At 39.5% G+C, this 71,113-nt stretch overlaps 2 protein-coding genes across 2 annotated transcripts; one reads left to right on the top strand and one right to left on the bottom strand.

Moving 5' to 3' along the window:
- Nucleotides 1-19,384: 19,384 nt before the first annotated feature.
- On the bottom strand, nucleotides 19,385-31,138 carry LOC127636281 (mitochondrial outer membrane protein SLC25A46-like). Its single transcript, XM_052116732.1, has 8 exons — nucleotides 30,685-31,138; nucleotides 28,968-29,010; nucleotides 28,781-28,838; nucleotides 27,800-27,877; nucleotides 26,209-26,309; nucleotides 25,835-25,891; nucleotides 25,456-25,513; nucleotides 19,385-21,755 (listed from the first exon to the last, which is right to left on the bottom strand). The coding sequence occupies exons 1-8, from the start codon at nucleotides 30,935-30,937 to the stop codon at nucleotides 21,168-21,170; spliced, it is 1,236 nt and encodes a 411-aa protein (XP_051972692.1). The 5' UTR covers nucleotides 30,938-31,138; the 3' UTR covers nucleotides 19,385-21,167.
- A 1,246-nt stretch (nucleotides 31,139-32,384) lies between these two features.
- Nucleotides 32,385-49,459, top strand: tmem150ab (transmembrane protein 150Ab). The gene is made up of 8 exons (XM_052116767.1): nucleotides 32,385-32,434; nucleotides 34,958-35,188; nucleotides 38,233-38,280; nucleotides 39,682-39,768; nucleotides 39,898-39,965; nucleotides 40,361-40,488; nucleotides 40,604-40,781; nucleotides 43,582-49,459. Exons 2-8 carry the CDS (start codon nucleotides 35,124-35,126, stop codon nucleotides 43,890-43,892), a joined length of 885 nt encoding a protein of 294 aa, XP_051972727.1. The 5' UTR covers nucleotides 32,385-32,434; nucleotides 34,958-35,123; the 3' UTR covers nucleotides 43,893-49,459.
- Nucleotides 49,460-71,113: the final 21,654 nt, after the last annotated feature.

Raw genomic sequence — 71,113 nt, 5'->3', positions numbered from 1 at the left:
GTCAGCAGAGAAGGCTTTACTGGCCCTGGGAAATTGCCACTGTTGAAGACCTACGGTCAAGAGCTTAAGATATTCATCTGTCCACAGTTAGACAAAATGTTTATAAAAGGAGACAATTTAGTAATGTGGCAACTCTCCCTAGAAGTGGCCATACAGCCAAGATGACACAAACAGCACACCGCAGAATACTCAATAAGGTGAAAAAGAACACTAGTGACAGCTAAAGATTTAAAGGAATCATTGGAACTGGTTAACATCTCTGTTCATGAGTCTACTATACGGAAAACATTAAACAGGCATGGTGTTCATTGCAGGAGACCACCAAGGAAGCCGCTGCTTTCCAACAAAAACATTGCTGCATGCCTGAAGTTGACAAAAGGCCACCTTGACACTCAACAACACTACTGGGAACATGTTTTGTGGACAGATGAAACCAAGATTGAATTGCTTGGGAAGAACACGCAGCACTACATATGGTGGGGAAAAGGACACTATATAACAACAGGAAAACATCATCCCAAAGATGAAATAACGTGGAGGGAGCTTCATGATTTGGGGCTGCTTTTCTGCTTTGCGGCCTGGACCGCTCGCCATCATCAAGGTAAAAATGAAGTTTATCAAGATGTCCTACGGGATAATGTCAGGGTGGCTGTGCGCCAGCTGAAGATAAGTAGAAGGTGAGTGATGCAGCAGGACAATAAAACTCTACAGAATGGCTTCCAAAAATGAAAATCCACCTTTTGGAGTGGTCCAGTCAGAGCTCAAACCTTAACCCAATAGAGATGCTGTGGAATGACCTCAAGAGAGCCGTTCAAACCAGACATCCCAAGAATATAGCTGACCTAAGCAGTTCTGTAAGAAAGAATTGTCCAAAATTCCTTCAGAACGTTGTGCAGGTCTAATCCACAGCTACCGGAAACAGTTGGCCGAGGTTATTACTGCCAAAGGAGGATCAACCAGTTATTAAATCCAAGGGTTCACTGACATTTTCCACAACACTATGAATGTTTAATAGGATGTGTTCAATAAAGACATGAAAGATTATGATTGTTTGTGTTGTTAGCTTAAACACATTAATGTTGGTTCTCTTACGAGAGGTTCTCTCGTATTGCGTAAGCTAGCTTACGCTACGGGAAAGATTCATCTTTTCTGAGATATTGAAGCCAAAAAATTATCCTTAATTTTTGTATCCATTGTCAACGCAGTGCGGCAGCTGCAGACCTTGAGCGGGCTAGCTAGCGAGCTCATAGGTTGCTCTGCGGCAACTGATGCAGCCTATAGACGAGCTTGGGCGAACTCGCATCCAATGAGAGGCGTCCGCGCGCTCACTGCATCAAAGCCCGCCAAAATGGGCGTGACTAGAGTGCATATAAGCGTAGTTCGTAGGCTGGAACCCTGATTTTCATCTCTTCAGCGAAGCTCTTCGCATCACTGACCTGGAAGCCGCGTCGCCGTTCGAGGGGCATCAAGCAAGCGTGGACAGCGCTAGAAGAAGCCGGCCGTCTCAGCCACCTTCAGCCATCCTGCGAGCTACGCCATCCGACGACGTATCCTTTTAAAGCAAGCTAGTTCTCACGAACTATTCACAAAAGAGTACGAGCGTCTTTTTCAAGATGCCTCGCTCCACTTGCGCCTCATGTCGCGCCCTTCTCAGCACAGGAGACCGCCACATCATCTGCGCTCTCTGCCTGGGACTGGGGCACGCAGAGCTCGCCCTCGCTGAGGGCGGATGCGATTTCTGCGAGGAGCTACCGATGTCGACCCTGCGGGCTCGACTCGAAGCGCTCAAAGCAGAAACCGCCGCGCCGCCTTACCTTCAGCCGCGCAGGAAGAAGCGCCGCTCACAAAGGCTGCCGGAAACTGTGGTTGAAGCGACTGCCTCGCCGGAGCCTCTCCCTCGAGCATCGCTTTCACCCTTCCCGCCCCCCCGGGACGCGCAGTTGCCGCCGAGCGGCCGCACTGCTGCCATCTCGGATGACGAGGCGGAGGATAAAAGCCATGATGAAGCCATCATGGCTTCGGACAGCGAGGAGTGGTCAGGCTCCCAAGCCTCCTCCTCGGCCCAGGAATCCAGCAGGACCCGCGCCGGAGTCGAAGGGGAGTTAACACGCCTCCTCACACAGGCCGTCGACCGCCTCGGGCTCGAGTGGTCACCGCCCCCTGAGCAGGCACCCAACAGACTCGACGGCTGCTTTCTTCAAAGCCATCGCCGCTCTACACCCGCGGCCCGGGCCGCTCCCTTCCTGCCGGAATTACATACAGAGCTTGCAAAGTCGTGGAACGCTCCTTTTTCAGCCAGGACCCGTTCCCACGTCTCCACCTCTCTCGCATCGGTGGACGGCGCCACTGAGAGAGGCTACTCATCCATCCCCCCGGTCGAGGACTCGGTAGCAGCACACCTTTGTCCGCCCTCCGCGAGATGGCGTTCCAAGCCTGTGCTCCCGTCTAAGGCCTGCAGAGCAACTTCCGCCTATGTTGGCCGCGCCTATTCCGCCGCCGGCCAAGCCGCATCTGCTCTGCACTCAATGGCCGTTTTACAGATCCTACAAGCAGACCTTCTTCGGGAGTGGGATGAGAAAGGCAGGCACCCAGAGGCTGTTACTGATCTACTGGCGCGACAGACCTCGCCCTTCGCGCTACCAAAGCTGCAGCCCAAGCTCTAGGGAAGTGCATGGCATCGCTGACTGTGACCGAGAGACACTTATGGCTAACACTAGCCGACATGAGAGAAGCAGAGCGCTCCACGTTCCTCAACGCACCGCTCTCTCCGACCGGTCTCTTCGGCTCCGCGGTGAGTGGCATTGTTGACCGCTTCTCAGAAGTCCAGAAAGCCACCCAAGCCATGAACCTCTTCCTGCCGCGTCGCGCTAGCTCCTCTGCAGGCCGCTCACGTGATCAGCCTCCTGCACGAGCCTCTTCACAGCGCCCAGTTCAACAAACTCAGACTTCTCAGCGTCAACAGGGCGGCCGCCCTCGATCGCGTTCAGACAGCCGCCGCAGACCGCCGCCCCGCGGGCCTCGATTTAAGGTAACGCTGAAACCAGAGCAACCGAAGTCTTCCTAACTTTGTTGAACAAGCGACGGCTCAGTCCCGCCGCGGCGGACCACCGTCAAAGCTTTGCCCCCTGTCAGTCCCCTTCTCTTAGGCTACTACAGTGGTGAATTTAGCAGCCAACAAGCCGGTGACACTGCCCGCTTGCCTGCACTCAAACGCCGTTTTCACGGCGACCCAAATAAATCTTGTAAAGAGCAAACATGTCTTATGTGTAGAAAAAGTGCCCACAACCCAGTGTTCGCCCCTACACACAAGCATAACACATCCCATGCCCCTATCAGAGCACGCTCTCATAAAGCGGTTACGAACCGCTCGAGCGTCAGAGTCAATGAAGGTGCCCACAAATGCGTGCGCGCGCCCATTCTCTGCCCGCTCTGTCACACGACCAGCCCTATGTGTAGAAAATGTGCCCACAATCCAGTGTTCACTTCTGCACACAAGCACTGCATGTCTCGTGTCCCCACCAGAGCACGCTCACATAAAGCGGTTACGAACCGCTCGAGCGTCAGAGTCAATGAAGGCGCCCACAAATGCGTGCGCACGCCCATTCTCTGCCCGTTCTGTTACAAGGCCAGCAACCATTCCTCTGTGTGTAAGTCCCGTGCCCATGACTATGCTTGCGCATCACGTAACAGATGTGACTCTTTCCCCATTCATTCCAATCGGGAAGTCACTCACAAAACAGCCTGTTCATGCTGTCTGCAAGCAATCATGCATGAACACACTAAACGCGCTCACACATTTTGTTCAGCGCTCTGTGTGCGGCAATCAGAACGAATTGGCCATTCACCCTCTAGCGTTACGCTTCAAAGCGTGGGAAGCTATTCCAGGGATATCCAAGTGGGTGTTAAGCACAATGCAACAGGGCTATTTGCTACAGTTCGATCGCCGCCCTCCTTGCTTCAGAGCGCGGCTCGAAACCACTGTGAACACGGAAGCAGCGTGCATGCTTCGTTCAGAAATAGCAAGCCTTCTGTGCAAAAGGGCCATAGAAAAAGTGCCACCCTCTCTGAGCGAGTCGGGGCTTTACAGCCGTTATTTTCTTGTTCCCAAGAAAGACGGCGGCCTCAGACCCATATTAGATCTCAGGGTTTTGAACAAGGTGCTTGCAAAAAGACCGTTCAAAATGCTTACAATCAGGAAACTCCTCGCGCATGTGCGCCAGGGGACTGGTTTATTTCTCTCGATCTGAAAGATGCATACTTTCAGATTCAGATAAATCCCGTCACAGGCCATTCTTGAGATTCGCCTCGACGGCCAGGTTTATCAATACACCGTCCTTCCATTCGGCCTGTCCTTAGCACCCCGTACTTTCACGAAGTGCATGGATGCGGCGCTCGCACCCCTGCGGAGTCAGGGTTTGCGAATTCTGAACTATTTGGACGACTGGCTGATTATGGCTCAGTCACATATGGAGCTTCTGTCTCACAGAGCAGTTCTCCTCAGCCATCTGAACAGTTTGGGTCTTGCAGTCAATTGGACCAAGAGCTCACTACAGCCCAGTCAGACCATTTCCTTCCTTGGGAATAGAACTAGACTCCGTGGCAATGACGGCTCTCTTATCTACACAGCGCGCACGCCGTGTTCAGCGACTAGCCGCATCTTTTCAGATGAACAGCCTCACGCCTCTGAAGAAATTCCAGAGAGTGCTAGGTTACATGGCCTCAGCCGCAGCAGTACTTCAGCTGGGTTTACTGCACATGCGCCCGCTTCAGCATTGGCTAAACACCCGCACGTCTCGCCAGGCTTGGGCCACAGGCCGCCAGCCCATCAAGGTGACTCAGACCTGTATATCAGCTCTGCAGCCCTGGACAGTGGCCGAATGGTATCAGCGGGGAGTGACAATGGGAGCTGTATTTCGCTGAAAAGCCATCTCGACAGACGCGTCCAACACGGGTTGGGGCGCGGTCTGCGAGGGCTCTCCGGTTTTCGGCCTATGGTCAGTTCAGGAAAAGCTCCTTCACATAAATTGTCTGGAAATGATAGCGGTCGAGTACGCGCTCGTGCGCTTTCTCCCGGTCATTCAGGGTCACCACGTCCTGGTCCGTTCGGACAACAGATCTGTGGTATCCTACCTAAACCGTCAGGGCGGTGTCAGATCCAGGAACCTCTTCCATCTGACGAAACGCATACTGAGTTGGTCCCAGTGCCACCTGCGCTCGCTGAGGGCGACGCACGTGCCAGGCCACCTGAACGACGGCCCGGACAGACTGTCCAGAGACAATATTCCCCCAAGGGAATGGTCCCTGCACGCTCAAACAGTCCAGACGTTATGGCACCTATTCGGCAGAGCAGAGATAGACCTCTTTGCGTCCAAAGAGAACTCTCACTGCCCTATATTTTTCTCAAAAGGCGAGGACGCGCTGGCCCAGGACTGGCCCAGACGCCCGCTTTACGCCTTCCCTCCCGTCTCACTATTGCCACAGGTAATGCAGAGGATCAGGGAAACGCGTCACTCGGTGCTCCTCATAGCCCCGCGTTGGGAGAATCAGACATGGTTCCCGGAGCTTACGCAGCTGTCACTGACAGCGGCGTGGCCCATCCCAGTGAGAGCAGATCTCCTCTCTCAAGCTCGCGGCACAATCTGGCATCCCCACCCAGAGCGCTGGGCGCTGCATGCATGGGTGATCAACGACTACCCGTCGCTCTGCCAGAAGGAGTAATAAACACCATCATACATGCTAGAGCCCCTTCCACGAGAAGACTCTATGCGTCAAAATGGTCTGTGTTCTCAAAATGGTGCACCGACAGAGACCTGGACCCGCGGACATGTGGGGTGTCGTCGCTGCTCGTATTTCTACAAGAGCTGCTGGATAAGGGCAGATCCCCATCCACGCTCAAAGTGTATGTGGCGGCCGTTGCGGCGTTCGCTGAACCCCTGCATGGCCAGTCATGGGGTAAAAACGAGCTGGTCATCCGCTTCCTCAGGGGAGCTAGAAGGATGAACCCCCGCGCCCCCATCGGTTCCTATCTGGGATCTTTCTATAGTTCTCGAAACTATGAAAGCCCCCCTTTCGAACCACTTCAATCCGTGGATTTGAAATACCTTTCACTCAAAACCGCTTTTCTGACTGCCCTGTCATCAGTCAAACGTGTGGGAGACCTTCACGCGCTGTCTGTCAGCACTGCGTGTCTTGAGTTTGGACCAAGTGACTCCAAGGTCATTTTAAAGCCTAGACACGGCTATGTTCCCAAGGTGATCGGTACTCCTTTCAGAGCACAGGTCATTTCCCTATCGGCGCTGCCAGCACCGATAGCGAACGCGACGCCAATCTCCTTTGCCCGGTCAGAGCACTGAGATTGTATACTGCGCGCTCCGCTGCTTTCAGACGCTCTGAGCAGCTTTTCGTTTCGTTCGGAGGGCGCACCAAAGGTCTCGCCGCCTCGAAACAGACACTATCTAGATGGATAGTGGACGCTATTGCTGCTGCATACGCGTCAAAAGACCTGCCATGCCCGTTGGGCATTAGGGCTCACTCCACTAAAGGCATGGCATCCTCGTGGGCATGGTCCAGCGGGATTTCCATTCACGACATATGTGTGGCAGCGGGATGGACTTCCCCCTCCACCTTTGTCAGATTTTACAATATGGAAGTACCCGCTCTGCAGGCAAAACTACTAGCGGTTTAATACGCTACAGCTCCCCTGGTGAGCTGCACTGATGGGACACATTCCACACAGACCGGCACCGCTGCTCTGTCGTTCCCTTCCCACTATGTGCTTATGTATTACACAATCAATGACCCGCATTCTTGCCGGCCAAATATTATTTCCCCACTCATAAGGGCTCCCCGGGTCCCCCCTTAATTCCCTGGGGCTCATACAGTGGATGCTTGGCGCGCACGGCGTTGACAATGGGTTCCCGTAGCGTAAGCTAGCTTACGCAATACGAGAGAACCTCTCGTAAGAGAACGTATCGGTTACCTAACGTAACCTCGGTTCTCTCTAGATGAGGGAACGAGTATTGCGTAGCCGGCCGTGCTTCGCGCCACGGCGACTTTTCGCTTCAGTCAATGAAAACCAGGGTTCCAGCCTCACGAACTACGCTTATATGCACTCTAGTCACGCCCATTTTGGCGGGCTTTGATGCAGTGAGCGCGCGGACGCCTCTCATTGGATGCGAGTTCGCCCAAGCTCGTCTATAGGCTGCAGCAGTTGCCGCAGAGCAACCTATGAGCTCGCTAGCTAGCCCGCTCAAGGTCTGCAGCTGCCGCACTGCGTTGACAATGGATACAAAAATTAAGGATAATTTTTTGGCTTCAATATCTCAGAAAAGACGAATCTTTCCCGTAGCGTAAGCTAGCTTACGCAATACTCGTTCCCTCATCTAGAGAGAACCGAGGTTACGTTAGGTAACCGATACGTTTTGGTTTAAGATGAGATCATATATTATGACCAATTAATGCAGAAAACCAGCTAATTCCAAAGGGTTCACATACATTTTCTTGCCACTGTATATAGTTGGGCTTGTGGATATCTAGTTTTACTGCCTCAGAGAGTATCTTTTAAAGATTTAATGTCACTAACCTGGTAAATATTGGGAAATATAGTTATTAGGTCTTCCTCAAAAGTGCTTGTTTTATCAACTCAGTACCTAGTAAATATTCCTTTGTTACAGTTGTATTGATAAACAAACTTATGTGCCCTTACTCTTAGAAGTAGAGCAAAGCCAGCCAATCAGAATAGAGCTTACCAATTTGAGAAAGCACTTTCCTGTTTCATGTGAAATCTGCATCAGATGGTTAGATAACAACAGACTGTGGTCAATCTGTGGGCTTCCCATCTGAGGCTAATACTAGGTGTTCTAAGAGCATGGAAACCTTAAATAGAAAAATACCAATACACACATCTAGAAACTTACGGTTGCTTGGATGATGAGGGAGCGGTTCCTGTTGAAGCGTTCTGGCTCAAGTTTGTGAGCACCAATCGAACCTTTCTGGTAGTTCCATGATGTAGCCAAAAGAAAACCACGGTGGCATGCAATAATTCCATCCCAGTCACTCTGACGAGAAGATTCTATATGTGATAAAACAAGGCTTAAATGCTTAGCAGCAGCATTACTTACAGTTATGGCTTTCAGCATGCAGTTCTTTTATTTAGTCATTTAGGGAGTAATTCGAACATTGTCCTGGATATAGAAAGAGTTATTCACTCAAAGTTGCATACCTAAGTGCGTAAAAAAGCTTATGAGCAAAATGTAAGCTGGAAAAAATAGTTTTTTTTACACTTGATCTGCCCAAATGAGCTCAATATAAGGCTTTCTGCACAACCTCTGCTGTGCAGCACTTCGACAATTTCTCAAGAAGCTCGTAAACCCAAGTGTGCCATTCTTAAAACCAGTTAAATCTCAGCTGCCTTTTTATGCAGAACATATCCCAGACTGAGGTTTAACATACATAATTTTTGTTGTATTGAAATACGAATTATTAAATTCCTTATAATAAGATACATATATTAATATACAGTTGAAGTCAAAGTTGTAGTCATTAAAACTCATTTTTTAACCACTCCACAGATATAATATTTGCAAACTTTTATATCTCAGCAGCACTATATCCACAGATATAATATTTGCAAACTATAGTTTGGGCAAGTAATTTAGGACATCTACTTTGTGCATGATATAATATTTGCAAACTATAGTTTGGGCAAGTAATTTAGGACATCTACTTTGTGCATGACATGAGTCATTTTTCCAAAAATTGTTTAATGACAGATTCTTTCACTTTTAATTAGAGCCCGACTGATATTGGATTTTTGAGACCGATACGATTCCGATTTTAGTGGGAAAAATTCACAGATTACCGATATGTTGGCCGATATAGTTCATTTTATACTGGAATGAAAATAGACCTTTTCTATGTGGATTGTGTACCGATTTTGCACTGATATGACTATGTAAAGGTACTCATTAGACTGCTTTCTTAAACAAATATTTTTAGCAAAGAATATTTGACATTACTATTATACATTTTCAACCAATTCTAGAAATGAACCTTGAGAAAATAAAGAATAAATAAAAATACAATAAATAGCAAAATAAACATCAGTACTGTTTAGTACCAGTCAACTGCTGACCATTTAAATAAATACATAAAAAAATATTGACGATTACTGACGATATTCGATATATCTTGATATTTATGTATTTGCTCTAAAATGGCTCAATTTTTTGTTTAATCAGAGGAACCATCATTTCATCCAAACAACCACAGCAGCCAAGTAGATTCAATATTTTAAAGACATTAAATAAAAATTGAATAATTCGTTTTTCATTAAATAAACACAAGGGAGAATGAAATTCAATCATTTTCATTGATATGCACTTTATATTTATATTCAAACACAATGATACATAGCAGCTTTATAAAAATCATTATATACCTTCAAATGTTTTACTGTGCAAAGCCACTTCACTGGACATGTCATTATTCTGATGATTAGATTTGCATTTTACAAAAGTAATATATTTCTGCAATGTATGCTTCATCTTAACCCGGGGGCTTTTATTTTGACACAGAAAAGGCAACATGTATTTGTCAGTTTCCAATGTTCTGCATTTCCTGAAACACTATAATCTCCTCCTTTTCTGTTATTCTGTGCCGTATTTGTAGATTTGTATAAAATCCTGTTGCAGTTACTAATGTTTGGAATTGTGCGAATGCTTGAACCTGCATTACTTTGATTTCACAATGCACGTGAACTGATCTGTGAGCACCGCCATGTGCGCGCACACAGATCAGCGCGTCACTGGTTTGTTCTGAATCACATACAGACCATGTTTATCTGTCTTCAAATCACAGCCTTTTGTGGAATAATAATCACATATGACCAACTTACCCTTTTTATGTTATTTTGATTAATTGCGCAGACCTGAAGGATCGTGAAATTAGTTTACTGAGGCACTCTTTATGAAACATAATGCGCAAATTATAGCACATTCAAATCATCGTGATATTCACTATATTGGTAAATTTTACATCGTCAGCAAGATTGTCTCAATTATATTGTTAATATTCGATATATCACCCATCCTTAATTGTTTATAGACCTTAGTCACACTAGTGCCATATTTGATTTTCAATGGGAATTGCAACGATGCTGTGAGGGATAGACTTTCAGTCTCTTCAATGGCACAAGTTACGGTATAAAGATGTAAAAGGCTCCTGGATCACATCTGATTTTCCGCAACTGGAGTTGTTTGTATACTGAATGCTCTTGGACAGATATTTTATCAATGTTTTGGCGCAAAACACTTTAAACTGCAGTACAGCCCATTGAAGAGACCAAGTCTATCCCTCACAGCCTCATTGTTATTCCAATTAAAAATCAAAGATGGCGCAAGCGTGAATAAGGTCTATACCATCAGAGCAATTCGAGTTTGAAGTACCACCTGTTTTCAACAGGGGGCACTAAGCAAACCTCCAGCTGTTTAGGCAACGCACAGCTGTACACTGAAAACACTTCACTGTACTAGACACTTGCGACAGCACAAGATGAGAACGCGTTCTTGCTTTCAAACACAGCTTAACAGAACACAATTCTGAATGAAGGGTCTCGAGATGTGTTTTTTTTTTTCAGTTTCAAACTACATTTAATTTGTTCACACAGGGACCTAAAAACATGGTGTTTATGATGTGACGCAACCAAAGTTATATGCTCCAAAAGCATCCATCTGGTGCATGTGTACATTGATGTGGCCTTAGAAAAGCTTTACTCGACTGCCACTATAATGAATGCAGTTTCATAGATTTGGGGATTTAGTAACTAAGGGGGTAAATACATTTCCACACAGGCCCAGTTGATATTGGATAACGTTTTCTTCAATTAATAACATTATAATTTAAAACTGTATTTTGTGTTTACTTAGATTGCCTTTGTTTTATGTTAGATTTTGTTTGATTTTTGTTTAGTATGAAATATACACAAAAAAACAGAAGAAATCAGGATGGGGCAAATACTTTCCACAGCACTGTATGTAATTATGTGAGATTTTTTGCACTGCAATGCTGCCACACGATTGGCTGATTAGATAATCCCATGGATGACTGTTGGTGTCAGATGAGCTGGTTTGAATATTTCTGTAACTGCTGATCTTCTGGGATTTTCACACACAACAGTCTCTAGAATTTACTCAGAATGGTGCCAAAAACAAAAAATATCCAGTGAGGGGCAGTTCTACGGACCGAAATAATTTGTTGATGAGAGAAAGTTCGAACTGACAAAGTCAACAGTAACTCCGATAACCACTCTGAACAATTGTGGTGAGAAGTAAAGCATCTCAGAATGCTATTGGAACAGATTTTTGGCGGCACGAGGGGAACCTACACAATATTAGGCAGGTGGTTTTAATGGTGTGACTGATCGTATGATGATGTATGTTAAGGCAAAGGAAAACCACACAACATGATTTTTACGATTTTAGAAATTACCATTACTTTTCCAAGACTCATGGAAATAAATTTTTTTAAATTCCCTGATATTTTCAGGTGTTAATGGCAGTGAAAACCCTGTCATTAATGTCAAAACTACTACAGCTGCATGAAAAACAAGACAACTAACAAAATTACCAATTACTAAAAAGTACTATGCTACCACCATGTTTTTTAAACATGGTCGTATTATTTGAAGTAGCTTTCTTTCACGTTCTTTCTTTCTTTCTTTCTTTCTTTCTTTCTAATTATCAAGTACCCTGGTGACACCATCACCATATCATGCAATTACCACAGACATTTTTTTGTGATGGTGCATCTTCCCAAATATCCAAAAAAAATAATTTAGTTGGTGGTTTGCAAAAAATAACAGTAAGCATGCCATTTGAAATAATCATGATAAAACATTATGCACAAAATGATTAGTTGTCTAGTCAATGACAACCCTTAAAAAACAATACTGTGTAACATAGTACATTGATGGATGGGCACATTTATGTACCACATAATTTACATACTCCAAGACACAGTCTGAACATGGAACATGTCAAAATATCATGGCATTACCATGGTATTTGTCCAAAAAAAAGTGGCATTACCATAGTACATGTGCCAAAAAATGGTCTTAATATGGTACATCTGCACATCATCGTGCCATGGATATGGAGCTCTCCAGTTCTTTTGTTGTTTTTGTTTGTTTGTCTGTTGTTGTTGTCATTTATTTCAGATCAGTTTAACCAGAGACGAGCTGCTGAATATTTGGCAGCACACGCCAGACAATCTTTTACTGGTTTTTGATTATTCAGAGGAGTAGCGGTGCTGTACAAGCACGTTAAAAGACGCAAAAGAGGGAAGGGAGCCGGCATGCTGGTCAAGCTCCGACAGCGTGGCTTTCGAACTGCGCTGCCTACCATCCGTCTAGCGAATTTCCACTCTCTTCCTAACAAAACTGATGAATAACTTCTCACCTACAGAAATAAGGACTTTGCAAATTCTGCTGTATTGTGCTTCACGGAAACCTGGCTGAGTGAAACCATTGCGGACAGCGCATTACATCTACCACGCTTCCAGATGTTTAGAGCGGATTACACTTCAGTGTTAATGGGGAAAACGAAAGGCGGTGGAATGTGTTTTTACATCAATGAGTGTTGGTGTACAGATGTAACAACGCTGAAGACGATGTGCTGTCTTAAACTGTAAGCCTTTCTACTCAACGTGGGAATTTTCCTCAAGTATTCTTGTTTGTGTTTATATTCCTCCACAAGAGTGTGAGAGTGCAGCGCTGCAACAGCTGTATGATCACAGACATGGAATAACGATACCCGGACTCTTGGGGATTTTAACAAGGTAAATCTCACACGTGAACTGCCCAAATACAGACAGCACATTACAAGCCCCACCAGAGACAGAAATACACTGGATAATTTCTACACAACATTAAAGGATGCATATTGCTCTGTCCCTCGAGCAGCTTCAGGACTCTCTGATCAATGTCTGGTTCATCTTCTTCCTATCTACAGGCAGAATCTAAAATCAGTTAAACCTGTAGTAAGGACTGTTTTTGAGGCTGAAGCCACAGACCTGGACAAGCTGATAGAGACTGTGACATCATATATGAATTTCTGTGAGGATATGTGCATTCCTACTAGGTCAGAGTGGCTAAAAGAAGCTAATGACCCTGCATCAGAGTGGAGAGGCCTGAAATGCTTTACCAACTACAAGACACCATCCCACAACACTGTAGGGAATCAACAATTGGCTGACAACCTAAATGTGTTTTACTGTAGATTTGAAAAGCCCAGTCTCACACTCCATGCCAGCTCTGATATATTTATACTTCAGGCAAACCCACCCTCCCCCCACTCTCCCTGCACTTAAGATCTATGAAGAGGATTTGCGCCGGGTCTTCTGGAAACAGAAGACCAGATAAGCACTTGGCCCAGACGGTGTTTCACCCATTTGTCTAAAATCAGCTGGCCCCCATCTTCACACAGATCTTTAATAATCACTGGAACAGTGTGAAGTTCCCTGCTGCTTCAAACTTGCCACAATCATCAGACTGGTGTTGGTCCACCTGAAGGACATCACTGAAGCCTATCTGGATCCTCAACAGTTTGTCTACAAAGCAAACAGGTCTGTGGATGATGCAGTCAATATGGGAATGCATTACATATTTCAACATCTAGACAGACCAGGGACTTATGGCAAGAATAGTATTTGTTGACATCAATTTGGCATTTAACACCATCAACCCTGCTCTCCTATGGACTAAATTAATCCAGCACTCTGTTCCTGCCTCTATCTATCAATGGATCACTAGCTCTCTGACAGACAGACAGGCAGCAGCAAGTGAGAATGGGGAAATTCACCTCCAGAACATGTGCAAAAGTTTGGCACTGGTGCCCCCCAGGGATGTGTACTATCCCCACTACTCTTCTCCCTGTACACACATGACTGCACCACCAAGGACCCCTCTGCTAAGCTCCTGAAGTATGCAGACAACACTACAGTCATCTGCCTCATTCAAGATGACGATGAGTCTGCATACAGGAGGGAAGTTGAACAGTTGGCTGTCTGGTGCAGTCAAAACAACCTAGAGCTGAGCAATCTAAAAACAGTGGAAAAGACAGTGGACTTTATGTGGAACACCACAACATTACCCCTGCTCACCATTTTGAACAGCACTGTGGCAGCAGTGAAGTCATTCAGGTTACTGAGCACTACCATCTCACAGGACCTGAAGTGGGACACCCTAAACTTTGAGCAGCAGAGGTTTGTATTTCCTTCACCATCTGAGGAAGTTCAATCTGCCACAGGCACTGCTGATAACAGTTCTACTCAGCAGTCATTGAGTCTGTCCTCTGCACTTCAGTAACTGGTATGGTTCAGCTACCAAGTCAGATATCAGAAGACTTCAAAGGATAATTTGGACTGCTGAGAGGATTATTGGCACTCCCCTACCTACCTTGCTAGAACTGTATAGATCCAGAGTGAAGAAAAGGGCTGGTAAAATCACTCTTGACCATTCATGCAGCATACTTCCTTGCTAGAACTGTAGCCCTCTGGCCGGCGCTACAGAGCAATGAGCACCAGGACAGCCAGAAACAGGAACAGCTTTTTTCCTCAGGCCATCCACCTCATGAACAGCCCCAAATACTTTCCTTTTGTCAATACAATCATGTGCAATATTCAATCTATCCATTCCTACCTACATCCATATTTAATTAATATTCTTTAACACATTACATCACCTGCTCATAACTGTATATAAAATATTCTAACAAAATTAATGCAATATTGTATATTTATCTTTTTTCATCTGTTATATCTTTTTTATGACACTATATGTATGCATGTTTATATGGTTGCATTTGAACTGGAAGCTCCTGCAATCATGACAAATTCCTTGTGTGTGTAAGCATACTTGGCAATAAAGCTCATTCTGAAATGTAAAAAAAAAAAAACACTACCAAGGTAGTCTATGTAAATTATATATAGAAGTGTGGTATTTACCTTAGAAATATGGTATTAATGGTATAATATGGTATTACCATAGTACATATCTATAAATAATAATAAGAAGAATAAAAATAATAATATATAAAGTGGTATTACCATGGTACATGGTGTATATATAAACAAACATCTTGTACCATAAAATAACACGTGAGATGTTTAAAAGAAACTGAGATGGTTGTCGTTGACCGCACTTACATTATAAGTGTGGAAACACTGTCCCACTGCAGTGATCACATAGAACTCTCGGTGTTTCTTATGGAAGCGAAGCGCGTGCGCCAGATGATTGGAATACAGTCCCAGCGCTCTGAATACAGAGAAGTTCGGGCTACCTTTCTTTCCTGCAGACATCTCCGCAATGTATTTTCACCCGAAGAGTCTTAAACCCACTGACTATATAGCGACATTTGATTAATATTTAAATGCGTTTCCCACACATTTCTGAACAAGCAGCCGCAGTTGTCAAACGGTGTTACGCTAAACGGGATCCGTCTGGAAACTATCTACAATCGTTCCTGCTCACCCAGACCACAGACATCATGTCAGAAATAAATTTCAACCATACTAATATAATTTCCTTTATTACAAAAGTACAAATTACTTTACAAGCATAAATAAATATTAAAGGCGTGCTTCTTTACTGTGTCAGTACTAGGATGTGATTTTTGTATTGAATTTTTTCAGTCCCCTTAAAGATAAAATTACTAATATATAAAACCATTTTAAATACTTCAAAATTACATTCAAAACACATTCGTTTTTGTACACATTGTGCAGAGCAAATACAATCAGCCTAGACTAAGGTCTGGTTAGAGTGTAACTTTGCAGATCAAACTTGTGAGTAGCTTTCATTTAAGTTCTTTAGCATAAAAAGACACCAGCATCGTAGGAAGTTTGTAGTCGAGCAGTTCTTCGGTGGATATAGAACTGGTCTACTGATACACTTCATCTAATGATTAGACAAAAGAAAGACATTTAAATTCCTCTTCATTTTTTAAATGAAAGCAGTAGCAAAACATTAGTAATAGTAGTAATGTATTAATAACAGCAGAAATAACAGCAAGTGTTCATATTAGTAATAATATTATTAAAAAATGTATCCTTACACTGCTGTCTTGTATGGGTTTTAGATTAATTTTCATCTGAGATGTACAAGATTCCTCAGCTGAAGTCCAGTTGAAGATGCACATAGGGTCTTTTTCAAATGAGTGCCGCTGGAAAATAATATGACAAGAAATCTTCAGTACACATAGATGCACATATGTCTATTTAACAGACCCGTTCTGTTTGAAACGTGTGCACTGACCGTATAGATGGTCAAACATGACAGCCCTAATTTCTTGGACTCCATCTATTTGAGCAAAAAATAAAAAATAAACAAACAAACAAACAAACAAAAAAGACAGTTGAACACATGCTTTAGGGCAAGTTAGGATTTGTACAAGGATTGTTCACACAACAATGAAACTTCAGTTGGCATTTGGCTTTCTTCTGTGGAACACAAGTGGAGATGTAACATTAGAGAGAATGTTAGTGATGGACAGCTTCAGACACAATTAAATTACATTGCATCTATTGTTCTTCCAGGAAATGAAAGATAATGGTGACATAGGCTTTCAGTCTCTAACATCTCCTATTGTGTTCCACAGAATTTAGTAAGAGCATCTTACAGGTTTGAAACAACATGAGGATGAGTAAACAACAACATAATTTTCATTTTGGGGTGAACTATACAAACATAAAAATGACAAACATAAAGACTTACTTTGACATATTGTTTTATAATATTACGGGAATCTTCTTTTACAGCCTTAAGACATTTGTAGTGCGATTCTTGATTCGACCTGACGAAGTGTAATATGAGAACTATAAACATCATCTCTGAAAAATAAATGTTGCAAGATATTAAGAGTAAAAAACAAAACAAAAATGCACACATTCAACTAATGCAAATGAAATGGCTCTTACCACAAAGCTTTCTATTCACCATCTTAGACCACTTTTGAAAATCACAAAAGATGCCTCTTTTATGCCAAACTGAGTACACAAAACTTTTTGACTCGAGCCTTACTTTGGTGCTCTGACAAAGATAAATGCTTACACGTACAAAGAGTTAATATATATATATATATATATATATATATATATGATGACTCAAATCTCTTCTCCCACACATTTTCAAAAGAATTCCACAGTATGATGTAACCTAACTACCTAGAAACTCTAATCAGGGGCAGGTGTATATGGATAATCTCCAATACAATTTATTAACAAATAAGCAATTACCACAGAATGTGATTTCATCACAAATATTTAATATTTGCAGAATGGAATGGAAATGGTGTTTAAAATTAGGTTTGATAAAGATCACCACAGCTTCTCCACAAAATGAGATTAGATACAATCTCTCAAACATTTAAAAAAAAAAAAAAAAAAAAAAAGGGTTCTTGCAATCCTTCGCAATAGCAGGCTGAGCTGTATTACACAAATGTGTTTTCTCTAGTTTAGTTTCAGCGAATGTTAGATTAAAACGCCTTGTTTCTAATTGCCTTCATTTTGAATGTTTTGTGAATTCTGTTCAACCCCCCTAACTTCAACCCTAATTCTTAACTCTAAACTCCAGTATCATCTTATTTTTGTAAAAGCTCTTTTGCAACAAGTGACCACAATAAAACCACACTGGGTTACATTAAGGATGATGCCAACTCTTTAATGAAGAGTTGATATTAACTGAAAAGTTGATCTTTTTTCTCTCAGGACAAGGGTCATTAATGTTGGGCCAAATTGTCATAACTGACACAAAACAATGTGTCTAGTTCCACATGCTACCTTTTAGATTTTTGCTTCTGATATTGTCACAAAAGGCCAAACACATGTTATCCCTTTCATGCATACCTCAGGTGACCCAGGACCCTCAGGTGATTCCACCCCCTTCACCCCATCTATTTTGTGGAGTCATGACATCACATTTTTTGTCTTCCTCAACCTTTCTCCTATGAATGTGTTTTTTTTTTTTGTCACAGATACTACAAAATGTGAATTACTTTGCATCTGCATAAAAACAAGATTCCAACAATATTCCCCCAAATTTTGCCCAACTAGCCTTAAAGAGTTGTCTGAACAAACAATTTCATATTGAACAATGTTGCTGATTTGTGCATTCCCAGCATGCATTACAACATGGATAAATTACGCTGTTAGTGTTATAGGTAATTTTTTTATTATTTCAATATGTTACTTAAGGCTCACTTATTATATTAGTAAAGTTTTTGTGCACAAATAACAGTCATATGTGAGTAAAACATGATTATTTTCCATCCTCATTCTGATCCTCTGTCAGAAACATTTGGTTTTGGTGCTGCTTTTTCTTTCATATTTGACAGTAAACATTCACTGTTATGCTTAGCTCGCTGCACTTAACTGAACTGGGCTGCATTTCCCGAAAGCATCGCAAGCTTAAGTTGATCATAGAGACCATTGTTGCCAATGGTTTCTACAATCTACTTAGGCTTACGATGCTTTTGGGGAACGCAACCCTGCACTCTCCTTGCCATCTCACTGCTCACCACTTCTGGGCTAGGCTACGGAAGTGGCAAGGTCAAGTAGGCATTGACGTGTTGTTGTGGAGGTATTCAGAATGATGCAAATGTCTACCACAGTGTGACATCACAATGTGTCATTTTGGCAGCTTGGTATCAACACAATCTTTTTGCAGTGAGGAAGTTTTAAGTTCTGAATGTTTTTATCATATAATGACCTTTTATAAGTCAAAAGATCAAGGCAGATTTGATTCCTTATGTCAATGTCAAAATAAAAGTTCTTATATTGAAAATAGATAGTTGGCGAAACATTTTTCTTTTTGCGTTTAGTGAACAAACAAAATCACATCGACTAAACATAGCAATGTTACCAAGGAGGGTTATTAAGACTTACTGCATCATGTTGCCTTGATTTTTTTAATTTTGCTTAATTCTATTTTTACAGTGAATTAAAAAATACAAAAATCACAGAATCGCTGAATTATCACTGACTATTTGAGTGAGATTTTCCATAAATGTTTTGTGCTTCCATATTCCTAAATTATATAAGATTATTTCATATCTAAATAAATGTTCCACAACAAGATATCCATTTCTTTGTTCATTACAAAACAAATGACTACAATATCATGTGTTGTGGCAAAAAACGATTAACCAACCAATTATCATTGCGTAAGAGACACTCTGACTCATAAGTCTTTTAAAATAATTTATTTTTGCAAGGACTCAGTCATTGCACAGGAATCAATCTGTGTCATGAGTGTGTGCGTCGTTATCAGGCAGGGCTGCCTTCTCTTATACATCCCCCCAAAGGTCTCTAACAGAAGCAGATCTTCCTCCCCCTTCACATTCCTTGGATACAGGGACTAGGCTACTAGGCCTGATTTACTAATAACCAGCCCAAACGTACCCCCCTGTACTAAATGGGCAGAGGTCCCCACTCAGCCTGGACTGAGGTATCTCGGTTCTCCTTTTCAGTCGTAAATACGGTCCCTTGTTCAAACATAAATTATCCAATGTCCTCTCCCTCTCCAGATCAGAAGACCAGGTGACATTCCTTTGCAATGAATGAGTCCTGAACAATGAGTATCAAAATTTCTACAACACATGCCAATAGTGAATTGTCAGTATCCCATATTCATGTACACAAACATATTATACATGCTATTTCTTACTCATGTTGGTTTCATTGATTGACTTGATTTACATTTGCCATTGCTGTTTGATGAAGAAGCAACTTGGAAGTAAACTATAGCAAGTGTAACAGATGAACATTATATGGCTATTGCCATTTGGATGGACTACTGAAAAAGTTCTAATTGCTTGAGAAAATACATTTGTGTATCTTTTGTGCAGCTCAATATGTGTGACACGAAGTTGCCTCTCAAAAAACTTCAGCCTGGACAAAATGAATCCCGTTCTATTGTTACTTGCATCATCTCTTTAATACATAAAAAATAAAACACAAAAATGCAGATCTATGTAGAAATGTAGAATTTTGTAGATCCATTTTTGATAGATATACGTGCCGGTCACTAAACATCTTAGGTATGTAATACTGTAGACAGAAACACCAATGCATTTAAAGATTAAACAAATGTAATGTCACTTTTTTACTTGGCCAGTGCTGCTAAAATGTTGATAGACTTTTACAGTATAAGCAAGACTTTAAGGAATGTGCCTATAGATATTGACTTTTTTTAACAACATACCATGAGAAATATTCACTGGAGTAGTTTAAAGAATGTGACACCCAGCCCCGGTCTCCCCTAAACCCTTTATACCTTTTCACAATGATGCCAGGCAAATAATAATAAGGTGTGTCTGCTTTACAGACAGACCAGTATTTTCATTGCCTTATTTTTTTTATTTTTTTTTAAACATACATCACTTACAAAGGAAATTCATGGAAAAAATAAAAACAGTTTTAGGACAAAAGCGATTTTAGACATTTATTTTAAAGCATGATGCCCAATAATTTATAACTTGATTTACTCACAAAATATCAGATGTTGATTCGTTTTACACATGCTTGTTTTGGTATATAATGGCTACCAATTCAAGGAACTGAATTTAAAATCTTTCATATAAAGTTAAATCTGGCAGGAAAAGACATTTTCACTGTTAAGACACACTGGCACTAAAGTGCAAATAATAATTTAATAACAAAATACAATTTCTACACATGTTGTAAGACTTGGCACAGGCCTTCAGCCAATGCTCCCCAAAGAACCACATTCACACACCACATTATGAGACAGTGTCCAGTGGCATGACTGAAACAGGGAGAGAACAGTATGGAAATAAAATTACAACGGTTGATGCTTCAGAAATATACCTGTTTTGCCGCTGGTGGTGGGGAAGTGAGGTGGGTTTGGGGCTCAATATATGAACAAATGTACTGTGTGAATATGGGAGCATAATGACTATTTTGCATGTGCATTTTGATAAAATAAGTCATGCAATTAAATAGACAACCAGTGCTTTATGAAACCCTCACATATCTGCAATTAGCAATTTGTATTAGGACACACTTTTTTGGAATGTCCAATTCAACCAAAAAAGGACCTTTGAATGAATTAGGAAGGAATCACTTCATCAGCAAAGCTTTCCGAATCTTTCCACTCAAGCATTCCGCAACAGTGTTGAATAGATCACCTTGGTGATCTGCAGCACTGTGGCATGCAGCGAATACTGCACGACGATGGAGCCGAAGCCCTTGTAGAAGCCCATGGTACCTTCTTCACGCCGAATGGCATTGATACAGTCCCTCATTCCTTCATATTGTGTGTTTATGGGCAACACCTCAAAACCCAGGTCAGTGTTGTCTATGATAGTGCGTGTCCCTTGAATATGCAGCCTGTGCAGCACTGTTTCCATAGGAAACAGCAGCACGTCTGCACACAGGCTGGCCGCAAAGCTGGCCATGAGCTCAGGGAAGTAGGCATCCAACATAGACTGGACTGTGTCCGTTACAGAGTTGGGGGACGAGTGCTTTGGGGAGCCGTTATTATGACGACGCAACAGGTAAAGCACCAACCTCTGCACGCTGGAACTGATGAGATAATGTAAGATTCCGTGGAGCACTGTAGGGAACACCAGGTTCCACAGGGGGAGGAGGCGCTTGCTGTGGGGCACACCCATGCCTATCACACGCCCAAGACCCTCTTTGACACAGTCTAGGATGCCAGGATTATCTCTGATTATTTCACTCTGGTGAGGGAACATCAAGAGGAATCACTAAATCATGTTTGGCTGAATCTCACAAAAACATGTCCAGGGCATATTTTTGGACAAGAAATATGCCCTGAAATAGAACATATATCTAAATATACTGTATATTTCATAATAAAAATGAAGCCTATTTTAGGACTGAGATTTGTTGCATTGCAATATTCTTTTCATGACAATTAAGCACACTTCACCCCAAAAGTCTCATTTCCATAACACATCCATGTGTTTCACATACAAAAGGTCTGTACCCCAGACCTTTTTACCTTCTATGGGTGACTGGATTTTTTCTTCTTATGCTCCAAAATTGTGGAACTCACTTTCAGCTGATATTAGAGAAGCACAGACTTTAGGTATATTTAAACCTGATGTTATAACACATTTTTTCAGGGCAGATTTTACTTATTTTTTTTCCTGATTTATTATGAACTGTTTTGATATTAATGTTTATATATACAGTATATAAGTATACAGTATAGGAATAAAATAGCATTCTGAGATGATATTCTTCTCACCACAGTTGTACAGAGTGGTTATCTAAGTTACTGTAGCGGCAGTTCTGCAGATGGAAACACCTTGTTGATGAGAGAGGTCAACAGAGAATGGCCAGAATGGTTCCAACTGACAAAGCCTACAGTAACTGAGATAACCACTCTGTACAATTATAGTGAGAAGAATAGTATCACAGAATCCTGTTCGGAGATGCGGGTTGGTGCTGTTTTGTCGGCACGAGGGGTCCCTGCACAATATTAGGCAGGTGATTTTAATGTTGTGGCTGATCGGTGTACATACACATACATACATACATACATACACACACACACACTACCAATCAAAGGTTTAGGGGCACTTACTCATTCTTATTTTTTTATTCACATTTTAGAATAATAGTAAAGTCATCACAACAATGGAATAAAAGATAGATGGAAATATGGTAATTATGTTGACAAATAAACAAAACAAACAAAAATAAAATTAATCAAAACTATGTTATATTTCAGGATCTTCAGAGTCCCTTTGCCTAGATTTTGCAGACATGTACTCAACATATTCTCAACCAACTTCTTGAGGTATCACCCTGGGATGCTTAAGGCATGCATTCAACTCCCCTCCCAAGCATGTTCTTGACATGCTTCATAAGATTCACCCAACAGGCTGAAAACAATATGCATTTGACTGATAAGGAGACAAAATCCTATGTGATTTCTCGGCCCTTGTAGCAATGCTGAGAATTCAACATACGAATTTGTGTTCTGACACATTTTAGAATGGAAATTGCACATATGCTTAATTTTACCAAAATTTGCAGATCTCTCTATGGTAAAGGATACTGTCAAATTAACACAACTAGCCTGAATTCATATAGCAGTCCAGGAAAATATATAGTTGTTATGGCAAACTTTCAGAGATAAAATTGCAATGGAAACTGACGCACTGGAGAGTTACCCAAAACCAGTTTACCACAAGATCAAATCAATATGTTTCCTGAGACACCAAATCAAAAGTGTCTTGTTGAGATGTGTTAGCACTCATTTAAACTATTATTAAAAGTGCACACAGAAATATATTCCTCATTGAATGATGCTGCATCATCACTGCCTCAAGGTGTCAGTTTAAGTCGCATAAAAATAATACCGAGTGCACCTTTAATACTTCATTATTACACAACAAATATGCAAGACTGCATTTTGTAATGTACATATATATTAGGGATGTCGATCAATTAACTTATCAACTTAATTTCATGTGCCGATTAATTATTGAAATTAATCTCACAACAATAATTATTTCGAAAGGCCCCAAATAAAGAATTTTGATTATAATAATTATAAATGTAACATAGAATATTTATTGAAATTCAGACAATTCAAATACATTACGTCATAAACATATTTTATGGAAACGGCCAACATACAAAAAGTATCTTTAAAAGTGAAAATATTGTCTGCTTTATTTCCATATCAATGAACATTAACCCTATTATTGGCCTAAATTCCATATTGGCTTTTGGAGGGTCTAACTAGTTTTCAGCTCCTCTAGTCACAAGCGCTGCGTTTTTTAGGACTATATGCCAAGCTAATTGTCGTTTAAAACTTTGAAAAACACGTCTCGAGATTCCAGGTTGGTCCAGATGTCTTTCAGCACAAAAGTGCATCAGTGGAAGGCTGTATGCTGCCTGCTCGTTGGTTTGGCGAGCCGTGTTGCACTGACTGCCCCCTACTGCATCTATGTGGTACATCAATCTTGATTAATTGTGTTAAATTAACAACGTTTAAATCAACAGCCCTAATAATACGTACTTTAAAGTCTTATTTTCCAATATATCTAAACATCCTTAATTTGTTTTTAATTTTACAAGCAAAACTGCATGATATATTAAGACTTGTTTCCAGAGATTATAGGTGTTTCTTGTCTTGTTACTAGTTTAACTGTTAGAGCATGGCAATTGCAATGCCAGGTTCATGGGTTCCTTTCCCAAGAAACACACAAACTGATAAAAAGAAAAGAGAAAACCTCATACCTCGCTTTGGATAAAAGCATCTGCCAAATGTGTAAATGTTAGGGATGTCACCCAGGGATATTTCGAAATTTGCAACATTGTTTTGGGTCCATATGATCATAAATGAAATGACCCGTCAAACATCATAATCTCTCCATCACTTGATTTTACCACCACAGCGCTTTTTTCTACACCGTTTATAGAGTTCACACAAGGCCTCTGAAGTGCTTAACGTGCTTGAATATAGCTTTTAGAAATGTAAGTACTTTAATACTTCAAGATAAAAAAAAAAAACAGGCTTGTTTTGATGAAGTGCTTGAGAATAAAATGGATTGTTGTCCATTGAAGACGAGGCGACTCCGCTTTTGACTAATGATATAATTTAATAATATCATCCTTTCTGTTCTTTACAGTCAGATGGTAAAAGGTAAAATAAATATTAATTTTAATCCCACACAGCATAGAACCACTAAAGAAACCTCTCGTTGATGATCCCTGAATCGGAACACAGTGAAATGCACGTTGAACCTCTTAGCGACGGTACCTTTTTAGTGTTTCTTATACAAATGAATACAAACTCAAGTGTTTTTACTTGTAAATCGTACACATTTTTATTTCAAACAGTGATAGCTCATACCATTATTATATATACCAATTCATGATATAATATTAATTAATATTATGTCGAATTTTAATAAGTTAAAATGTGATTACCATAATAATGACTAACAAATGATTAAAAAAATGAAATATTCACTTTCACACACTCTTTTCATGACAGGTTGTGTTCAGTTCTATTGCTTGTTCTGCACCTGATAAGCCTGAATGTATTTTTGAAAGCTTATTTGTTTGTGATCTTTTCTTATAGAGAAATGTATATGAGCAATTCTTATTATTTAATGTCTGAGCATTTATATTGTGTATTAAAGAAATTGATTATGAGAAATTATCATATGTATTCTGCACTTTTTTTTTTCTTCAGAAAATACAAACAGTTCTGTAATTCTTTGTAATTTAAGTGTTATTATAAAGAATTGAGATTACATCGATAACAAGGGATCGTCCCATCCCTTGTAAATGTAGATTTCCTTACTCGTTAAGCATAAACCGCTCTAAATGTATCATTTTTTTCCATATATTCAAACCAGTGTTCATTTAGTGTATGGGAATTTGTTCACTTACCTGTACAGTCTCTATGAGACTGGCTGAGTAAAACGGCATTGCAACCACATATGTCAAACTGGAAAAAGACATGATTTGAAAAGATGAAAGGACTGAATAAGAGATAAGGAGGAGACAGATAATTTAAATGTCAACCATATGGAATTCACTTTCCACATTCTTTGCGAGAGTTTATTTTTTTTTTACAAATAATTACCTGCAAATTACGCTTAGTCAGATTCTTTTTGAAAAAGTTCCTAGATAACGAAAATTTCGATGTCAAATATGACTCATAATAGACACAAGATAAACAACATGCAGTTGACGGCATTTTCCAAAAATACTACTGAATTTACTTGAATAGCATTATTAACTACATTAGGAAAAGGTTTGCGCTTACCCTTTGAGTACTAGATGTCCTACAACTTGTTTAGGGTTCCACTTGTGTGATAACTCCCTGTGAACGTTCATGACAAGGTTAGACATGAGAAACACTTGAAAGAACACATCAATGATGACTGATCAAATTGAAATCCTAAAAAGCTACATGCTGCCAAAAACCCATCATTTATTACAATATTCAATTTTAAAGATAAAGATCTAGAGATATACAACTTCTATGTTATATAGATAACACCACTCACTGTGACTAATACAGGACATAGGTAATAGTCTTTTGTAAAACCAAACTAACTGAATCCATTTGAAATAAGTAGTAACTAATCCTTAAAGGACGTTTTTAGGGCACTTATAAGAAATGGTATATTTCTATACCTTGGTAATGGGGTGCATTCACTAATGATGCCTTCTGTACCAAGGGTGACTCCCTGTACCACAAATGTGCTGCCCATTCCTTTCCATAAAGCCTTTGGCCCCTGTAAGTGAGTATGCAAATACAATACCAAAATTATTTTTGTATAAGATGCTTTAATTTGTTCCCAGAAGAGTCGAAGCTGTTATGGTAAATGGTCTGCACTCATTTAGCAACTTTTTTAACCTTAGAGGTTACCAAATCGCTTTACACTGTGTCCCATTCACCCAATCACACCCACACTCATACACCGATGACGGAATAGCTGCCATGCAAGGCACTAGCCTGCCATTGGGAGCAACTTGGGGTTCAGTATCTTGCCCAAAGACACTTCGGCATGTGGGCCGGTATAACAGCAAAGAAAGGAATTAATTGCCATGCTATTAAAATTTTATTTTCAAACACAACAAGCGCATCAGTGACACACTGTCGAGCCACTGTCGGTGTCCAACAAAAATGACTGGAACAGCCAAACTTGTTACTTGAAAGAGGGTGTCATACTTTTGACCATTTGGTTTATTTTAAAGGGGTCATGACATGGTTTTTTTTATTGTATTATTATGTTCCCTTAGGTGCAATTATAGTATTAATATATTTTCTTTTAAGAAAAACTTTTAAAATCTAGTGATTTATGACCTTTTCCCACCCTGTTTCTCATCCTCTGATTCAAACAGTCTGTTTTGGGGGCGTTTTCCATTTAAGACTTCAGTGTTAACGCCCACTGTTATGATTGGCTAACGTCAGTGCCTATGTATCAATTATTGACGCCTCCAGCCAGAACAATATGCAAGTAAACTAAGTAAAAACACTGTGATTATTCATAATGAATGAAATTGCGCTTTAAAAAGTAGTTTAAAGTTTAAAATAGATTACTTACAGTTTGCGTCGTCGTTGTTCCCAGAATAGTCGGCACGGACTTATCTTTGAGCAACAGTTTTCTGGCAAAGCCAGCATCATATTGAGATTTGTTCTCAAAACAGTCATCCTTAAAATGTACAGAACAAACGCTTAAGTTAACACTGCCGTGACTGGGTCGTCCGCAAAAAATAAACTGCATCCATTTTTCCCTGACGCCTGGATCTTTCGGCAGCTTATTCAGAGGTTTTGTTTGACCACAGCCAGGAACAGCACATCTGTGTGGCATCGTAATTTTCCTGTGCACAAGTAGTCTCTGTCAGAGCTCGCTGTCCATCGACTGAACACTTGTGAGGCGCACGGCGATACTGAAATGAGCGTAGTCTTGCGCTTAAAGCGTAGTTATCTTGTGCTGGAGGCGGTCATATGCAAACGCTGTTACGTCACTTCTTACCGACACGTCACTTCTAACCATGAATCCAGAACGAGCTGTATTTTGAGCTTGATTAAATAAATGATTCGTTTAGAATGGGGAGGCCGTCTTAAAATATTAAACTTGCAGGACGTTTTAATGATACAAAGACCTCTTATATACCAAAAGATCAAGGCAAATTTGGTTTCTCATGTCATGACCCCTTTAAAGGTCATACTTCATGATTTAACTTCCTGGACTTTTATAAAAGGAATTATATGCATTACCTGAGTTTTAGTGACATTGTACATCACGCTGATGGCAGTCAATGGTGACAAGTGGTAACACCTGGCATGGTAATTCACCTGAAACACACAGTACACTTGATTAAACCCTGATTATGTTGCAGGATTAGACCAAAAATAATGTGATTTGAAAAAAAAAAAAAAAGAGAGAGTATGATTCAACTACAGTGCTGTGAAAAAGTATTTACCCCCTTTCTGATTTCTTCAATTTTTTTGTTTGTATTTTTCATACTATAAAATAAAACAAAGGCAATCTGAGTAAATAAAATATACAGTTCAGTTTTATAGAAGCAAAAAAGTTATCCAACTCGTATATCACCCATGTGAAAAACTAACTGCCCCCTTAAACTTAATAGCTGGTTGTGCCACCTTTAGCAGCAACAACTGCAACCAAACACTTCAGATAACTGGATTTCAGTCTTTCACAACGCTGTGGGGGAATTTTGGCCCACTCTTCTCTGCAGAACTGCTTTAGTTCAGCCACATTGGAGGGTTTTTGAGCATGAACTGCCCATTTAACGTCCTGCCACAGCATCTCAATTGGGTTAAAGTCAGGACTTCGACTAGGCCACTCCAAAATGTACAATTTGCTTCTTTTGAGCCATTCAGAGGTGGACTTATTCCGATGCTTCGTATCATTGTCTTGCTGCATAATCCAGTTGCTCTTGAGCTTCAACTCACGTACTGTTGACCGGACGTTCTCTTTTAGGATTTTCTGGTAGAGAGCAGAATTCATGTTTCCCTCAATTATTGCAAGTCATCCTGAAGTAGCAAACATCCCCACACCATCACAGTACCACCACCATGCCTGACCATAGGTATGATGTTCTTTTTATGGAATTCTGTGTTTGAATTATGCCAAATATCTAGTGTACAAATTGCAATTTCTATGCTGTACTGCACTAATGTATTTAGACAGACAAAACAGTGTTTAGGTTTTGAGTGTTCAAAATCTGGGTTTACCTGACACTGACGCCGAAACACGATGCAGGGGTGGGCCAGGACATTTTCTGTGAAGAGGCTAATTGAAACATCAGAAAATTATTATAAATTTACCAACATTCCTTCTTATAGCTGAAGCTTACTATACTCTAAATAAAACTTTACTGACAGCAGCTGCTTAGGCAGTGAATATTTGGGTTTTTGTTACCTAGCAAGACCTATCCCGAACCCAGCAAATCTGTTCAGTTGCTCTGAAAGAAATAATTAAGGACAGTAAACTTAAAACAGGAAATATTTTCAATAGGATTGTGGTTCTGATTAAATATTTACTTTATAAAGGTCTCTGGGTGCAACATGTAACAACACTTCAGGATTTAATGTTGAAGAAGAATTACATATGCACAACAATAAATGTGTATTGCAACAAATGTAAGCAAAGGTTCTATGTCATTTGCTTCATACCCTGTTAAATTCACTTTATGCAATACAGAAATATTAAAATGTCTGTATCCGATTAGCTGGCACCTCAATTATATTTGTGGAGCACTTTGCTTGATTAATTTTGTACTTGGAAAAAAAAAAATCTATTTGAATGTTTTAAGTGCCATTACTAGACATCCAACCACCATATAAAATTGAGTTGATACCATAGACTGGTGTGCTGCATATTGAAGTCCCAACATGGCATTTAAAGGAATAGTTCGGCCAAAAACTAAAATTCTCTCACCATTTACTCATTCCATCCCAGATGTGTATGACTTTCTTAAAAAGAAAAAAGAAAGATTTTTAGAAGGATATTTCAGCTCTGTAGGTCCATACAATGTAAGTGAATGGTGACCAGAACTAGTTTGAAGCGCCAAAAAGCACATAAAGGCAGCATAAAAGAAATCCATGAGACGCCAGAATTTTACTCCATAATCCATCTAATTGGTTTTAGGTGTGAACAGACCAAAATATAACCCCTTTTTCACTGTACATCTTGCCATAGCAGTATCTAAGCACCATCATGATTTTAAGCTTGATTACACTTCCTAGTGCTTGGCATAAACGCAGAGCGCTAGATGGCGCAAGCATGTCTAATCAACCTGTTGTTATATTGTGGTCTATTTTCATCCAAAGATTGACTGGATCGCTTCAGAAGACATTGATTAAACCAGTGGAGTCTTATGGACAACATTTATACTACCTTTCTGTGCTTTTTGGAGCTTCAAAGTTTTGATCACTATTCACTTGCATTGTATGGACCTTCAGAGCTGAAATATTCTTCTGAAAATCTGCATTTGTGTTCTGCTGAAGAAAGTTAGTTGTACACATCTGGGATGGCATGAGGGTGATTAAATGATGAGAATATTTACATTTTTGAGTGTACTATCCCTTTAACATATGTTTTGTATAGGTATATATATATATATATATAATTTTTGGGTGTAATATTGCTCTTAATACTGTTTTTGATTGTGCTATATGAATAGGTGAGCATACATGTGTTCCAGTTTGATACTACCACTTTAATTAAGACACTTTCTGTTTTTTGGTTTGTTTAAACAATGTTCCAATATGTCACCCACCTCACAGTATTTACTAATTCAATCAAAGTTCTCCTTACAGTTTAGTATTTCACGAAAGATTTGCGAATCGTTTTGAAAGAATCATTAATAAAAGACCTATTCAAAAGAACGAGTCGATTAGAAGGCGAATCGGACATCATCAGCAAGAGATGGGAGGAGTGACAGTACTTTCGTTTATGTCAAATTTACAGCGAGACCGCAAGGGCGGGTCGAGTGACTTAATGAGCTCATGACTGTCTCTCATGTACAGTGTCAGACACTACTCAAATATGTCGTTGTTCAGATAGTATTGCTGTTAACAACAACAACAACACATCACTGCATGCAAACTGATGATAAACTGCAGTCAAATCTCACCGGACGGTGGAGCCGCTGACTGCGCTTCGTCCGCAGCTCCAGGCGGGGCAGGTGGCGTCTCAAATTGCGGTGTACGATCGCCGAAATGCAGGTTTCTGCTGCCAGGTATATCCGGAGGTGTGGTGACCCAGTGCTGGAGATCGGCACTGGACGAATTATTGAATGACCTGCCCGAATATCCCCCGCTGAATGACGGGTAGTCTCTGCCCGTATAACCCAAACCATCGAAGCTGTCAGGCCGACGAGAATTCATGGTGGAGAAACGCGGGGAACACAACACTGAAATTAGAAAATATCTCTGTCTGACTCCCTACGACTCAAAACCTCGTGATGTGATACGAATTCATTGAAAATTTTGTGAATGTAAATTTCGAGTAAGAATTTATGGTTGACCGAGGCTGTGTGCAGGCTAGTGCTTTAGCAAAACAATCCAACAACACCCGGTTAAATTACTTTTGCCCGGCCCAGTTGACACATTCACTTCCGCTTTTGAATATGGCATTATGGGATATGTAGTCCAGCTGCGTCTATTCGTTTAGAAATCCTGTATCAGTTGCAAAATATTGTGTGTCTTTACCAAATATTCTTGTAATGTAATAGAATACAATTAATATATTTTTTTAATGCAAGTCTTGCTAAAATATAATCTTGCTTAAAGGGATAGTTTTTTAAATTATTTAAATTATTTCATAATTTACTCTCCCTCATGTCATTCTAAACATGTATGAACACAAGAGTAGAAATGTTGATTTTTCTATTTCTTTAACGCAATGCAAGTGAATGGTGAATGACAATATCAGTCCTTAACATTCTGCCAAACATATCCTTTTATTTTGTTCCACGAAACAAAAAAAGTCAAGCAGATTTGGAACAACATAAAGGTGAGTAAATGATGACAGAATTTTCATTTTTGGGTGAACTATCCCTTTAACCCTTTAAAGCTTACCTTTAGTGACCCTGGACCCTTTTTTTTATAATTATGCCAAGTATTCCTAAACTGTTCTCTTCTGAATAGTGTCAAAAAAGGCAAAATTGCAAAGAATATTTAATTAGAAAAGTTACAAATATATGTTTTTAACTGCTTAATCACAGGATAAATAGTTCTTTAATTATTATAAGAAAAATAAATACTATATTCATTCAAATTAGTACTATATCACATTGATTTTCGGTGTGACAATGCTGAATTATCAGTATACCATTTGCATATCATACTGTATGTGCTATTAATTACTCAAGTTGGCGCTGATGTTTCAATGCTTGACTTGATTTACATTTGCCATTATTATTTGACGAAGTAACATGAAAGTAAACTAGATAAAAGAGAGCCAGTACATCAGATTGATATACAGCAGCTTTCACAGGGATACAGGACCAGCATGAGAAACTGTAGTAGGCAATGTACAGTGATGGAGATGTGAGCGCCCCCTGTGGAGGAAGAGCGCCAGTACATCATCTTGAGATGCAGCAGCTTTCACAGGGATACAAGACCAGCATAAGAAACAGTAGTAGGCAATGTACAGTGATGGAGATGTGAGCGCCCCCTGTGGAGGAAGAGCGCCAGTACATCAGCGAGATGCAGCATACAGGGATACAAGACCAGCATAAGAAACTGTATTAGGCAATGTACAGTGATGGAGATGTGAGCGCCCCCTGTGGAGGAAGAGCGCCAGTACATCATCTTGAGATGCAGCAGCTTTCACAGGGATACAACAGCACCAGCATCCACTGACGAGCCGCGGGGCCTGCGGTAAGACCGTGATTTTACATATCAAAACAGAACCTCACAATATTAACAGGCTTGTGCACGATAGTTCATATGCGCCAGAAACAGATATGCAACGAATGTAGTTAAATTGAATAGATACATATATCATGAAATCCTTATCGTCTTCAAAAGTTGTTTACTTGAATAGCGTTTGCTGGATAGCTCACACGCTACATTATAATGTTGAGTGCGATCTTAAAAACAAACCATTACTTTTAAATATTGTGTACTGACTTCTTATTATAACTATTAAATATAGTAACTTTGAACATTTATCGGGTTAGTTGTGTCTTACTGTATTTACTGATTATTGTGACATTCAGGATGATCTGTGCTGAAGGGTAGATCAGATTAGTCCGGATGTGCCACATTTATTACATTTTCATACAAATCTATCTTTTAGTGTAGGTGGTAATATTTTTATGGTATGAGCTAATTATTTTAATTTTGAGGAATACAATTCATTTAAGCCTAATGTCTAAGTGGGACCAACATTAGACTATTTGAAATTAGTTAAATCTGTATACATAAAACACTTTTGATTAGCTAAATCAATCCTTCTTCAACCAGATACTTTAAAGAAATGTTTCAGCGTCAATACAAGTTGAGCTCAGTCGACTACATTTGTGGCATAATGTTTATTACCATGCAAAAATTATTTTGACTTGACTGTTATTCATTTAAAAAAGAGGCTAAATCATGGTTACAGTAAGGCACTTATAATGGAAGTGAATGGGGCAAGTCCATAAACGTTACAATGCATACTGTTTTAGAAGCACAAGACATAAACGTTTGACATGTTAGCATGATTTTAGTGTGATAAAATTGCTTATAAGCTTTATAGACATTAAGTTGTTATGGCAGTTAATTTGTAATATTGGATAGAATTTTACACAGATAAGATGTTTAAAGGAATAGTTAACCCACAAATGAAAATGATCTAATTATTTATATTATCTAAGTATGCCTTTGTTTCTTCTGCTGAACACACACACAAACAAGCACACATTCACACAAAATATTTGTAGAAGAATATCTCAGCTCTGTAGGTCCTTACAATGCAAGTGAATGGTGAACAGAAATCTGAAGCTAGAAAAGCACATAAAGACAGCATGAAAGTAATCCAGTAGACTCCAATGGTTAAATCCATGTCTTCTGAATTGATATGATAGGTGTGGTGAGAAACAGATCAATATTTATATAATTTTATCACTATAAATTTCCACTTTTACTTTCACATTGCTCTTAATTTGTTTAATAGCAATTAACATTCTTTGTGCAAATCACTACTGGTTGGGCTGGTCAAAGGTGGAGATTTATAGTAAAAAAGGACTTAAAAATGGGTCTGTTTCTCACCCACATCTATAATATATAACTTCAGAATACATGGATTTTGCCACTGTAGTCGTATGGATTACTTTTATGTTGCCTTAATGTTTTTGTGCGTCTAAGTTTTGGTCACCATTCACTTGCATTGTGAGGACATACAGCGCTGAGATATTGTTCTAAAAATCTTAATTTGTGCTCAGCAGAAGAAAGTCTGGGATGGCATGAGGTTGGGTAAATGATGAGAGAATTTCCATTTTTGGGTGAACTATGAATTCTTTGTATTGAGCCAAGAGGTCAGCATTTGACGTTTCGATCTTCTATTGGTCATGTGTCCTCTCTTGAAGTTGAACAAACTTGAACTTTGGATAAGCATTGTAGTACGAAATTTCTTCACATGAAATTTCTTCACGCATTCAGATGTGAAGTGTATGACCTGCACTTAAGTCTGCTATGAAAGACAGAACTGGACTACTCTTTAGGAGTTAAGACCCATAAAGAAGCCTTTATAGTCCTTCAGACTCAGCAGGTTTCTCATCTTAACATGCACATCCACTGTTGTTGTTTTCTACTTTTGTCATCAGTAGTTTAACAATGATTACATCATCTTCTAGTGCTTCTTTGTGAAAGCAGTGGCTCAATTGTGAGTGTTGCCACCTTGTGGACCCACTAATTATTGCAAATATATCCAGGCATATGCGCGTTTAGAGTTAAAATAAAACCGGGCCACACGCGTTTAATGCTCGAGCAGTCTGCTGATGATGAAATTTGCTTCTGACAAAAGTATACTATTGGATTAAAGTAAGCAATTTTGTTACAATAAAAATATTTTGACAATTTTAATGTTAGTAAACAAAGAACAGAATGATTGCAGATGTGCTTCTTGCTCAGACAACATATTTTTCAGATACATCAGACTTTATTCTTACTATCAGTGGCTCTTGATGTAGCTACTGAGATCCGCTCTGATATGGTGATCACAGGCTGAAGCACAAGTAGCTAGCAATTTTTATATTACAACTGCAAATGTCAATAGAGACCAAAGTTATATACTAGTTCAGTGCTGCTTTAAGTAGACAGTTTAAAATGCACATTTTCATGTTATTGTATGCTGCTTCAGATGCAACTTCTTTGCCACCTTTGCAGAGTAAACCATTAACTTCATTATTTCTTCACTAGTTATCGAGGGACTACAGATGTAGCCGAAGGAGCATTGCGCTGCCCCCGCTGGTGTTCATACCCCACACTGCATGGCTTTACCTGCTAGTGTCTCGCATCGCGTCTCCATAGCCCCAGTCCTGCACACCCTCATGCTGACGTCGCAGGCATCTGACAGATTGTACCTATGACTGCCTGGATTGTTCTGCCTGTCAGCTTGTCTGCCTTCTCCATCACGGGCATATGGATCGTGTGAGTGTTTAAATTAAACTTCTGATATTCACAATTAGGGTTGGGAACCGAGATTAGTTTCTTGTTCAGAACCAGTTCCACTCTTTAAAAAACACTGGAATTGTATGATCTTCATGACTTTCTGTTCCGTTAACGGTTCTCCAATGTGCAATTTTCCACCGATGTGGCTGGAACACCGTCCTGAAATACTCTGACAGAGAGAGAGAGAGAGAGAGAGAGCTGATCCTGCACTTGTGCATGTGCACATCATTTGCGTGTACAAAAAAACAGTAGAGTCTCCCGCTTCCTCCTTTCTTGGTTTCAGCAACACTGGGACAAGTTTCTTTCACTCTCTCAAGCAGGAAGTGGGAGACGGTGAATCAAACTCAAAATGTATCTTTATTTTTGCTCACTCTAATGTTTTTTTGGACACGCAAATGATGCCCACACACACACACACACAAATGCAGGCTCGGCTCGGCTCTCTCTCTCTCCTCCTGGCGGTCTGGATCACCCTATAAATCACTCTCCACTTTCACTGCAAACCCAAAACACATGCTACAGGTGATTTACAAAAGGTGCCAACCCTTACCACACTATCTCTCAGCCTCACTCTCGACAGACATCGCTCGGCCACGCCCCCATCACCACAACCACAGTGTAATCTGCCCCCAAAAAAGTACAAGGTTCAAGTTAAGTAATTATACTACGTCAGAAAGAATTTACTATTGCATAACACAAATCTAATCCTCAAAATAATAAAATAATACGCAATAATAATTCAATATTATTTTGAAAAGTAGTTGTTAGTTTTTGCATACGTTGTCATTCTAACACACACACGCGCACACACAAACAAACTTTTTAGTAAAAATATATGTAGGTAAATATTGTACACTAATGGGCAAAAGTTTAGGGTCACTTAATCATTCTTTATTATTAGTATTTTCCACATTTTAGAATAATAGTAAAGTCATCAAAACTGTGGAATAACATAAATACAACTATGGGAATTATGTTGTGACTAAACAAAATAAATCAAAACTGTTATATTTTAGCATCTTCAGAGTAGTCACCCTTTGCCTAGAATTTGCAGAAATGAACTCTTGACATTTTCTCAACCAACTTCTTGAGGAATCACCCTGGGATGCTTTTTAAACAGTATTGAAGGAGTTCTCATCTATGTTCGGCACTTATTAGCTGCTTTTCTTCATTATTCGGTCCAAGTCATCCATTTCAAATACTTTTTTTTAATTTTTATAAAATTGTAGTTTTGTAATGAAATATTTTAATATGGTGTACAATTATATTTTGTCTACAAAACTAATTTCAAACATTTAAGCATATGTCTTCAGATCAAAATATTTTTAAGATCATGAGAAATATTTCAGTCAAGTGACCCCAAACATTTGAACGGCAGTGTATTTACAACCCAAATTCCAAAAAGCTGGTACAGTATGAACAATTTTAATAAAACCAAAAAGGTTTAATTCCGTTCACCCTGTGCTATATTGAAAGCACTACAACACATTATTTGATGTTTTAGCTTGTACATTTTATATTTTGTTGTTAATATGCATTACATATACAAACATAAACAATTTAAACCTCATGCCTTAAACATTTTGAATCTTAAAGGAATAGTTCAGCCAAAAAAAATTACAATTCCCTCATCATTTATTCACCTGCATGTGAACACAAACAAAGACATTTAGAAAAATATTTCAGCTACTTAGGTTCTCACAATGCAAGTGAACCAGTAGTACTAAATAGCATTTAAGGCAGCATAAAAGTAATCCATAAGACTTCAGTTGTTAAAAATGATATGATAGGTGTGGGTGAGAACCAGAACAATATTTAAGTAAAATCATTTTTTTTTCTATAAATTTTCCTCCCTGTCCAGTAGGTGGTGATATGCATGAAGAATGCAAATCGCCAAAAAAAGAAGAATGTGAAGTTGGAGGTTGATAGTTCAGGAAAGACTAAAATATCGATCTGTTTTTTAGCCTCACTTATGCTGTCCGGCAAAACGAGGCAAGACCTTTTGAATTGTAATATGATAAACATGATCAATTATGGCTGTGCTGCTCAGCATGTGCCACACATACCCGCTAGAGGGCGCTGCTCAATCACACATCGCTGACTGAAGTGCTGAATGCAGACTGTTTTATAAAACTGAGCCTTTTGCAGTTTAGTAAATGTTCAAGGCTATATCGTGTTATAATTCAATCAATTTTGCAGCATTAATGGATACCAGACAGATGTCTCAGAGGTCAACGTCTGCAGGTTTCAAAGCGTTTTGTATAGTTTTCCCCTTATCATTAACAATATGTGCAACGGGTGTAACGGTGTATCAAAAAAGTGACGATATGCATCGTGGAGATAGGATGGTATTTGTATGTTTGTTTTTTAATTATTTTACAAGCATCTTTATCCAATACCTGCAAGGTCCTAAGCCTATGTAACGTAGGTATATAAAGGGAAATCACTTCAATGCACACAAGGAGCTCTAAAATGCGATTACTAGCTGAATTTGCGTGAACTGAAAGTGCAACCAAAAAAATTTATGTGATACAGGGAGCGGGAGAGAGAAAGGCACTTTTTATAACTGGGAGGGTTCCCATTTGGTGTCACCATTGCCCTGTTCTAGGCTGATTTTTAATCCCAGTACATCTCTGATGGATCAAATGTTTTGCATGTCTTTTAAGTAATAATAATTTACTTTCAATCTAAACTTTTTTTAAACAGGATCTTTTTTTATTGTTCGACAATATGGATGATAAGGTTGTCCAGTTTTAGACAACACATGTTTAGCTGCATCTGGTTAGAAAAAAGAATACATCAAAAAAGAAATAATTTTATGAATTATACAAGGCGTATTTGCTATGTGGAAACTATAAATGAAATAGGGTTACATTGAAAAACAGTTCCAGTTTTAGCCTCGCCCACATCCAGTTATATTGAATACAGATACAGATAATTTTGCCATTGCAACAGATACAGATACTTGTTTTGCTGCTCACCACTATTATTAACACTAATTCTAAAATATTTTTTGTCTCTAGTTATGCCATGGCAGTAATTAACCACCATGTATGCCCTGTTGAGAACTGGTAAGTTGAATCCTAAACCTCCCAGTAAATATGTCCCCATACCACTTTTTCCACTTCCGATCCGATTCCGATATCGGAAATCTCAGTATTGGCCGATACCGATCCCGATCCGATACAGTGTTGTTTTTTTACATAATCAGTTTATAATATCTTTACAGTATTGTGTGGAAATAATTGGGTGTACTCTTTAATAGGCTATGTAAAGAAACACAAACTGTTAACTACACATTATTTCAATATAAATGTATAGCTTAAGAAACACTTTATTATTAACTAGCATACTGGCACTCCCTGAGTTCTGATAACACGCACCTGCATATCATTAGTGGCTAATCAATGACTGCATAAATAAATACCCACGCTTCACAGCACACACACACACACACACACACACACACACACACACACACACACACACACACACTCTCTCTCTCTCTCTCTCTCTCTCTCTCTCTCACTCTCTCACACTCACTCACTCACTCACTCACTCACTCACTCACTCACTCACTTTCTCACTCTGTGCCTGTTCTCATCGATAGTATTTCTGGGACTCCAGAACTTTCTACTATGTCAATCATGTGTCTTCATTATTGCCTGCATGTATCATAAAATTGTTTTGAGTTATCTCTTTCATCATATCTATACACTGTCTGGATATTACTTACCTGCTGTTTGCCACTCTGCTTAACTGAATTTACTCACAATATTTACATCACTGTTTCAATCCTCTGCTCAATAAACCCTGCTACTGAGTTCATATCTCTGCCTCTCCGTGAGTCTCCCGTGACAGCTTTAACTTTTAAACCCTCACCCTTTTTATTCACAGTTTAATTCAGCTTCTTAATTAAATTCTGGTTAAATGCACCTCCAGTGCCTTTCTAAGTCCATAATATAAGTGAACCGAACTGCTGAGCATCTACATCTGAGATGTTCGTTTGTAGCGCACAAATATTGTGCACGGGTGAAGGCTATAAATAGCCGCGCGTGTGTGTAAAAGCACCATTCACTACCGCGCTGAAGCTGCGCGTGCAAGAACATATATGTTTACTTATTAAACACAGCCTATTGCAATTCACAGAGCTATTGCGTGGCTTCAAGTGGCTTTGAATAAAATGCACTAGTCATATGAACCGCTTTAATGGTGTTTTAACAGTTCTTTTATGTCATTTTTTAAGCTTGACAGTAACGAACATGACTAACACAGAGTATCGGATTTGGGTCGGGCTCGTCGGACCGATACCCGATCCGTCTAAAAACATCAGTATCGATGCGATACCGATCTAGGTATCGGATCGGGACATCCCTACCTCCCAGTATCTGCATGCACTTCTGCCCAATCTGGTCCAAAGTCACTGTGTAGCTAGTACCTCAGTGTTTCATGCTTAGTTCTGTGTAACGTAGGTCATACAACTTAACATGTACAGAGGTAACGGCTAAGAGGGGCTTCCCAAAGACCTGCTGCACTCTTCAAGACATTCCCCTAATCAGGTGAATGCTTGCTGTGAATTTATCTGGAATACCACAGAATGACCACAATTTTTAGATGTCTCATTTCACTGGTTTCGCTATTTTTGTTTAACTTGACCTAAAATGTTATCTTCTGTTTTCTTTTGACAGTAAATGTGGTTGCTATCCACCAGAGAGCTGTCTCTTCAGTTTGATAGGCAATGTTGGGGCCTTTATGGGTAAGAAATAGGTTTTCAAAATTACTAAATGCTTCACCTAATATTCAATATGCACTGTCTATTAAATACCCATACCCGAGCTGTCTATTAAAGGTGGAGTGTCTTGTTTTTTTTGCTGTTAAAATACTTTCTATTCTAGTTTAATGGGCGTACTGCTACAAGTGGCGCAGAAAATACACACTTCACCTATTAATATATATTCTGTAAATATGTTCTGAAATGACCATAAACAGATCTTATAACTCAAGTTCAGTAGATTGACATCTGACTATTTTGTACAATTAATCTAATTAATAATCAGGATATGCCTCAAAGTCATTGAGAGCAGTACATTCCCAACAAATGTCTTATATTCTGTTCCTTCTCTCGTTTCGTCTTGTGATCTGTCTCTGCAGTGGTTATGGTGTGCATGCTGCGCTATTCTCAAGTGATTGAACACAGTTATCACTGCTGGACCAATACGAGCGCTTTGGTGTCTGGCTGCATTAACGCTCTGGGTCTGGTCATGGTGGGCAACTTTCAGGTGAGCAGGAGAGAGACTTCCCTGGCGACTTCAGCCCATGCTATGCAAATGTCATTGGCATCACCATTTTTGTTTTTGGCTTCCACTCATTCTCTATCTTTTATTGTTCTCTCAGGTCGATCACGCTAAAACGCTTCATTATGTTGGAGCTGGTGTTGCGTTCCCTGCCGGCTTGCTCTTTGTGTGTCTGCAGTGCGTTCTGACGTATCGTATAGCGGAGACGGCGCTTGACTACTGGATGGCTCATGTGCGTATAGCTCTCTCAGCTGGAACTCTGGTCTCACTTGTCCTCAGTATCCTTATCAAGATTGTTTCTATACAGCAACACAATGACCCCGTTTGCACCCAGTAGTCACATCCGTCTTGGTGAATAGCATTAAATATGGCTGTGGTCCAAATCATTTTGTGATATGATCACTTGAAACACATTCAGAGGTGGTCGAAAACATGTGACCACAATGCATTTGCAGTCTGAACACTGTTGTGGCAAAAAATTATCAACCAACCATTATCACTGCGTAAGAGACACTCAGACTCAAACAGTCTTTTAAAAGTATTTATTCTTGCAAGAAGACCCAGTCAGTACACAGCAACTCGTCTGTGTCATGAGAGAGTGTTTTTATCAGGCAGGGCTGCCGTTCTTATACATTTCTCCCCCCTGAGGTCAACTAGCAGAAACAGATTTTACTCCCCCCTTCTCTCCCTCTCATACAGGGACTAGGCTACTAGGCCTGATTTACTATTAACCAGCCCAAACGTACCCCACCTGTACTACATGACCTCTGACCTGAAGAGGGCAGAGGTCCCCACTCAGCCTGGACCGAGGTGTCTCTGTTCTGCTTTTCAGTCGTAAATACTGTCCCTTGTTCAAACATAAATTTCTTCCAGATCGGACTACCAGATGGCATTCCTGTGTGCTGACTGAGTCTTTGACCATTGATTATGGAAAATTTCTACAACAACACTAAACCTGTTTCATTGCTATAACAAGGGTTTTAAACTTTGCCGGTTACATGCAAATTTAAAATCAAAACGTTTGGAAAAGCTCAAGACTTCACAGACCCTTTCCTCTTTTTTTATTCTTTTGGTTGGCACTGTTCTCTATCTTGGTGCAGCTCTCAGCGGCCGAGGCGTTTATACTTGATGTGCCCTTCGGTTGCATTATTCTCCCAAATGACAGATGGCAGTGCAGAGAGATAAACCAACAAGAAATGGCTGTGAAGATGTGCTTTGCTAAACTTTACTTTACTAAGCCACTTTTAACTGTAATAATAGCTCATGTTCATTGGTAATGTGTAATAGGTGAACAGAACAAAACAAAACCACTTAAGAACCAGTAGGCTATTTATAGTGTCTGTCTGTCTGTGTCTAAACTTAAACACTTAAGTATCCAGTTAAAGGAATATTCTGAGTTAAACTCAATCGGCAGTATTTGTGGATTAAAGTTGATTGCCACATAAAATAACTTTTAAAAAAAAGGCAAAAATGGAGGTTACATTGAGGCACTTACAATGGAAGTGAATGGGGCCAGTTTTTGGAGGGTTTGATGGCAGAAATGTGAAGCTTATAATTTTATAAAAGCACTTACATTTACATTTACTTTTACATTTATGCATTTGGCAGACGCTTTTATCCAAAGTGACTTACAGTGCTCTTATTACAGGGACAGTCCCCCCAGAGCAACCTGGAGTTAAGTGCCTTGCTCAAGGACACAATGGTGGTGGCTGTGGGGATCGAACCAGCAACGCTTCTGATTACCAGTTATGTGCTTTGCCCACTACACCACCACCACTCCTTTTTGTTAAACACCACTCTTTTGTTAAAATTTGTGCATTATTATTTGAGCTGTAAAGTTGTTTAAATTAGCATTTATTGGTGTAATATTTAAGTTGTAATATTTGATATAACTTTACTCTTTTTTTAAATTTTAAAAGATTGGTAAGTCATTTTATCACATAAATAATGTTAACATGCATATTGTTCACATCTTGTACAGATTGGCCCCATTCACTTCCATTGAAAGTGCCTCACTATAACCCAGATTTTTGCTTCTTTACAAAAAAAAGAAAGATGGACAAGTCGAAATTAGTTTTGTGGCTATCAGCGTTATGCCTCAAATGCTGTTGATTGAACTTGAAGGAAAAGTTCTCCCAAAAATGAAAGTTCTCTCATCATTTACTCACCTTCATGCCATCCCAGATGTATGACTTCTTTCTTCTGCAGAACACAAATTAAGACTTTTAGAAGAATATCTCAGCTCTGTAGGTCCATACAATTGTGAATGGGTGCCAAAATGTATAAGCTCCAAAAATAATATAAGGTAGCATAAAAGCAATCCATAAGACTCCAGTGGTTAAATCAATGTCTTCTGAAGTGATTTGATAGGTATGGGTGAGAAACAGATCAATATTTAAGTCCTTTTTTACTAGAAATTATGATACCTGCTCAGTCAGTCTTTACTTTAACTTTCAACTTCTTCTTCTTGTGTTTTTTGTAATTCACATTCTTCATGCTTATCACCCCCTACTGGGCAGGGAGGAGAATTTCTAGCAAAAAAGGACTTAAATATTGAAACATGTTTAACTTGACACTGTCCTAAAAATGCAGCGCTATTTAAAAGGTTTGTCAATGTACGAATGCTTCAGATGGATGATCTTGTAGTGTTTCACTTTGTTGGCATTGTGTTTCAGCATCGCACACCATATGTACGTGTCAGAGGCATGATTACTTGCATACATAAAAAAATTATATCATTAATTGCACATAATGAACACATTAAATTGACAGCCTTAATTAAAAATTACAAGTCACAATAATAGTACTCACTACTATTAATAAAAATGAAAAATTTAACATAATTACTTAATTTTAATTAGGTGTAACGTAGTAGCGTATCAATACTTATAATACAGCAATACTTTGAAAAACTTTTAAAAGTTCCCCATCATTGCTTTTCTATGACGTAAGACCATTACAGGTGATTCGTTGACTGACAGTGACATGTTCCGTGATTTACCGGGACTTTTAATGCTGAAGGTAATGTGTGCCCTTCATTTTTAACTCTATTCCTTAACATCATCCTTCCTACTCAAGGTGGTATCTTCTTCGTCCACGAGAGCTTTATGTTGCAGCATGCCGCAGCCATATGTGAATGGGTCTTCACTGTGCTGGTTCTGGTCTACTACGGCACCTTCACTTATGAGTTTGGCACGGTCAACACTGACACCATGATGGCAGCCTTAATGAAGCGCAGTCAACATCACCATCCGAGCTCAGGGGTCATCGTGGGAGGCATCAGCAAAGGTGTTGTGATGGGATGTGGTGCCCACAGCCTTAAGTCTCCCAGGGGCAGTAGCACCTCCACACACCTCAACTGTACACCAGAGAGCATCGCCATGCTTTAGGGCTTAACCGATACAGCATTCTCTCAGACCTTTCAGTGTATAGTCTCAGATAGAAATCCTTTTCACATTCACATCATGGATTTGTGAACAACTGATACAAGCAATATTTTTTTTTAAATTATTTTCTCCCTGTAACACAGTTAATGATGGGCAAGGAGGAGGCAAGAACCGGCTTGTCAACATAAATCATAATTAAATGCAAACTTAAACCAAAAGCACAAACATAAACACACAGGACGGACATGCCCGTAATTCTCTCTCTCTCGAACCATCGTCACCGGCCGCCTTTATCCCTCGCGCGCCTCATCAGGCCGATTGGGTACCGGGCGTGCGATATTCTGACCCGGCCCTGCCCCCCTCCGCTCCACATTCCCCAAGTTGGAATGCCCAATGCGCTCGAAGTCCTCGTGGTGGCGTAGAGACTCGCCTCAATCTGGGTGGCGGAGGACGAATCTCAGTTGCCTCCATGTCTAAGACCGTCAATCCACGCATCTTATCATGTGGCTTGTTAAGCGCGTTACCACGGAGACATAGTGCGTGTGGAGGCTTCACGCTATTCTCCGTGGCATCCGCGCTCAACTCAACACGTGCCCCACCGAGAGTGAACAACATTATAGCGACCACGAGGAGGTTACCCCATGTGACTCTACCCTCCCTAGCAACTGGGCCAATTTGGTTGCTTAGGAGACCTGGCTGTAGTCACTCAGCTCGCCCTGTATTCAAACTCGTGACTCCAGAGGTGGTAGTCAGCGTCTTTACTCACTGAGGTACTCAGGCCCCCCAGTACAAGCAGTATTGAATTGCTTTGCAAAGTTACAGCAAGTTTGCAGACTTGTTAATTATAATCTAAAAATAATGGCCTGTCTGTCATAGCTAATGTATTTTGCATGATATTTTGCGTTAATATTTAAGACAACTTGGAGCAACGCAGCCCCAGTAACCAGCGCAAATTAACCCTTTTCATGATTTATTTAAAAGTGTATTCATTTACTGTTAAAACTGCAATAACTTGTATCTAAAGGTGAGTTCACACTGACAGCGTTTAAAGGAATAGAAAGGATTCAAGAAATAGAAACTCCACAGATTTAATATTAGCAAACTATAGTTTTGGCAAGTTGTTTAGGACATCTACTTTGTGCAAGTAATTTTTCCAAAAATTGTTTACAGACAGATTGTTTCAGTGGGTCAGAAGTTTACATACACTAAGTTAACCAATTAGCTTCTGATAGGCGATGTACTGAATTGGAGGTGTACCTGTGGATGTATTTTAAGGCCTAACTTCAAACTCAGTGCCTCTTTGCTTGACGTCATGGTAAAATCAAAAGAATCAGCCAAGACCTCAGTAAAAAAACAATTGTGGACCTCCATAAGTTTGGTTCATCCTTGGGAGCAATTTCCAAACGCATGAAGGTACCAAGTTCATCTGTACAAACAATAGTATGCAAGTATAAACACCATGTGACTATGCAGCCATCATACCCCTCAGGTAAGAGATTAATTCACCACGTTCATCTGTACAAACAATAGTATGCAAGTATAAACACCATGGGACCATGCAGACATCATACCGCTCAGGAAAGAGATGCATTCTGTCTCCTAGAGATGAACGTAGTTTGGTGTGAAAAGTGCAAATCATCTTCAGAACAACAGCAAAGGACCTTGTGAAGATGCTGGAGGAAACAGTTAGACAAGTATCTAGATCCACAGTAAAATTTGTCCTATATTGACATAACCTGAAAGGCTGCTCAGCAAGGAAGAAGCCACTGCTCCAAAACTGTAATAAAAAGCCAGGCTACATTTTGCAAGTTCACATAGGGACAAAGATCTTTCTGGAGAAATGTCCCCTGGTCTAATGAAACAAAAATCAAACCGTTTAGCCATAACAATCTTCGTTATGTTTGGAGGAAAAAGGGTGAGGCTTGCAAGCCGAAGAACATTATCCCAACTATGAAGCATGGGGGGTGGCAGCATCAGGTTGTGGGGCTGCTTTGCTGCTGGAGGGACTGGTGCATGTCACAAAATAGATGGAATCATGAGGAAGGAAAATGATGTGGATATATTGAAGCAAAATCACAAGACATCAGACAGGAAGTTAAAGCTCGGTCACAAATGGGTCTTCCAAATGGACAGTGTGCCATACCTCCAAAGTTGTGGCAAAATGACTTAAGGACAACAAAGTCAAGGTATTGGAGTGGCCATCACAAAGCCTTGACCTCATTCCAATAGAAAATTTGTGGGCAGAACTGAAAAAGCATGTGCGAGCAAGAAGGCCTACAAACTTGACTCAGTTACACCAGTTCTGTCTGGAGGAATGGGACAAAATTCCAGCAACTTATTGTGAGAAATTTGTTGAGGACTACACAAAACATTTTGACACAAGTTAAACAATTTAAAGGCAATTCTATCAAATGCTAACAAAGTGTATGTAAACTTCTGACCCACTGTGAATGTGATGAAATAAATAATTCTCTCTACTATAATTCTGATATTTCACATTCTTAAAATAAAGTAGTGATCCAAACTGACCTAAGACGGAAAGTTTTCTACGATTAAATGTCAGGAATTGTGAAAAAGTGAGTTTAAATGTATTTGGCTAAGGTGTATGTAAACTTCTGACTTCAAATGTGTGTGTGTGTGTGTGTGTGTGTGTGTATGTATATATATATATATATATATATATATATATATATATATATATATATTAGCCACAATATTAAAACCACCTGCTTAATATTGTGCATGTCCCCCTCTTGTCACAAAACCTGCCTCTCAAAATAGTATTCTGAGGTGATATTCTTCTCACCATAATTGTACAGAGCGGTTATCTGAGTTACTGTAGACTTTGTCAGTTCAAACCAGTCTGGCCATTCTCTGCTGACCTCTCTCATCAACAAGACATTTCCGTCCACAGAACTGCCACTCACTGGATGTTTTTTTGTTTTTGGCACCATTCAGAGTAAATTCTAGAGACTGTTGTGTGTGAAAATCCCAGAAGATCAGCAGTGAGGGGCAGTTCTGTGGATGGAAATGTCTTGTTTGATGAGAGAGGTCAACAGAGAATGTCCAGACTGATTCGAGTCTATGGACCTACACAATGTTAGGCAGGTGGTTTTAATGTTATGGCTGATCGGTGTATTTAAATTCCTCCAGATTAATATATATAGACTATTAAAAGCTTAGTTTGATAAATAGCGTACTTAACTATTTAGTTATTCTAGCATTGTAACTGAGCTAAGTCTCACTCACCACAAAATACAAGAGTCCCTAGTGGGTTTTGGGCTTAGTTATAGTTGAAAGTCCCACTTTTTATATCAAATATATATTTTTTCTGATTATTGGGATTTTGGTTAAACAATAAACTGCATCTTTGATTTTATTCATTTTGGACTCTTGTAGCTTCTGTGTCGGTGCTGTCATATTAAGAAAATTATTATAATATTATAACCTTCATTATCTGTATTCTCACGGATGACTGAGCTCCTCACCCTATCTCTAAGAGAGAAGCCCGCCACCCTTCTGAGGAAGCCCATTTCGGCCGCTTGTACTCGCGACCTAGTTCTTTCGGTCATGACCAAGGGTCAACCTTCATGATCATAGGTGAGGGTAGGAACAAAAATTGACCGGTAGATTGAGAGCTTTAGCTTCCGGCTCAGCTCTCTTTTCGTGACAACGGTGCGATAGAGCGAGTGCAATACCGCCCCCGCTGCCCCGATTGTCCGGCCAACCTCCCGCTCCATTGTCCCCTCACTTGTGAACAAGACCCCGAGGTACTTGAACTCCTTCACTTGGGGCAATACCTCCTTCCCTACCTTGAGTACACACTCCATCGGTTTATTTTAATCATAAATCATAATTAATTAATCATACTTTTATCATGTGGTTAAAGTTTTCTAGATACCATTCATACAAATCTATTCTTTTAGTCATTGTAAATGAAAATTAGCCTCTGTACTTCAGTTTCTTATGTTCATGTTCTCATATCGTACCCATGAGCAAACTTTCTGGGAAACGATAATAACAAGAGAACATCGTTTCAAAAAGTCAAATGTAGATGCTATAACATGGTATAACCAGAATGTTTATTGGAACTTTTATTTTGTTCTTCTAAATTGTCTTTACAATATCAAACAGGAAATGCTTGTATTAGAGCATAAAGAGGTAAAGAGGGTTTGAAAATATAGTATTTAATTAACTAATTATTTTGGATAATTTAGTTGGGGAACTAAATAATGGGTGGTTATTTGGTGCTGTTGACTGCTTTGCATTTATCTTTGTAAATGTTTAATATGGCAACATTTTGTCAACACATGGTTTTATTATTATTATTTTTATTTGTTTATTTTTTCTTCACTTTTTGTCCTGACATTAAGAGGTGGATTTTGGTATTTTTATCTGTAGTATACATGGTATATTGTATAATTTTTTTTGTTGTATACTTGGTTATTAACTCAGTTTTAGGGTTACATAACTGGCGTTAGACAAGCTCATAGATCGTTTCTGCAATTCATTTGAATATTGAAATGGATTATTTTAATACATCAGCATAAATGAAGCAGAGCATTTGTTATGAAGAGCTGAGCATAATGTTGCATTAATCAAAGAGTATACTGCAATGAGACAAGGGTCAATAATGAAGAAATGATGGCTAGTCAATATCAGTCCACTGTTAACACCACTTTTCTTAGAAATCTCATTATAATATACAGAATACTCTGTAAAAAAAAAAATACAAAATCTCATAAGATGTTGGAAATAAAATAGCAATAAGGCAGGAAACCTGAATATGTTTTTTTTTTTTTATGTATCTAGTGGACCCGAAATGTGAAGTTTATGTATTTTGATGACACCGTATTTTAGTTTCTAGATATTGCTCATTTTAAAGCAATGTGGGTTATATTGATGAGTGTTACTGAAATCAGTGGTATTGGTTATGTATCATCTATTTGTTTTATAATTTCTTTGTAATGCCAGACAATGAATCAATGCAATATTCAACTTTGTTAAAGTACTTGTATACAAGTATACCTCTGTGTGGGGAGTAGGATAGTTTCCTAAAGGAGCTGCTAAGACATATTATGGAATTTAAACTGAATCTGTTTATGTTGTTTCTGTTTTGTGTGAAAGGCCAAATTCAATCATGGATAGAACTCCTGTGAACTACCTACCGCTCCATAAAGCTCAGCCAAGTTGTTACATTTTTAGTAATCAAATATTAAACGTTTTAATAAAGCACTAATCACATTTTATACTAATTTAGTTACCTTTGTTCAGTGAAATTCTTCCAACAAATACATCAGTGTCGGTCACAGTGTAAAGACTTCAAAAACAGTATTTAGTTGACATGTGAATTGTAAACTGAAATGGATCTGTTGACTTGTTACACTCAACTTTCTTTTGAGTTATGACCCATTCATCGGCATGTTTCCTAATCTTTCATATTTCTTTTGTGAAATAAAATGCACCTGAATTTAAAAGATGCTATTTGTTGAAAAGCTTGTTTGCTGCCTAAATGATATACAGCACAATTACATCATGTTTAATATACATTTGAAGTCAGATGTTTACATACACCTTAGCCAAATACATTTAAACTCACTTTTTTTTATATATAGTAGAATTATAGTAGAGAGAATATTTATTTCAGATTTTATTTCTTTCATCACATTCACAGTGGGTCAGAAGTTTACATACACTTTGTTAGTATTTGGTAGCATTGCTTTTAAATAGTTTAACTTGTGTCAAATGTTTTAGGTAGCCTTCCACAAATTTCTCACAATAATTTTCTGGAATTTTGGTCCTTTCTTCCAGACAGAACTGGTGTATCTGAGTCAGGTTTGTAGGCCTTCTTGCTCGCTCGTGCTTTTTCAGATGAGGTCAGAGCTTTGTGATGGACACTCCAAATCCATGACTTTGTTGTCCTTAAGCCATTGTGCCACAACTTTGGATGTATGTTTGGTGTCATTGTCCATTTGGAAGACCCATTTGCTTTGATGTCTTGAGATGTTGCTTCAATATATCCACATAATTTTCCTTCCTCATGATGCCATCTATTTTATGAAGTGCACCAGTCCCTCCTGCAGCAAAGCAGCCCCATAACATGATGCTGCCACAGGAGGAACAGCTGCCGTCCGCAGGGGCCGGAGGAACCGCTGCCGTCCGCAGTAGCCGGAGGAACCGCTGCCGTCCGCAGGAGCCGGAGGAACCGCTGCCGTCGGCAGGAGCCGGAGGAACCGCTGCCGTCGGCAGGAGCCGGAGGAACAGCTGCCGTCCGCAGGAGCCGGAGGAACCGCTGCCATCCGCCATGGGACGGAGGAACCGCTGCCGTCCGCCAGGGGATGGAGGAACCGCTGCCGTCCGCAGGAGCCGTAGTAACAGCTGCAGTCCGCAGGAGCCGGAGGAACAGCTGTTACTCCGGCTCCTGAGGACGGCAGCGGTTCCTCCGGCTCCTGACGGACAGCAGTGACTCCTCCCTCCCTGGTGGACCGCAGTGGCGAGGACTGCACGACAGCACGTCTCTCCTCCTTCCAGGGCTTTGGTATCAATGTAACAAGGTTCTTAAGAGGAGGCGGGAACCAGCTGAACATTCAACGTCAAACTTTAATAACAAACTGAACTCAAACATAACATAAAATGCAAATCAAATAAAGACGCATGCACATACAGCTTCGTGCATCTCTCTCTCTCGAACTGGCATCTCTGGCCCTCCCTTATCATTCTCTCTCAACTCAGCGGCTGGCGTGCATCAGCGGCAGGCGTGCATCATCACCCCTCCTCGTCACACACCACTACAATGCACCTGAGTCCTTTCTTGGTCTACAGTTTCTCTCAGTATTCATCATTTTCTTATTCTTCTTTATTACCTTTTTGCTTTCTCATAAAGACAATACAGTTGAAAGTTTCTGTTGACTGACTTTAAAAAATGTCTTCAGAGCAGGGCAATTCTGTGTAGACACACTGATGCATTATTTTGTGTTTTTACCGACATCAAAGTTCATTTACAGTACATAATATTTGGCCCTTGTGGTATGAGTCCATAAAATAATTTTGACAACTTAAATTGGATTCCAAGTCAAAAAAAGTGACAAAATGTGATTTTTTATTATAACAAATTAATATTTTTAAATAATAATGTTTATTGTAATAAACTTGTAACACCGTTGTCAGCACAGTGCACAGAAATAGGGGATGTTGTGCACTGGATATTAGAAAGTGCCCTTGCTTTTAATCTTCTTGTGTTTACATACCAAACTATCAGCAATATTTTCATGGGGACCAAGACTTTATTTGTATTGTCTTTTCTGTATAGTCATGTTCACACTGTTAAAAATCAAACTTCATTTTCATCAGATAAACTCAATTTGAAAAGTTGACTGAACTCTGTTATGTAGAAAAAGTTGAGATTACGTAAAACAATCAATAAAGTCAACAATTATGCCTTTTCGCCAGCATATATACAATATGTTATTAAAATGTAAATAATTTTTGGATTTTACATGACAGGTTTGCTCAATAATTTGAGTTAAACATGAATGTGCATGATTGTGTTTGATTTTTAAGTATGTTTGAACAGATTCCATAAAATTCATTAATAAAAGTTTTTATAACAATCAATTTTAGTCTCAGCTCAGATAATATGCATATCCTAAAACATTACACTCAAGGTGAATTTAAAAATTTAAGAATTTAAATTTCATGACAAAATTCAATCATATTGAATTTGAATAATCTTTAAGAAAATAATATTATAATAAGAACAATTTATTTTATTTGGTTTAAAATGACACAATTGAATAAGATGGGATTTTGTTATGAAATTTTATTTGCGTACAAACTATAGTCAGCAAAGCATGTTGCCCCCCACCCTGTAACCTCTACAGTGAATTGCAATTCCAAGGGGTATTAAAGTCAGTTATACTTCCCATAACAAACAATTCTGGTGTGTTGATGGTGATTTGTCCTCTTCTTGTTCCAGTCTGTAGTTAATGCTATGGCTCTTCTAAGGCACTTTCTACTACTGAGTGCTTGTGCTCATATGTGTCTTTGGTGGCAAGCATGGCAATCACCACAGCAAGTATAATAGCAGCTGAGACCACTAGGATGCTTACAAGTCCTTTATTAGCCCGCATGAACTCCATCTTCTGGTTCACTTTCAGATTTGTTGAACTTTTTAGCTTTGCTACGGTTTTACTCTGAAACCACAATGTAAATAATTTGAGTGGAATTCAGTATTATTAATGGACATCTTTAACACAAAGATGCAAAAGTGCTTGAGAGTGTGTGCAAATTTCTTTCCAAAATAGAGCTTTGTTGATATGGCAATTCTGGGTTTAGAACTGCACTTTAAGTTTCACAGAAAATTCAAGACACTTGTGTTGATGTTTACAGTATATGTATGTTGAATGTTTATACATGAAATCTATATCAGGATTAATGACTGCCACTAGAATGAACTCAAATAGACAGTTTCATTGTTTAGAGTTGCACTCTTGAATTCTCTGGCCAGGCTTAGAGTTCCTGGGTACAATTCTCAGAGAGCACACTCCCACTCTTAGTCACTTTGGATAAGCATATTTGCATAAATGTAATGTACAAGAAAATTAGAAGACATCCTAATTTAATTGGGATAAATCGGGATGTATTAAATCTAGATCTGACATGTATCATTTTGCAAGTTACATGCCAATATCAGACTCTATTTTAGGTGACACAGATGTATGTTATACTCACGGTGGACTGAAGTTGTTCAGCTCTCTGATCCTTGAGTTTTCCTTCTCGTTCTTCTGCATTGTTTACATTATCCAGCATAACGACATTCACCTCCTCTGCCTCCCTCTGAGCACTCTCTATTTTGCTATCCTAAAACAGATACAGGTAATGACAGAATTTAAGGTCATGTGATTGCCAAAACACACTTCCTGAAGTCACTTGATACTTTACATAACTGTACAGGATATGTTTTTGATGTAAAATCTCACGGTAACATAGTTGACCATACTGAAATAATCTGACACATGTAACACAGTACAGTAGCTGCTTGAGCAATGGATAACATTTCACAGGGTACAATTATGACAATACTTCTTTTTCTTTATTATTTCATCAAAATAATTGTTTAAAAGTTATTGAGCTGAACATGATTTTAAAATGTTCCAAATGACTGCTAAGCTAATGTTCAGTAACTCCTTTAAATTTCATTTTACAAATTGTGGACAACTCTTACATGTCAAATATGTCACCTTTTGTCCACCATTTTACCTTTACTGTGTAACATTGTTGACATTTTGGGTCTTTACTCAACATAGGGAGTGTCTTTGGAAATGGATTTTCCAAAATATTGAATAATTCTTTGTCTTTTAAAGCGATAATACTTAAGTAAATCTTTTGACAGCCAATTAATCCACTCTTAGACCAGGCTTGTCTTTTTCACAAATATTTGGTAAAAAGTGGACAAAACATAACCTTCAAGTCATGTGATATTGGGACAAAATATTCCTTTATGAAGTGGGGTTTTTTCAGATGAGTAACTTAGTTGACAAATATTTTTCGGACAGAAAAAATTAGCTATATCACAATAAACAAAATTTTAAACTTTTTTTGTAGTGCATAAAATGTCTTGCTAATCTAATCGAATCTATATCAAGGCGGAAGTATGAAAATAATTCATGTTTGAGGTCATTTTAACCCTCTGGGGTCTGAGGGTGTTTTGGGCCCTGGAGAAGTTTTGACATGCCTTGACATTTGTGCTTTTTTCAGTTGCTTAAAAACATATGAATGGCTAAAGTCTGATAACACTGTATTCAGCACAAACTGGGCTACAATAATATGTGAGGAACATGTATGTACATGTTTGTATTTTTGAGAAAATAACGTTTATCCGTGGTTTTTGAAAAAACAAAAAAAGTAAGCAATGGAAATAAGGCCATATAACACATACTAAACATTTGTCCACAAGACTTTTGAGAACTGGATCTTGTAGCCTAGAGTTTTTGCTACAAAATGATGTGAATACCATCCTGATTCTTACAAAACAACATAGTAATTGAACTTTTGTAAGACACTTAATGTTAGAAAGGTCATATGCGAGGAGGCATGAACTATCATGAATATTGATTGTAATTCACACCTGAGGAGACAAAAGACCCCTCCTCTGGGCCTATCAATGAGGAATGTGATCAAAATCAGGTTTTAAGTTAAAAGAAGTAATCAGACTATACAGTTTCTTTACATAAAGACCTACACTACCATTCTGCTCACCAAGGCTGCATTTATTTGATCCAAAATACAGTAAAAACTATTATATTGTGAACTATTTTTACAATTTAAAAGAACAGTTTTCTATTTGAATATATAGTAAAATGCAATTTGTGATCAAAGCTGAATTTTCAGCATCATTACAGCAGTCTTCAGTGTCACATGATCCTTCAGAAATCATTATAATATGCTGATTTTCTAATATGGGCATATTTAAAGTGCATTTTACTCATTTAACCTGAACACATATTTGCAAGCAAAAGCTTTGTTGATGATAATGAGGCAGCATAAACACTAAACATATCATATTACATATCATATTTATATCATACATCATACAACCTTCTGTCCTATATCTTCAGTAGAGTCACTTTGTTCATGAGTGCTCTGTTTTTATTTACACTCACGTCTTTTTCAGTTGCATTGTCTGTCTCTGTTTCTTTACTTTTATCTGCAACCACCTGTTCAACTTCATTTGTTTTGTTTGTATTATATTCTGTTTGTATTTTATGCAGGCATGCCATTTTCTTATGCCCGAAATTACCACACTCAAAGCAGTTCAGATTATTGGTGCTCGCATAAATCATGTACGAATCATCAACACGGAATGAGATATCAAGCGTCAGCGATTCTAAAAACATAAACACCTGCCGTCTAAAAGACAGCACGTGTTTTAGAGCTTCATTTTTACACCCAAGTGGAATCAGATTAATTTCGCTTGCCATTTTTCCGAACCTCTGTAGTTCATTTTCAATACATGCATTGGTTATAAACGGTGGAATATTAGATCTCGTTATCCTAGTCGACTGCGATACCAGCGGTGAACCAGTAACAAAAGTTTAACTTACCTAAACACTGCTTACGATGAGTTTACTCACAAAACTTGGTTCCTTTAGAAAATTCACCATGGCCTTGTTCATTCTGGTCGTGGATACAATGTTTTCAAATTCAATGTGTTCTCCAATCGCCATGATCACGTCCTTAACCGCCGCTCCGGTGTCAGTTTCACACCTGACTTCATGGCAGAGCGACAGAGAGGAAAACTCCATCCAGCCCTCCGCCACAAGGTCGAAACACTTTCACCTGATGCCTATTACTCTTCCGATATTTCCCAAAATACCAAATTAAATACTAGAACTAAACATAAATATTTAGAAAGAAGAAAGTAAAGGAAAAAAACAATATATAAATACAGTATATAAATAACTGAGAATAGTTATGAAAACTATCCCCAGAAACGCTCTCCTCACCCTTGAGATGCTCACATTCCCTAAACTCCCAGCATGCACCAGAGAGAGAGAGACAGAGAGATGGAGCGTGTGTGATCACCTGTTACCACACCCAATCAGAGATGTTGTCAGCTTTCTGAAGATCAGATTTCTCAATGGAAAAATAGCCGTCCAAATGGGGGTAATTCTCCCTATTTCACGGTAGCCGGTGCGCAAGAGTCTTTCACTGTAGAATGTCTATGTATGTCCTCCATCATTTTGGACAGTACTTTTTCTCCAATATGGAAACTCCAAGTAAGATGAAAGCGCCTTGAGTTGCATAATTAATCAGTCTGTTTTGTCTCTCAGCTGTGATGAGCCATAATGCTGAAGTTGTTTGTTTAAAGCCGTTTAAAGCTATTTTGTAGATGTAGTCATGTCGTAGTAATACGAGCAATCACGGAGAGCTGTTGTATGTGTGGCAGGACGGGTTATCACCCCTCCCACTTGTTTGAGGTTTGGCCAATGGCCGGGCACCTGTTGCGTATAAAGAGCGCGGGCTACCAGTTCATTGATGTGCGTCATTTTCCGGGGCCGTGACGTCATCTGCGCGCCCTGCTGTTTTCATTGCTGGAGTGCAGTGTTGACTGTGTTGATCGTAAAGACCGCTAAAGCTGCTTATCCACTGGCTGTGCTGTCTACTGAGTGTGTACTCCTGGGAAGTCGAATCGCGGACAATCGAGACAGGTAAGGGAAGGGTTGTGTCGCGGCGCTTTTGGGGTACTTTTGAGTGGGTAACTGACTAATCTGTATGCTTCATGTAGTGTAAGCTCTATCGGCGTTTCCTGCCAATGAGTTTTGTCGGAGACATTTGGCTCCATCCACCGCATAGTTTGGGATAGTGATCCTGGGACAGCATGCTTTGCTGTGAGTATATTGCTCGAGCGTGAAGCTAAGGGTGAATTAATTGCAGTATAACATCTTCTGTTTCGTTTTAGGCATGCGCTAAGGGCAATAGCGGCGTTCGAATGAGTATGTGCTCTGTGCCTCATCATAATGTGCTGATTGCTCCAACACCTGCGCTTCAGCATAAGTGCTGTTTGCTTTGCTTCATCATAGACTGCTGTTCTGTTTCCACTGTTTATCCCGCATCCAGCACGGGACTGATACGCTGCTCACGAGCTTTCATGTGTCTTAAATTGAATGTTTTGTACTGGAGCAGTGATTTATTTAGTGCTTGGGGTATCTTTTGTGTCTTTTGTTTATTTCTTTAATTGATTTCAATGGTCAAGCAAGTGTTAAATTTATATCTTCGTTTTGAATTTAATGGTGATTTAGAGAATTACTGTATTACAGTATTACTTATCAAAACAGTATAAATTTGTAACTCAAATTTGGTTGAGTTACACAGCCGAATCCATTTTGACCATTTGTTTTATTTTGCTTTGCGTTTATATTGTGTCTTGTCATTTTTTGGGGTTTTGAGTTGGGACCAACTCGGGATTGTTTATTATATTGTTGTATGTTGTTTTCTTTGCATACCCATGCTCTTTCTTAATGTCTTTTTCGTTTGTTGACAGGACCTGGGCACCCGGGGGGGCAGACGAGTGATCTTTTGGTGGTGGCATACTCACTGTGTGTCGTGGTCTGCTCTGAGTGAGTTGCTGAGTGTGTGCTAGTGTGTGTGTGTGTGCACTGGTGAATAGTGATTTTTCCTAAGGGTGATATCGTGAGACTGCCCCTGTTGGTAAGCCGGGTTCCTCTGTTGCCCACGATAAAATGAACAAGTGGATGAGAGTGATTGTTGGTCAATGCCTTTTTTTAATCACTGTGTTTTTAACTAATTAATAAACTTTTTGTACGATTACCATGGTCTCTGATTCCGTCTATGATTAGGATCTGCGTGTGCCTTTAAGTTAGGGGTTGTTAAATTCTTGGGGTGAAATTCCTCAGGTGGCGTAGTCGGAAATAATATCAACCGGAGTTGAGCGTGGGTATAACTTTTTGCCCCGCCCGACTCCATCTATAATAGAGCTGCCCTCACGCGCTTTGCCACATATGTAAACACCGACTGACGGATTCACTTCACGTCACCACCTGCTCATATTACACACAAAAATTACCTTTTGCCACCACCTGCTGGCTAACATTATGTAATGTCAAAAAATACAATAAAAAATACATGCAAGAGACACTTATACAGTAACTCTTAACACATATGCACTACTCATACACTTACAAGTGGAGTGATACACACACAGTGAAGTGTCGGCGTGCTGATGGTGTCAGACCATCAGTGCTCATGGAACGTCTCTCGTCCAATCAGATTTCCAGGACTGGAACTAACTGTTGTATGTATATATATATATATATATATATATATATATATATATATATATATATACAGATGCAATGGAATGTATGGCAGAAGAGGATCTGTTATGGATATGTTATGAATATAAATAGACTAAACTGTGTATATACTTAATCTAATAATAGTCTGTAATGCTTTGCATGAAATCCACTGATCAAAACAGATATTATTGAAACCTAATATGTTTTGTTTTCATATGTACTTTTCAGAAACTGAAATTACATTTATTCACGTTTTTCATCTGGGTCTCAGAATAGCCTTATGTAACATTTTCATAAAAAGACTTTTGATACATTTATATTGTTTAAATTTCGTAAAAGTCATACATACTAACATAATAATTGTAATTTGGAGCTGTTTTTCCTCTAGTCTTTCCATTGCATTTACACGTCTTTACCAGCAGAAGTCCTCAGCGTGCGGTTTTTCAACCTCTGAATCAGTGAATTTTGCAAATGGTTCAATTGATTCGAAATTTCAGAAAGCATCGTTTCCCTATCACATATAAATGCAAATCTAGTAAAATAGCCGATATCTGCATACCTGTGACCTAACAACACATCTAAACCAGTGGGAAAATCGTCACAAAATGAGCCTCTCGTGGCATATTGATCCATTTTAACAGAAATATTTAATTTTAATTATAACTCCCGCTAGTTGGCGTAGGTTTCGCTTTCACTGACAGTGACAGAATCTTTCCCAGAGTCAAAATCAACTGCAAAGTAGGTTTGTTGATGGTGAATGATCAATTATTGACAAGGTGCACCAGCAACTTCTAATGCTATGCTATTATTCTTTGAAGTACCTTGGAGTGCTCGGAGGAGTTCTCAAAGGAGTGACCAAGCTGGGGAAGGCCCACTTGCATGCTTCAGTATCAATTAAATGACTACCGGTAGATTGAATGTGGTTTTAATGGAGCAGTCAGACATAATGTGAGCATCTTGCTTATGATAGTCAAGTGCAGTGATAAATGATTCTTAGCACTTTTTTAGAAAAATGTGAATTTAAAAAAATAAAATAAATACAAATTAAAAGTAAAACATTCAGATACATTTCTAAAATGCAAATCTGAGAGCAAAATGTGCTTATTGGACTCAAGAAAAATGCAGAACAATGCAATTCACAAAATGTAAATGTTCCAAAAATAGGCTTAAACTTCTATATTCATAATATAATTTGTAAAGTTTTGTACTTTTCATTTTGGGGTGAAATGGGTCTTATTTTGTGTTATTTAGTTTTTTGTTTAACTCCTAAAATGCAATAATAGGCATTTATTTAACATTTACAAAAACAGTAAGCATGATTTTTATCCATAGTGCATTTCTCTGTTTACCTCCATTTGAGACAACCAGCCACCTTAAATATCCATGAATGATGAAGCTTGGCCGAGGTATGGTGGACATTTAGTTCTCCTGTTATAATCACCATAATTCACCTGTAAATTATCTCTATTGTCCTGCATGTCACTGACCCACTTCAGGTCTTTTCCCATAGACCCCACTTTGTATGGTCTAGAACTCGACCTTTTACTATGAGGTAAGGCAAGTTCTCCTGTTTTCTATATATGCCAATGGGGAGCTTGGGGAGCTTTTCCTCAGGAAAAGCAGAACACTGTCCCACTGTCCACATTGCTGAATGTGGTGGACACACAGTATAGCTTTGGCAACCTCTGCTTCAATAAGAAGCACGATGAAGATGCCAGAGAGAGATACAGGTTCTGTGCTTTCTGATCCATTACTTTTTTTTATGTCTTGAGAGTTTTAACAGAGCATTTGTTTTGCTCAAGCAAGTGTACCAGTAAAAAAAATTTCCCATAAATTTTTAACAAAAAATAAAAAATTCTGTCATAAACTACTCACCCTCATTAATTTGTTTCATAAAACAGAAAAGGATACATTTCGTAAAATGTCCAAAAGGGCTGTCAAAAGAGCCAAAATTTGAATTCTCTCAGAATTATAAAGACATTATTTTATTTAGGCAACAAGTTAAAGCAACAAGACTCAGTAATCACCAGATTTGTAAATCAACCTTGTCTCCTAAGTCCATAAGAGGAAACAACAAATACAAATAAACCAAATAGCACCGTGTTCTAGTGCAGTGTTTCACAAAAATGGGTCGCAGGTCTGTTTGGATAGGGTCACGGACAACCAAGGAGCTCTAAAATACCTGAAGAGAGCTATCTGTTAGCATTAGCATTGCAAATAAAAATGGCATCATTACAGATTGATGTATCATGAATTATACAATACAAATGAATTCACTATGTTTTTTAACACGCTGCTTTAATCATTATTGTTTAATGTTTATTTATTTAAACTATATTGATTGAGACTGCAAAACAATATGTAATATCTAAAGTTCCCATTAGATTATTTGCTTACACAGACTGTCAAATGCACAAGATATGCACTTGAAGTGTAGTAAACAGGTGACTTATCGTCGTCTCTTGCTGTCTGTCAAACAATGCAAATTAAGTTTGTTTTTTTAAATGTCATGTGCAGGCAGGTACGATCCAGGTTTTAGTCGAGTAGGCTCAGCGGGGTCATAGAATGAAAAACTGTCTATTAATAGCATGTAAAGGCTCTAATACGGGATGTGGTAACCGTGAGTTCCCTATTTATTTTGGGATAGGGAAAAAGGTGCCAGGTGGCTAAACGGAGACGCATCTGCTTGTCAAGCCCGTTCACAAGAAATACAATCGTATTTTCATGCAGGGCTGCATTTCCAAAAGCAGCTTTTCGGAAACGCAGCCTCAGGACTGTTCTATTCATGGGTAAATTGTTTTATGGAGATACAAAAGCAATATTAAAAATATAGCTGCAAGCAGCGATGACGGGCCCAAGCATCATGGGTCCATTTCCACCTGGTGGCTTTCAGAAAACAATGCAAGGGGGACACATGCATTTGGCATTTGACAATATTCTAAAACATTTTGAAGCAATTTGGGTAAATATAAGAGGAATATTTTAAGTCTGTTATAAGAGCCACAATTCCTACTTCCAGGTGGTGGCACTATGACAGTGACCCAAAATAGTCACATCCATGTGATTAGCCCCCAAGACTAAACATAAATGTAAATTATGATCTAAATCACACATTGCACACAGAAGATATGAGACATTTACTGTTTCCATTTTCACCATTAATTTAATGTCTCATTAAGGGAACACCGTTCGATATATACAAAATATGTTCATAATTCAGCATCTTCAATAACTTGGCATAATATTGTCTAAATGTTGTGACGGTCACCTAGGAGGAGTATTTAAAACTTCAGAGACTGCAATATTAAACAAATCAAAAATGTCTGACTTCCTGTTGGGTGGACCTAATGACTATAATTTTGAAACTTGTCAAAATGATGAGAACTATAGATGTACCAATTTTGGTGACAATAGGTGAAAATGGGGGAGCTACAGAGGCCGTCTTACACACTCATTTTAAAAGGGGAACTTCAGAGCCCCCTCACACGCCCATTTGTGAACATTTGCCCAGACCTAATGGCCAAAGACTGATGTTTGTGCAAAATTTCATGAAATTTTAAACATGCCAAGTGCATCAAGAATACCCAAATATAGGAAGAAAGGAATAATAAAAATGTATGCATTGCCATGGCAACAGTATTCAAGATATCAATTATCTTATACAAATTTACATAAGCAGTGTCTTGACATTATTCTAAAGAATTTTGAAGCAATTCATGTAAACATAAGAGGGCTGTGTCAAAGTCTCTTAAAAGTGCCATACTTCTGCTGCCAGTTGGTGGTGCTATGACTGTGACCCATAATAACAGCATAAATGTGATGAGCCCCCATTACCAAACATATAGCTGAATTTTCATCAAAATCATACAATGCACACAGAAGATATAAGGAACTTCCTGTTTCACATTTTTAGCCATAAATATATTGCTTTGCCATGAAAGCTGTTCGGCTTGACAAGAACTATATATGTACCAATTTTGGTGACTGTAATTGAAAATAGGGAAGCCCCCCTTACATGCCCATTTTCACAACAAAGAAAATTCCGGTAGCCAATCAAGCAGAATTTCAGGCCACCAAAGCAAATTTTTTGATAACTTCATATTCAGTGCTTAATACGTGGTAAATATGCTTCTCATCTGCAACATGGGATTTTCCTGGTGCGATCGAAGCCTGTTTTCGCATTAGTGTTTTGCGTGCCATTACAGATCCACTCATGCCAATGATCTGCTCTGCTCTAAACTACTCTCTGGAGCACGCCCACGTCAACCGGGCTTCCCTCGACATCGCACCGCAGACCACAGCATTGATGTGACCCATTTCAATTCTAGTGAGAATTTTCTAGTTGAAAGTGCAATGGAGGAAGTCAAACCTCTCAAACAGTAGACAGTAGACAGCTTCAACATGCTAAAAAGCATTGTGCTATGCACTAAAGTAAAGGTTTTTCAAATTACACATTATCACCTTACTAAAATGTATCCGATTTTACAGCTGTAACAGTTACTGTGATATTCTGACATAAATGGTATAATTTCATATTAAATCTATCTGCCTGTCTGTCTGTCTATCTGTATATATGCTTACATAGGTAAATAGGCTCAACTTTTAAAAGGGGGGAGAGAAAACATCCTGTGTCCTTTGGTGTTGAAATCAACAACAAAAATAATGTCACTTGATACATTCCTTTATACTTTATTGCACTATATATTGCAAAGAACATAGGCTATCTAACAAAAAATTATCCCATTTTAAAACAAAGTGCTTAAATAAAAAATAAAATGAGAAAAGAAACGAAATATTCCCTGGTAGTTCAGTAGAATTTTCAGTTGTTACATTTCCACTGTAACGGAATGTATCTGAGCCTGTAATAGGGGCTGTTTAAGCTGGACGAGGCACGCTTTCCGATATTGAACTCCGTTCAACTTGACAAAGAGTTTTAAATCGGACTGCTTTCGCTGATGCCACATTAGCAGACTCAAAACAACTCAACATTTGACTGAGGGTGTCACATTTGTCAACTCTCTTCAGTCATAGGTATGACACATACACATCAGCCGGGAACCCCCCGGGACCCCCCCCCCAACACCTCTTCTCTGTCAGAAAAAACACAAGCTATCAATCACAGTTCACACATATCTTTAAAAAGACTTAAAATGTATTAAATTCAGTTTTAGAAAATGTAAGGTCATAAAAAGCCTTAAACATCTTTAATGATACAACTAAAGTCTAAATTATCATTTATAGCAGTCTTAAATTTTGGGCAGAAAGAAAGGAATCTTGATATGACCTAATATGATCTTCAAACTTCAAAAGATTATGATCTGATTAAATAAATGCATGTGCTATGTCCTTCAGAGTGAAAACATGGCACTGTTGTATTTTCTCCAAGCATTGTAGCCTGTGTCTGGCCCTGCCCATCACAGGAAGGAAAGATTAAGAACATTTAATATAGGCTACCAATTTTAAAAACTATGAGCAGATTAATTGCCTTTCTTTCAACATATTATAGTATCAGCAAAATCCTATATTGGTTGACCTCTAATTTGATTTATTTATATAATGGTACATAAACCAATTTTAATGTGATATATGTGTGGAAAACCTGTCTTGAGTATTTTAAGCTTGCATATATCCTACCCTGTTTTACTTATTATTAGTGCATTAAGTAAGAGTCTGTGATACATGATTTGTTTTGTGATTGTGTGGGTTTGTTTTGGTATGGTATAATTGTCATCTCCCAGGAAAATACAAGATGTGGTGTTAACAATTTACATTTAATCTTTGCCTGATGTGGCTGCTAAATATGTGTGAGATCACTGCAGTGGAAGTGGCAAGGATGGACAACAAGGCCAACAGTTACATCAGTAAGTGGCTGGGCTTGCCGTGTTGTTTTTCAGGCATAGCATTGTTTGGAAGAAATGCCTTAAAACTGCCATTAAAGTCCATTACCCTGGGTAACAAGCAGGAGAGGACCAGGCTGTTCTTAGAATTAAGGGAATCAACAGAACAGTCAGTGAGTGCTTGTCAAGCCCAGGTCTGAACAGGCTGTGCCAGGAAGGTACAGGAGGTTGTAAATAGAGCGGTTTCAACAGAAGCAATTAGGAAGAGCAGGCCTTGGATGGGGAATGGCTCCCAAACTGTGGTCAGCAGCCTCTAAAAAAGAGAAGAAAGCAATGGTAGTGACAAAAGTAACTAAGAAGAGGTTTTTAGATAGGAAGATATTATTTGAGTAGTCAGCCAGCAGCAACAAAGGCGCTGGACAGTGTGGGAAGGTACATCTATTAGAGTTTTAGGATGGTGTAATGAAAGTTTTGGGAAAGGAGGAGGCGGGAACCGGCTGAGCAGTCAACTTACATTTTTAATGACACAAAGGAACCTAAACATAACAAAAACACTCAGACAGTATGGCTGTGTGGGTCTCTCTCTCTGTTGAACTGACATCCCTGGCTCCTCTTTATCCCTCTCCCGGCTGATTGGGCTGATTCAGCGCCGGGTATCCATTGTTATGGCCCGGCCATGCTCTCCTCCTCGTCACATAACCCCAATGCCCAATTCATGCCAGGGAAACTTCCGGCCTGACTTAATCCCTTCCTGGAAGGGAGGTGTTGTCCTTTCGGTGTGTTCTTCTGCCAGACTGTCTTTCCTACCTCCTTGGAATCTGAGTAGGATGAGGGGAGGGAGAGGGGAGAGGGAATTAGTGAGCGGGAGGGACAGAGAGCAGTGTTGAAGTCAAGACCACCTAAACCGAGACCAAGTCAAGACCGAGACCAGAGCATATCGAGACCGAGACAAGACCAAGACTTTAAGGAGTTGAGACCAAGTCGAGACCAAGGCAGGGCAAGACGAGTCAAGACCAAGTACAGACCAGACCAGTGCGAGTCCCACACTGCATGACACAATTACAATCATATTTGGAACATGCAAACCATAGGCACTCAACAATTAACCTTTTTTATTGCCATATATATATATATATATGTGTGTGTGTGTGTGTGTGTGTGTATGTGTGTGTGTGTGTGTGTATATCAGTGTGCCATGAGAAATGTCTTTTTTGAATCTGTTGTATTATAAAGAGGAGAATTTGAAGGTCCCCTTTGTGAGACTCCAAGAGCAAATCTGCAGCACATATTGGCTGGGTGCAAGACCACCTTGGCCAGCAGCAAAAAATTTACTTCTGAGATCACCATTACCTCCTTGAGGCAGGATATAGTGTTACGGTCAGCATCAGTTAGGAAAGTCATAATAATTTACCTTACTGTCCCATGGGAAGAGGGACTGGAAGCAGGCTATGAGATTAGGAGCTAAATATGCTGATCTGGCCGCCGAGTGCAGGGAAAATGGATGGAGGGCTGCAACGTACCATGTGGAGCATCAAGGGTTTATTGGAACATCAATACATTGTCTGTTAAAAAACATTGGTATCTTTGGATCAGCGTCGAAGAAGTCTCTGACGGAAATGGCAGAGGAAGCTGAAAAATGGAGCTTCTGGCTATGGTTCAGAAGGAATGATGAAAAGTGGGGTGTGCAGAAGTGAGAAATTAGGAATAGGGATCAATTGCGATATGTGGTGAGGTAGCATATTGAAGAGGAAAAGGGTGAGGAGGAATAATTTCCATTGACCCAGTCGGTCCTTATCCAGGGGTTTCTGGAGAGGGTTTAAGTGGGGTTGCAAACCAGGCCAATTTGCATTGGAGGGCCGGCTGACGCAGTCTCATGTTTCACCTCTCACATTGTTGTCCTACTTAATCTGTTGGAGGATTGGTTTTAGTATAAGCATTGGACAGGTGGAAGGCAGAGACTGACAGGTTTGCTGCATAGTTTTTAAAAACAAATTTAAAACTTTTAAAGACCTTTTTCAAGACCCGAACAAATACAATTAATACCGTAATTGTCTTTCTTATCCAAGCCCTCTTTCAGCTGCATCAGAACCAACCCTGCAATGTGTTTATCTGACAAATCTTCTGTGAATTCTTTCCTTAAACTTCAAATGGGCTGCTCTGCCAGCACTGAGATTCTTTCACCATCCACCTTAAATTAAATCTGGTCGTTCTAATCCCCTTATGAATAGAAAGGCTGTAAACAGGATGGGAGAGATTGTACATCCCATTGCAATACCTTTTTCAAATTGCTGCCATTCATTTATGAACTCTAGTGTTGCATGACATATTTTCATGCCTATAGTAACTATCTACCAAGTTCTTAATACACTCTGGCATATGGAAAAAACTCCAGTGCATAGCTGATGAGCTGGTGTGGAACCGGTCCATAAGCATTTTCCAGGTCCAGTCAGACTACATGGAGGTCTTTCTTGTCTCTCTTGGCAGACGGGATCTGCTCCCATATTACTGACGCATGCTCCACACATCCAGGAAAACCTGGTAAGCCTGTCTTCTGGCAGACATCCTCCTTAATGCCACAAAAAAGAAAATCTTGTCCTCCACATTCAGTAGAGCAATACTCATTAACTGACTTATTTTGGTGGATTCCTATTCTTTTGGTATAAAGATTGTTTATACCAAACTGATTGTATAAAGCACTGTTCTTCGCCATTCTAGGGGTCACCATTCCAATGGTATGCACTGCTTCTTCTAGGCAACTCTCATTAGTTTCCATAACAGTTTAAGAACTGTTGGGAACTGCTTATACAACTGATAAGGTATTCCATTCAAGCCCGGGGATAAAGTTGCCCTGTCTTTTTCTACCACTTGCCTGATCTCACTCAACTTGGATGGAGCTACATCAAATCCCACTACTGGCTCCGCTGGCTGTGGGACATATGCGGGTGAGCTTAGCTAAGTCTTTATGGGAATCCCCTAGTTGTTCTTTCATGTGATCTTCTAGATCTTGCTTGTGGCATTACCAGCTATCCACTCCTCTTCTCTTCGAGAAGATTTTCACAACGAATTTCATCCTTTCATTATCCTTCTTTTCCGCTGTCAAATTCTCTCTGCAAAACTGACAACCTAGCTCTTATGCCATCCCAAAGTTCCATCAAGCCCTCCTTCTCATGCTCATCTGCTCTTCTCCATGCATTGCGAAGCTGCCTCCACTCTTTCACCAGCTGAAGTATTTCCTTTTCTCTGCTACCATCACCTTGGGACCACGCTTCAGTAGCACTGTGGTGCTCAACCGGGCTCTGTATCCTTCTTGTCTGACCTGCTGCTGCAGTGCATGTTTGTGTCTGGCTGTTCCCACCATATTTCATCCTTCCTTGATGAATCCACAGCCCCTTGTAAGTTGTTACCCTCTTCCACCCACAACTGTATTTCCTAAGGATCGTTTATCAATGGCTATTCCAGTCATATCCGTAGAGTCCATCCTAATTAGTTCATCTTCCATCCCACCTCTCAGAGGACCACCAGGCTGTTTAGTGCTTGTATTTAATTAGGGTGTCTCCTGTATGAGGACCTGTGGGTAAGGTAACTAGCCTGCCCATCCCTGTGCATACTTTCCTGTAGTCAATCAGTCTTTCCTGACCGCCTGACTATTATTTTAGTATCTGAAAAAAATGCAGGAAAATGCTTGCGACAGAATCACTATGAATTACAATTAGTGCTTGTGGTGATATGCAGCTGAGTGCGATCAGATGAAAACGTTCAGATCAGCTTGACGTCTTGTCAGTTCTTCAGTACAAGAAGAAGCTCATTGGTCACTAGACGAGAACATAAGAGCTCGCCCCAGCAATGTACATTTTTTCTGTCATGTTGGAACAACCTCCCACTACAGATGCTAATACGTGCTTTGCCTCCTTCCGCCTGGCTGGTGATTAGGTTAACAAGGCTCACACCTGAAAATCACTAGAAAAATTGGCTAGTGTGGTGCTGGTTTTAGGAGCCATTCAGGCGATGGTGTTCTTGCACTACAAATGCTAGATCCACCACACTGCATATAACATAATGCTGGTGTCTCGAGATGCATTTTTTAAACGTAGACGTTTTTTTTCCTTTCTCAAAGTCTAAAAATGCAGCACTCCTGAGGGATACAAAACAGTTCTGTGAGAATGTCCCCTTGTGCGGTGAGACGTCGATAAGTAAGCAAGACACTACAACAAAACACTCCACAGTGCTTGGCAATCATATGAGATTAGAACGCACTATTTTTGCAGTGACGTGATTTTATTTTAAATGAGACGAATATAATGTTTTTTATTTGACAGCTTTAATGTCTAAGTTGCTCAGTAAGTACTGAGATTTCAGCAAAATCAAATAGAAAAGCACACAAAAGCTTTGGAATGGCTTAAATCGACCTCAAATATAGAGCGTTAATATATTAACTGACTTTACATTTATGGAGCTTTTTTTTTGTTGTATTTTAGTCCTAGGTCAGTTTTATAGTATGGAAAAGAGCAGCTAGGACACTCTGCATAATTTCTTCTTTTGCATTACTTGAAGTAAATTTTCATCATAATCTTGCAGAGTAAAAATATTAAGGCTGGTGTAACAAATAAGGAAGACACCAGGAGCTGGATTCTTCAAACACAGGTAGGGAACTTTTAATTGGCAATTTCCATGTTTTACAGCTTCACAATAACTCAGTGACTTCACACTAACTCAACAGCTTCACACTAACTTATCGGCTTCACACAATCTCATAAGCTTCACATTAAGGCTCTCGACCAAGTATCTCTCTCTCTGCCGTCTTCTGGTGGCGTGGGTGCTTTATACCACTCTCCCCATGCTCACTGGAATTATAGACAGGCGTTAGGCACAATTTAGCTCAGGTGTAAGTGCCCTTACCGCTTTCTCATGACAGACGCGTCAAACACTAGCTGGTGAGAGTTGTGAGATGGGTGCCCAGGCTTTAGCACCTGACAGGTGCTCAACTGACCAGGCACAAAAATGGTCTAGAACTGTGTATTTCTAGTATTAATGACTTTCCAACCAGTCATCCAGGGGTTTCATGTTCTGCATATGACTCGCAAGGCATATAGTGCCCTATTGGAGTAAAAGCTCACTCCACTAGAGGCATGGCGTCTTCATGGGCATTGTCTAATGGGGTTTCCCTTGATGACATCTGCCTTGCTGCAGGTTGGGCTTCCCCTGACACTTTTCAGACTTTGGGCTTCCCCTGACACTTGTCAGACTTTACAACCTGGATGTCTCCTCTCTTCCCAGGTGCTTACTGTGAAGGGGAGTTAAACTGTGTATTCTGCTGTTTACTACCAGCTTATTTATACAGATTCATCCCATAAACCGCAGTTAGTGGTCACATTATATAGGCTTTCACTACCCATTTGATTAGTCCCTTTATGTCTACATATACTTATTCACAAATGGCAGTGATTTAATTCATTCTGTGATGACTGTGCAACCCGAACCTGTTAGCGTCATCACCATGTATATCCATCCATTCATCATTCTGCTTCTCCATTCTTATTGCGATGCAAAGTGGAGACTCTGTTGGTGCTTTATACTACCCCATTGGTAAGTAGGCATCGTTACACATGCGAATCAGTAGCACGGCGTGATAGTACACATTCCCCATAGTGTCAGCTATGATGAAGAATTCATGACTGAAATGAGAGGGAAGGATAAGGTTACGACTGTAAACATGGTTCCCTGAAATGAGGGAATGAATGCTGTGTAAGCTGGCTGCGCAACTATCTTCACTACAAGGGTTGAGTATCGCTTGCATCCTTCAGTAGAATTTTCTGAAGAGATAGCGCTCTGCATTGCCATAATGCCTGCTGATGCGCACGAGGGAGGCAGAACACAAAGCGCTATCTGCCAATTAAAATTGGTGAGATTTAAATTTTAATAACCCCATATAGTCAGCTATAAAGCAGCATTTATTTCCTAATTTCAGGGAACCATGGTTACATTCGTAACCTTATTGTTTAAATGCATCCCTCGCTTACAGAGACACATCTCGCATGTTGAATGACATAGTTTATAGATCTGTAACATCTTAAGTTCAGTAAATATATGCTTCCTTGCTGCACACTACTCAACAAGTGTTTAAAGTGCTGCTGACAGCTGCACAAGTGAGAGAGGGAGAGAGATATGAGGAAGATCTGAATTACTCACTCAGATTGTGGAATTACAGTTTGATACAAAAATATTCACAAAATTGTAATATTCACACAAGCATATCTTGATTTCAATTTAATTTTAATGGATCATTCAGCCCTATACAAAGCAACAGAAAGTTGTTTTTGCATTATTTCATGGCATCTGTTAATTTGATCTCATCACATTCAATTCAGCCTGCAAGCCCACAACTTAGAGATCCTCTTTGCCATGGTGCTTTAGATTCAGTAGCGTCAGATCTACTGAATAAAAGTCAAAGTCCCTTTAAGGCAGAGCAGGTCTCATGTGATTCAGTGAATCATTTATGTGAACTAGTTCATTTACAGTACATGAACCATCCGAAAGAACTGACTCACTAAAATGAATTGGAGTTCCTGTCACTAAATATAAGGAAATAGTTTATTTTAACTGGTTCAATTGCATGATCATTCCGCTAGAACTGATTCACTTAAACGATGGACTTCCCAGTGCTAGGCCTACATGAGAGGGGATGGTTCAGGTGAGCACGTTTGATTACACCCTCAGTTCAATTGCTGTGTTCGCAATACAATGTGACCAATAGCGTTTTTATTGAAATGTTCAACAATCACATCTGTGGGGTTTAGGTGTCAACTGTACATACGTTTGGCTATGTAGTGGAGTGTGTTTCAGTGTCCGGCAGATTTTTTTTAAAGGGTGCGCAAGTGATGACGTCAACTCAAATTCAGATCCAACAGATCCACAGATTAGCACTTGTTGTGAAGTCCTTCCCAGCTTAAGAGCAGCTGCCGCAAATAGTTCAATCTGGCGGTAGAGCTGACATCCATTTACATCCAGTGGTCACAAATGGTGGTGGCGTAGTGGCTAAAGCACAGGGCTGTTAATCAGAAGGTCGCTGGTTCAAACCCCACAGTCACCACCAGTGTCCTTGAGCAAGGCACTTAATTCCAGGTTGTTCCGGGGGGATTGTCCCTGTAATAAGTGCACTGTAATTGCCAAATGCATAAATGTAAATGCCAATTGAGTTGGAAAGTTCATGTCAGCACAGGCCAGTACAAATGGTATTACTCTTAAATCAACCCTTAAATCGTTTAATTGTATTAAAAGTAACTGTGAGTCTAGAAGTAAAAACTTGTAAAACACTGGTCCTATTTCACCACTAGCCTTCTTTGGCAAATCAATGTCTCTTTTATATTGTATTGTCTGATGGCTGATCCCACCATTTGTCCTAGGATGTTTTACTTTGTTTATCTCTGAACTTTCTTTCCTGTCAGTTAACAATATGCAGTCTAGTTGAACTTGATGGAGGGATGAAGCTGAAAAAGCACAACATGGCTATTTTCAGAATGTAGTTGTACCTTCATGCATACTTCATGCTGAATTCTGTTTTTGTGAAACATGT

The sequence above is a fragment of the Xyrauchen texanus genome, chromosome 4, assembly GCF_025860055.1.
Source record: "Xyrauchen texanus isolate HMW12.3.18 chromosome 4, RBS_HiC_50CHRs, whole genome shotgun sequence".
NCBI classification, from domain to species: domain Eukaryota; kingdom Metazoa; phylum Chordata; class Actinopteri; order Cypriniformes; family Catostomidae; genus Xyrauchen; species Xyrauchen texanus.
This window is presented reverse-complemented; position numbering and strand designations above follow the sequence as displayed.

Coding starts and splice junctions, on each gene's coding strand:
- LOC127636281 (XM_052116732.1), bottom strand. CDS start 30,937: ATGAATTCTCGTCGGCCTGACAGCTTCGATGGTTTGGGTTATACGGGC. Junction 28,839..28,967: donor TTCGGGATAGGTCTTGCTAG/GTAACAAAAACC, acceptor TGTTTCAATTAG/CCTCTTCACAGAAAATGTCC. Junction 25,514..25,834: donor GGACATCTAGTACTCAAAGG/GTAAGCGCAAAC, acceptor GTCTTTTTCCAG/TTTGACATATGTGGTTGCAA.
- tmem150ab (XM_052116767.1), top strand. CDS start 35,124: ATGACTGCCTGGATTGTTCTGCCTGTCAGCTTGTCTGCCTTCTCCATC. Junction 40,489..40,603: donor TCATGGTGGGCAACTTTCAG/GTGAGCAGGAGA, acceptor TTGTTCTCTCAG/GTCGATCACGCTAAAACGCT. Junction 40,782..43,581: donor TCTGGTCTCACTTGTCCTCA/GTATCCTTATCA, acceptor TTCCTACTCAAG/GTGGTATCTTCTTCGTCCAC.